We start from the raw sequence: 72089 nt of genomic DNA on the forward strand, positions 1-72089 counted from the left end.
ACTTTTCAAAGACAGGATCATTTCACCTACTTGTGAGAAGTAAAATTCAAGAATATTAAAAGGGAGAAAATTACTGAATGATAGGGAGCTGCCATCATAATATGTGCTGCTTAGTGCTTGAACATTGTAACTGTCAAGCTGATTCTATTAAGAAAAAAGGAGTAATTTAACATTATTTAATATTCACAATATGCACATATTGAATGGAAGTGTATGTAGAATATAAGGCTCTATTTCAGCATAAATGAAATTTTAATCGCAGGAATATTCCTACTGATTTTAATAGGATAACTGTTATTCTCACATTTATGCATGTGCATAATAAATAATAAACTACTAATGAATATGTTTAAAAATAACCCTGATGCTACCTACTTTCAAGAAAAAATAAAATAATATCTTCTAGCTTTCTTAAATGCTTCCTACTCAGCTTGTGGGACTGATCCTCCAGTCCACATTGTCTACCAACATCAATTTTGTTCTGTTAGCTATATCAGGACCTTTGTTGATGGGGGGTATGAAAATAAGTGAGAAAGAATTTTAGGTTAATTAGGGTTTTTCCCACATACTAAAGATTTCATGCTGGTGTAGAAAGTTATCTCATTAGTGCATAGGTGGGAAAGAAGAAAAGTTTGGGAACCTGTAGAACCAACTACTTCATAGATTATTGTTTGAGATGTACCGACAGAAACAAAATATTGAAATGAAGATGTGATAGACAGGAAGGTCTAAAGAAAAGCAGCCAGCATAAACCACAGGAACTTAATACATCTTCCATGAGCTACTGAATCTTTCTTCTCTCTTCTGTCTTTTGTCTCAAGTCTCATCTGCACATGGCAGCCCTGGAGCCAGCTGCATTCTGGTCATCTTTCCTCCTTCCCCTCGGAAGTGGAAGTGAGCAGCATTGTTTTCCACAGCCATGGAGGGTGACTCTAGCCCCCTTTCCTTCAGTTCATTTGGAAGGGTGCTCCAAAAAAACTTCCAGGGTTTTTAAGGAGCTGCAGACAGATACCCAATAGCTTAGAGGGTGTCAGAAATCCTGCCTTTTTCCGCAGTCTAGGTGACAGCACAATTTCTGTCTACTTTAAATTCTTCCAGGGTGCTTCTTCTGCATTTTGTTCAGTGATTGTAATGTAAAATGCAGAACTCATCTTGGGAGTAGGAAAAGGTGCCTGTGATTTGCTCAGCCCACTGTGATCTTCAGCTACCCAATGGCTAATGAGATGACATCACGCCCATTCGCCCTCCACTGAGCCCTATTCATCTTGTTTTATTTGCTGTATAGTACAGCATTAGTACTATACAGAATCATATACAATATAGCTATGCCATACAATGCAATACAACAGTATAACATCAGCAGATTAGGTGAGGAACATTTTGTTGTTGTCATTTTTTATTTTTTATTTTTTTTAAGAGTAGAGAAGGAAGACAATGAAGAGGCTACTTTCCTCCATCTGGGTGAATTAGCTTCTTAGTAAGGACTATAGAATTAAAAACACACCTTGCCAGGAGTGACAATAAATATTGCATAAATGGAAACACCAAGGCCAGTTGGAGGTGTAAATACAGATTATTTTTTTCCAAATATATTTTAGAAATTAATTTTCTAGACTATTCATGGTGTTTTATTAGTAAATGCTAACATTAGGAGAGCATCATGAAGATATCTGAAGGCATTAGGTCTAACCACCCATGTTTCTCCCATAGCATAAGAAAACTGTGCCAATATCTTACAAATGACAGGCCTAAATGTCTGGAATAGCAGTGTAAATTTTTGATTTCAGCAAGTATTGTCAATGTTAGTGCCTTTACATAATTATCTTAATGTGAAAAAAAAAAAAAAAAAAAAAGGCATATCATGTTCCATTGCTCCTTGTGTGCTCTTTATGGAAAAAACAAATCTTCTATAGAAAACTTCTTAGTTTTCTATATAAAGTATAGAAAAAAATATATATATATAGTTTCTATATATAGTTTAATTTTCAATTAAACTTCTTTAATTGAGCAAAAGGATTCATATGGGATCTGGACTTTCAGCTCATAATTTCTCTAGATGGGTTAGGTCGCTGTGTGATGATTCTAATTAAGTTATATAAAAGCATTGAACTAGGTAAACCAAAGTAACTGCTCCATCAGTTCACCAGGTAAATTAGCCTTGTGCAGGAGTCTTTTTGTTCGTACATTTCGTGCTCCTTTTATGTTGTTTTTTACTGTTGAGTGTGACACAGAACGATTCTGCGGAGTTGATGTTGTCACTTTTGGCCTACAGGTGGCAGCATTGTAAGGTTTTGTAGCTTCTGAGGCTTTACTGAAGATTTTTACTGAAGATTTTTCTCTCTTCAAACATCCCCCCCCCTCACCCACTCTATATGATCAGGGCTGAGTTAACATCATTACATACTCACGTCAGGTAAAATAAAAGGTAATAAAATGTTCAGGCCAAAAATTAGGTTCGTTTTGAGCCTCTTTTCTTTTCTTTTCTTTTCTTTTCTTTTCTTTTCTTTTCTTTTCTTTTCTTTTCTTTTCTTTTCTTTTCTTTTCTTTTCTTTTCTTTTCTTTTCTTTTCTTTTCTTTTCTTTTCTTTTCTTCTTTTCTTCTCTTCTCTTCTCTTCTCTTCTCTTCTCTTCTCTTCTCTTCTCTTCTCTTCTCTTCTCTTCTCTTCTCTTCTCTTCTCTTCTCTTCTCTTCTCTTCTCTTCTCTTTTCTTCTCTTTTCTTCTCTTTTCTTTTCTTTTCTTTTTCTTCTCTTCTCTTCTCTTCTCTTCTCTTCTCTTCTCTTCTCTTCTCTTCTCTTCTCTTCTCTTCTCTTCTCTTCTCTTCTCTTCTCTTCTCTTCTCTTCTCTTCTCTTCTCTTCTCTTCTCTTCTCTTCTCTTCTCTTCTCTTTTTCTTCCCTTCACTCTAAGGAATTAATCATCTTTCAGGTTTAAAATTCATGACCTCCATATTTTTCAAGGCAGATTTTTTGAAAGCTGCAGCAATCCTAGTCATCAGATGGTTCTTTTTTATAGTGGGCTTCTGGCAAACTATCAAAAAGTGGAAAAAAACATGTTTCATAGTGATTTAAATAGTTTGTAGAAACACCCTGCTGTTGAGGACTCATTTCCCTAACTTCTACATAAAGTGTCTCTATTTATGTCAATTCTTAAAGTTAGTGGAACTATTTATCTAAGCACTGGACACTGAAAGAAAGATTAGGCAGAGATCCCTTTTTGATTCTGCATATTTTCTGATCTATTATTTTCAAGATATTGAACATTCTATATCATCCTTTCTGATGTCAGAAATAAAGTCATCATGAGGTCATACATTTTCTACTCCTCATTCCCTTTTCCCTTTCCTCCTTCAGTTCCCCGGGGGAAAGAGATTCTGAAGTAGAGGTTGAAAAAATTGTGTAAGTAGTATTGAAAATATAAAACAAAATTGTTTCCTTAATAAATATAATTAGCTGTATATATTGCATTTTCAAGAGCTAGTACTGATGTTGGGACCAGCTCTTTAAATAAAATAGGACCTCTGTAGTCTCTGGAGAGAACATGCATAAAGCAAAGTAAATGATTTTCTGTCAACACTAAGTAGACAGGTGCTTACATTGAACAGCATTCTAATATGTCTCTGAATATTTATGTCTTCTTTCTCAAATGCATTGCCCATGAATGTCACAGCTGTCAAACGTCTGTATACAAGAAGATAAAAAATGAAATTAATAAAAGGCAGATCAACATTTTGTTTGTTTAGGCCAGTTTTTCCTATTGCATTTTACATAGGTTAGCAGTGTTGACGTGCTTGGGTATACTTGTATATTCTAAGGGGCTGAGGGAAATGCAAAGCAATTAGTTGCATTTTGTGTAGGTATACATATACTTCCCATTATTTAACCTAGACATAAATGAAAATAATGATTGAAAGTGCTACAGGGTGTTTCTTTATCCTCTGTCCATTGACTTCACAGATGGAAACCCTGGAAATAGAGTTTTGGCATTTTGGCACTGCCATAAAAACAAGAAACCATTCAGGATTTGTAAACTCATTTTATTTATTTATTTATTTATTTTGGTGGGGCAATCTTGTGTCTGAAAATTCTGAAACAAACTATGCTACATGCGAGGATAGGTGAGCCATCACCCTTGCCTGAAAACAACTAATAGAGAATAGATTTGTTTCAATAATTGTTCACGAAGTCTGAAGGTTATTCATGCTAATATAAAACATACTGTTCATAGCCATCTGTGAAAAAGATGCACCCAATGCACATTTGAAAGGATTTGAATGATACTTTCATGATACTTTTTGATATGATGATACTTTTAATGACACTGGCTTCCATTTTATACATAATTTTATTATGAGAATGAGAAGACAAACCTCTCCAAATGGACCTCAGTCAGCATTATTCACTTCGGGTACAACTGAAGTACTCTTTATTATGGGTGTTTTTCCATTGTATCTGGTCACCATTCATCGATATGCTTGAATTGCTCCTCAAGATTAGTGGTGCTTTCCATGCAGGCTACTCAGCACACACATGCAAAGGTAGATGTCAGAGGTTGGGTACTGCCTCCTCTTGTCCTTGATAAATACTTTGCAGGATAGTCTCAGTTTAACTTTGAGGGTCTCAAGACTTTTTTTGCTGTCTTACTCATAAGCTCAGAAGGCAGACTAGTTCCTGTCAAAAGAAATCAACATACCATTTAGACTGAGTGATTCAAGCTATAGCAGGAGAAACAACAAGTGACGATGCTCCCAAAAATTTAAATGACATGCATTGCATTGAAGCATTATGGTGGAAACTGTAACTTTGGTATATTTTCTCAGTATAGCTGATAAGACTAATGATAGGTTTCCCAAATGCCAGAGTTTCTGTCTTGTACAGACAGCCTACAGTGTGAAGCCTCTGCACAACAAAAAGTCCAGGTAGTGTCTCTGTAGGTAGGTGTGTGCCCGAAGTGCACATTTTTAAATGGAGAATACAGCCATAGTGAAAACTGTATTATGCTTTTATGATAAATTTTCTGTCAGACACTAAACTGACTTTTGGCAGCTGTTATGTCTCTCAGAAAATTTGTCCTGAGCAGTCATCAACAGAGGAGACAGTTAGCAGTCAGTACCAAGTACTGAACTGGGACAGAGTACCAGGGATGATGAAGTGGGTACAGTTGGCTGGTTGTTTTCAGACAAACATACTTTGGCAAAAATACTAATGGCATCAAAATGTTTTTTAAAAGCATATCTCTTGGCATATTACAGCAAACATGAGCCTGTTTTTCCCATAAGCCATAGAGGAAGACACTGTATATGAAATATCTGAAAATTTTTAGATCTCACATGCATTACCTATACATAAAGATGCAATGCTTGCTTCCCATTCTATCTCCAAATCCTTGGAGGAGATAACATTTGGAAAAGTGCACATTGTGAATGTGCAGATTTCCAAATTAGGTTTCAATTCCTACTATTTTATTTCAAGAAAACAGGTAGAGGGGTTCTTGGCTTAACCTTAAAAAAATTGCTTAGATAACAACAGAGCAGATGTTAGTGACTTGGGGATATATGACTAGCATTGAGTCCAGCTTTGAAAGGTTCAGAAGTTCTTGGAGATTTTTATACCCACACATCTAGCTGGAAGAAACTAGCTAGAAGAAACTATAGTCTTTTGAAGATAAGCATGAAAATACTGTACTACTTGGTTCTTTCTGGAATAGCAACCGTTAAAATATGTTGTTTCTATTGCTGCTGGCAAATAAAGTCAAAGCAGAAATGCGTAAATCTGAGAATAGAAGATATATTGATCTGGTAAGAATCTGAGGTTTCTTTTACCCTAACTAGTCCTATGGTTTAGAAAATGAAAGTGAGCTGATGTGGTCAGTAAGATAACTGAAATACAGAATCAAGAGGAAAACATCCTTTCTGGAAGTATGTATGCTACAAATAATCTCTCACGGTTTAAAGTGAACAAAGAATCTTTTTTAACAGTAACTTCTTCAAAACTTTTGAATTACTCGTGCTTTCACTTAGGACTCTTCCAATCAAAATCATTTTTTTTTTTAAGGATATATGCTTGATGCATTTGTCTGTTGTGGTTACATTCTAATGTATTTTGGATCTGGTGACATGGCATATCTAATAGTGAGAAAATAGCATTAGATCACAGAGATCATACATGGAGTGTATTTGCTGCTAAAACATGAAGGTTCTGATATGTATTAACTCTCATTCTTTGCATTAAAACTATGTAATTGTATTTATGAATTCCAGCAAATGTAGAGCTAATTTTTCACATGTAGTCCAGTTTGTTTGACTGAGAGTCAAAAAATATATAAATATTGCAAATGACAATGAAGGAAGATATAAGCAAAAAATCCTTATGCATATGTACAGCCTTTTAACAGACAAAACATTCCCTGAAATAAGTAGGGTTTCAATGGAATAAGGGGGATTAGACTTTGATTTTCTTCCTTCTCTGGAATATGTTGTGAGGTCAGATTTTTATCAATTGAACAACGTGTATTGCATTAACGACACAATAAAAAATTGTTCCATGTGTCACTGTAAAGAAATGAACTTTTCCTGTAACATAAAGATAACACATATAGTTTTGGGACTGAACCACATTTACAGCATGCCATATGAAACTGCTGTTTGCAACTTTGGGAATTACTAGAATACTTGCCTGCAAATCAGTATAGTCATCTCTGGACTACTGGACTCAGACTCACAGGCATTACTAAGGTAGAACCATCTTAGTAACAATATATTAGCATAGCAATTAAAAATGTTCTGAATAAAAGTGCTGCTTGCTTTCAAAGAAGACATACCAAGCAACATCTTAAGGTATGTTCCATGATTTGTCTTTTTCTCTGCCACTTATTCTACTGTATCTAACTGCTTATTGAGATCAGATTAGAGAACAATATACAAATATAAATTAGTAGTGCCTTAGGTTGCAGAGAAAATGTTGGTTTCAAATTCCTCTCTGTGTCCATTTTTTTTTTTTGCTCTCACCAGACATAGAAAATGAGTTCTGACATTTGCAATATATTTTTTTCCAGTTTTTACAATGTTGACTTTCTTAGTAGCATTTAAAAGAGAAAGGAATATTTACTGAGTTGCTTTCTATATATATTTTAGATGAAATCTGTGCTATATAGCACAGAATTATTTTAAAATTATTATTATTATTAAAATTATTATTATTATTAAAATTATTTTAAAATTATTATTATTGTTATTATTTTAAAATTATTTTTAAATGTGCTATATAGTACAGAATTATTTTAAAAGCACATAAACTCTGTTGTTAGTGTGAGCCTGATCTTCTTTGGACTGGTGTGGTGAAACAGTCATTATGCCACAGACTGGCAGTTCAATTTCACTTCTGACCAAAATCAGCAATTAAATTGAGGCCTCCAGAAGCAGTAGGCTGGGTGTCCACTGATTGCACACCCTTACAATCCCACTGCTTTCATTGTTATCAGGCCATGATGCTGCAGCCATCATATCATGTTTCTCAACAAGATAGAGAAAATCTTTGATTTTTCAAAGCTGAGTGATACTTTCATAGGATTATGTATGCTTAGAGCTGAGGCCATGTAGGTAACTCCAGTTCACCATTTAGGCTTTATTTAGGTAATAGTGTGTCAGAAGACTAGGTTTCAGCCCTCCATCAGCACCATGAGTTCAGGGGAATTGTCCCACATTTCAGCTGGACTGCAAGGGCCAGCTGTCCACCTTATAGAGAATCATAGAATCATAGAATCATAGAATATCCTGAGTTGGAAGGGACCCTTAAGGATCATCAAGTCCAACTCTCGACACCGCACAGGTCTACCCAAAAGTTCAGACCATGTGCCTAAGTGCACAGTCCAATCTCTTCTTAAATTCAGACAGGCTCGGTGCAGTGACCACTTCCCTGGGGAGCCTGTTCCAGTGTGCAACCACCCTCTCTGTGAAGAACCCCCTCCTGACGTCCAGCCTAAATTTCCCCTGCCTCAGCTTAACCCCGTTCCTGCGGGTCCTGTCACTAGTGTTAATGGAGAAAAGGTCTCCTGCCTCTTGACAACCCCTTACGAGGAAGTTGTAGACTGCGATGAGGTCTCCCCTCAGCCTCCTCTTCTCCAGGCTGAACAGGCCCAGTGACCTCAGCCGTTCCTCGTACGTCTTCCCCTCCAGGCCTTTCACCATCTTTGTAGCCCTCCTCTGGACACTTTCCAACAGTTTCATGTCCTTTTTATACTGTGGTGCCCAGAACTGCACACAGTACTCGAGGTGAGGCCGCACCAGCGCAGAGTAGAGCGGGACAATCACCTCCCTTGACCTACTAGCGATGCCGTTCTTGATGCACCCCAGGATACGATTGACCCTCCTGGCTGCCAGGGCACACTGCTGAGAGCGGGCGGGAGGGCGGCGCGGGCGGAGCGGGGCTGGGCTGCCGGCGGCGGCGGCAGCGGTGAGAGGCCGGGGCGGGGCATAATCATGGGTCAAACCGGAAAAAAATCTGAGAAGGGACCAATTTGTTGGCGAAAGCGTGTGAAATCAGAATATATGAGACTGAGGCAGCTCAAGAGGTTCCGACGTGCAGATGAAGTAAAGAGTATGTTTAATTCTAATCGTCAGAAGATACTGGAAAGAACTGAAATATTAAATCAAGAATGGAAACAACGTAGGATACAGCCTGTACACATCATGACTTCTTGCTCTGTTACCTTCCAGATGAAGTCCCAGGCCCTTGTTGGGTATTACCTCTGGTGCAATAAAGTTGCAAATAATCCATTGAGAATTACTCAGTTAATAGTGAAATAATATCTAGATTGAAATTCCATTGATTTAGATAACTGATTCATCACTAATACCAAATATGTTCATCACAAAAACTTCAGTGGACCATAAAATTGAAAATTGAAAAGGATTCATTATGAGTCAAACACAATGTTTAATTTAACAAGAAAAGAATTATTTAAGTCATATTTCTTCTTAGATTAAACTTCTTTTTCTTGGTAAAAAATGAGACTGATTTTAGGTTTTAGGTTTTAGAGACTAATTTTAGGAATACGGACTTCAGACAAGCATTCTGAATTAAGAAATGTCATTAGCTCTGTTTAGAACATAGGTCCCATTAATACAGAAATCTTCAGTATTTCTGGGTAGGATGTGCAATAAGAATGATGAAAGTAATTGAAAGTGCAGGAGAATAAGTAATATAATTACATGAATTGGAATTTGTCCAGGTCCATAGAACCAGAAAATGCCAAAATGCTGTTTAGCAAGATATTTCTATTAAAAAGAGTTATAAATTTTTTTGTACTTGTGCAGCAGAAAATCTTCAGTCTTTAGCATCCACTGTGACCTCATATTCCCTACTGGGCTACGTAACTTCCTTTTCTTTCAAAGGAATTTTTTAAACTAGTCTATTCCTGAAAGAGAACGATGTCTCAGCCTTTTCCCCCACCACTGTAACTTTTTTGTGCAAAAACAGCTCTCTGGTGTTCAGAAATTTCCCTGCATTAAAAATCCACTTAATTTTGTTTCCAGTTTTCAAGAAAAATACAAATATATCATATATTTATATTTGCAATGCATTTATATGAAGACTTTATTATACCATGTAAATATATATCGGACCAAGTACATCAACAATTATACTGTAATGTTGCAACAATATTAAAACCTAGTATATTATATAAATTGCACAAATATCCCTCTGGTGACAAAATCTCTTCCTTAACAGATTTTCTCCTAGTAGTCTCTACTAAGTTCTAAAAGTTCCAAAACTATTGCAAATTCTACAGTAATTGATATCTCTGATTATGTTTAAAGTGCAGTATGCCCTACTACTTCTGTGTATAAATATACAATTTGTATGTAATATCATTCTTTTGTCTTACTCAGTGCTTATTACTACATGAGAAAGGGTCTCTGCATGCTGGTGGCATTATGTATATTTCTGGATCAGAGAAGATAAGACACCCCATTGATCTGGAGATTTAAAAAACAGTACTATCATATCAATCATTACTGTTATAAAATGAAATATTTTATGTTATACAAATATGCACCTTCATACAGCTTCATATTCCAAAGTTTCAGCAAGTGTGAAGAGAAAGATGTAGGAGAATATTTGTATGTAAGCTACTTTACACTCATTCTTGGGTGGTTGACAATGACTTAATTATCAAAATCCATTAACTTTGATTGAGGAATTTGGGTTGTTCAGGAAAAACACAAGGCAGATTATTTGTTTTCCCCATTTTCCAGGACTGTTCTTAATTTTCAATGTAAAATCTTAATTTTGATTTCATACAACTTTGCTAAGTTTGGTATGGGATTGGGTCTGTTTAATTCAAACCAGTAACAATTATGATGTATTTTAGTAGGCTATTTTAGTAAACACAGTGTTTAAATTCAATATATTTGTAAGGCCAGAAGGTGTTTCTAAATTCCACTACCCATTTAATATCACAAATTTTGATTATAGATTTACAGTACTATTTTCCCTCAGCAGTTTGTCAATCAGAAAAAGGACACAGAAAAAAAATGAGACAAATCCATGTGAAAACATCCTTAGAGTTTGTTAATGATAAAAGCATTTCAATGCTGCTGAAATTGTACCATGGCATACTTCAAGTTATGTTTGTTCTAAACCATAAGATGCTACAATTTTGAGTAGAGAACATAAAAGCTGAGCACTGCAGTTTTAGGCAAAAGCAATCCCGTGTTTGTATATGTAATCCTATATATATATATATAAAGCATAGAAGAAAGTCTATGGTTCCTTTGAGAAACATTTTGTGAATTGTTTCAACTCATAGGCAAATCTAATAAAATACATCTATCTGTATGAGCAAACAAATGAAGAGTATTCCTACCATCTGTTGATTTTAGTTGTAAGCTAAACAAAGAGCAATAAAAAGACATGACCAGCAGAAAAAAGAGTTAAAAGAGTTAGCATTTTTTCTCTGTACTGATGGCCAAGTGTTAGATCTTTCTGCCAGGTTTTCAATTTGCAAATCTGCAGCCTAATAACATAATTCCAAAAATGCATACTTTGTCTTTTTTTTTTTCTTCTTCTTTTTTTTTTTTTTTTTTAATTTTTATGCTGCCTATTAAAAATATAGGAATGATGACTCTAAAGCAATAGGCAGATTTTTTTTTGACATTGGTAGCAACTGAGCACTGTCTGGGTTTTCTTAGCATCGACATAGATTTTATACTCCCAATCTGTTTTGTATAGTGCTTAGCTGAAAGGTGACACAGTCCTGTTCTGCAACATCGTAGTAGATAAAGAAACCTTAAGACCCTTTATTTTGAGATGCCAGGTGATTTCTAGAATTTACTTTGTATTTATTGCTTGGTATGGTGATTAAATAAGCATTATTGCAATACAAAAATTGGCTGCAGTTTTCAGCAGGTAAAAGAACATGTAGAAGAAGGGGAAGAGCTTGCTGCAGGGACATTATTGTATAGCAGCAGAGAGAGGCATGGCACTGTGTTGCAGATGGGGAATGCACAGTCATGAGGAGACCCACTGGGCTTTAGACAGGGTGTAATTACTGTAAAGCTGCTCTCTCTCTGCATCTAGAGGCTGAATAAGGATTCAGTGAATTTGATCAGAGCCTTTCTATCAATGTTGAGTCAAAGGATCTAGCTTGGCTGGACCTTTACATGTTATCAAGAAAGACTGAATAATAATAAAAAAATAAATATCAAAAATGCCACAAACCACCACCATCAAAAAGACAGCTATAATTAGTCACTTCCAGATAAATTTTAAAATCTGTTGTAAAATTCAGATATATCTGTTACAATAAGGATCTGGACAAAAAGTGCTGATTTTGGATTTGCTGTGTAAGAATCAATTTTTTCTCCAATTATCTTACATCTTAGGTCTTCACAAAAGAAAGAGAGGCTGCTGCATATGCCAAAAAATTAGTCAGGTTGATGCTGAATGGTCATAACAATGCAGCTATCTACTTCATAGTTCTTGGTAGTACCAGGAACAGAGAGGCATCAAGTAACAGCTACATCTTTATTCTTAAAATTAATCACCCTTCATTGTTATTTTTTGTTAATGGTTATTATTTAGCAGGTGTGATTCTACCTGATATAATTTATATGCCACAGATATCATTAGGAGTTGTGCAAACAGGTTTCAATAAGATAAAAACCACCCAAACAAAAAGAAAAAAGACACCTGTACTGCTACTAGGAACTCAAACAGAGGTGACTGAAGATATGTCTCAGCAGAAATGAGAAACAGTAATCTCTTCTCATGAGGTTGTTACTTTTTTCTTCAAAACCTAAGTGGTTCTGGGAAGTTTCAATAAGCATACAGAATAGAGCTTCTAGTTCAAAGCTTAACATTTTATCTTAATTTTATCTCTTAAATTATATGTGAGAGTCTGCTGAGGTTCTTCCATTGAATATATGAATGAGGAATGATTGTTTAAGGGCAACCTATCCACATTACAAACAGGTGTATAAACAGGCTTTGAACTAGAATTTTCTTCACCTGCACTTCTCTGTACATAAGGAATACATTCAGCATTCCACTTCTTGAACACTTCTTTATTAAGAGGTTTTGGTTAGGTAGCAGAAACTGTCTTTGAATCAGGGCTTTACAGCCCTTATTTGTGGGGCTGCTAATCCTGGGTGCTTTGAGGAAAGGGAATACTCAGAAAATTGTATTTTTATAGAAAGGGAAAAAATGATATTATTGCTCTGTAGAACACAATGTACAAGAACAATGGAGTGAAAGGTGGTTTGAAATATTTGTGTCCCATCTCTGTGTAATGATTTGGGGGTAGGAGGAGGCTAGTTGGTACTGCTAAGTGTGGTGTCTGAGAAGCTTCAAAGGGACCGGTAGGGTTTTTCTACTCCCAGAGGGTTGGGTCAAGAGCATGAACAAGTTTGTTAAACAGCAGAAGCAAGATTCAATAGGTTCATATATGTATAATTTGGGCAATAATAGACGTGGCACCTAAGTATTGATATCACAGAATCACAGAATCACAGAATTTTCTAGGTTGGAAGAGACCTCAAGGTCATCGAGTCCAACCTCTGACCTAACGCTAACAGTCCCCACTAAACCATTTCCCTAAGCTCTACATCTAAACGTCTTTTAAAGACTTCCAGGGATGGTGACTCCACCACTTCCCTGGGCAGCCTGTTCCAGTGCCTCACAACCCTTTCAGTGAAGAAGTTCTTCCTAACATCTAACCTAAAACTCCCCTGGCTCAACTTAAGCCCATTCCCCCTCGTCCTGTCACCAGGCACGTGGGAGAACAGGCCAACCCCCACCTCGCTACAGCCTCCCTTGAGGTACCCACAGAGAGCGATAAGGTCGCCCCTGAGCCTCCTCTTCTCCAGGCTGAACAAACCCAGCTCCCTCAGCCACTCCTCGTAGGACTTGTTCTCCAGGCCCCTCACCAGCTTTGTCGCCCTTCTCTGCACCCGCTCAAGCACCTCCATGTCCTTCTTGTAGCGAGGGGCCCAAAACTGAACACAGTACTCGAGGTGCGGCCTCACCAGAGCTGAGTACAGGGGGACGATCACCTCCCTAGCCCTGCTGGTCACACTGTTCCTGATACAAGCCAGGATGCCGTTGGCCTTCTTGGCCACCTGAGCACACTGCTGGCTCATATTCAGCCGACTATCCACCATCACTCCCAGGTCCTTCTCTGCCTGGCAGCTCTCCAACCATTCCTCTCCCAGCCTGTAGCTCTGCTTGGGGTTATTGCGCCCCAGGTGCAGGACCCAGCACTTGGCCTTGTTGAACTTCATGCAGTTGACCTCAGCCCATCAGTGCAGCCTATCCAGATCCTCCTGCAGAGCTTTCCTACCCTCAAGCAGATCGACACACGCACCTAACTTGGTGTCATCTGCAAACTTACTGAGGGTGCACTCGATGCCCTCGTCCAGATCATCGATGAAGATATTAAAGAGGACCGGCCCCAGCACCGAGCCCTGGGGGACGCCACTAGTGACTGGCCTCCAACTGGACTTGGCTCCATTCACCACAACTCTTTGGGCCCGGCTATCCAGCCAGTTTCTAACCCAACGAAGCGTGCGCCAGTCCAAGCCAAGAGCAGCCAGTTTCTTGAGGAGAATGGTGTGGGAGACGGTGTCAAAAGCCTTGCTGAAGTCAAGGTAGACAACATCCACAGCCTTTCCCTCATCCACCCAGCGCGTCACTCTGTCATAGAAGGAGATCAGGTTCGTCAGGCATGACCTGCCTTTCATAAAGCCATGCTGACTGGGCCTGATCGCCTGCTTCCCCTGCAAGTGCTGCATGATGACTCTCAGGAGGAGAAAAGTAATGAAAGTAATAGACCATGAATATATCTCATTTTAATTACCTTTGGTTAATTTAGGACAAAACTAATACTTGAAGCTAAAGAAACAAAATCCAAGAACCCTATGAACAGCAGGTACATAGGAAAAGTTTTCCTCGGACTTAACTCCTTTAAAAATACTATCAATTATGTGGGTATACAAATTTTATCAATCTACACATACGTAATAAAAACTTTGAAAGTACATAATAAAAAGACACAGTATAAGCTTTGTGGTTGCTTTTCTAAGAAGCAAAGTCTTTCACTTAGTATTATATACTGCCTGTTACTTCAAAATGTTTGGCAAATTATACAAAAATCCCATAGTATCTAGCACTGTTCAAAATGAGTCGTCCCTGCTCAGGCAGGACATTTTCTTTTTCCATACAAGAGTCTTAAGTAAACAACAAGAGAGTTGTTTTTTCTTGAATTTCCAGGCAGCAACTTTTTTCTGATACAAAATGGTGTCCACATTGAAATAACTGAGTTGCATTTATAATGCTTTAATTCAATTTTACACATTGAATTTGCCATTGCACTTGGTGCACTTTTGAAAGCTGATGACCTGAGCCAGCTTGGTCAAGACTTAGACTTCTGCTTCCAATATATCTAAATAGTTTTAGAATTCCCAGATTTCTCTCTCTTCCTTCCTTCCTTCCTTCCTTCCTTCCTTCCTTCCTTCCTTCCTTCCTTCCTTCCTTCCTTCCTTCCTTCCTTCCTTCCTTCCTTCCTTCCTTCCTTCCTTCCTTCCTTCCTTCCTTCCTTCCTTCCCCCCCCCTCTCTCTCTTTCTCTTTCCCTTTCTCTCTTTCTCTTTCTTTGGGCAGGTGGGGAGATGGGGGAAACAGAATTAATAAAATGGGCAGTGAAAATAAGAAGGTAAACTTTACACTCTCTTCTCACTAATTTTTTTTTCTTTTTTTTTTTTCTTTCTTTTTTTTTTTTTTTTTTTTTTTCCAGAAAATGTAATTTGCTTGCTTCCCAAGTTCCAGCTAGGGCACTGCCATAATTCAGATCCACTTTTCAGAATGCTTTCCCTTCTTCCCCCAAGTCATCTTTTATTTTTTAAAAAAGACACATATGTTTCCTCTGTTCCAGTTCTGTAACATGTCAGCAGAGAGTTTGTTTTTTAATTGATTTATTGTAAGTGATTTTGGTTTTTATGGTGTTGGTGCTTTAACATAAAAGACCTTCTTATTGAGGATGTTTTATATGTTCATACAACCAATTTCGCACATCCAAGTTTTTAATTTTATAAATTGTTACAGAACCTAACTTACACATGTCCTCAGAATCTGCCATATAAAGACCTTTATTGGTCTGGTTCTTGGTACATAATTAAGGGTTCTCTGAACAGCTGGAAGAATTCTCATCAGCTTCCATGGACAATCAATTCTCCATGGGTTGCTGCAGCTATAGAGACTTTTTGACCAATTTCACTGCTTTTAAGATATATTGCAACAGAAATTTAACTACAAAATATTTAGGACAAGAGGTATGCAGTGCAGACTGAAGAAGAAAAGCTACAATGTACTGTTTTATATTATTCTTCCCTACTGCATTTTCAGGTAAAAGTTTGACTTTACATATATTGTGAACAGAAATAATTAATCTAAAGAAAGAATAAATAAAATTAAATAATAGTAAATAGTAAATAAAAGTAAAGGCAGCAGCAAATAATCACATGTACAAAATACAAGAAAGCAAAGAGATATATCTAAAGACCCGATCAAAAGCACATCTGAGTCAATAGATGGATGACTGCAGAGTAATGTCTTCAATGATCTTTACTGCCACAGAATCATGGAATGGTTTGGGTTGTAAGGGACCTTAAAGATCATCTAGTTCCAATCCTCTAGCCATGGGCAGAGACATGGTCTTACTATTGAATACTTTTATGACATTATAGGTCTTCTCAAACAACGTCTCTGGTTCCCTTACTGAAATATACCTACAGTTAAAAAAACTAATACCTTTCTAAAACTAAATCTTGTAGCATCATATACACATTCATTTTCTGTGTTACACCTCATGCTGTTATGCATGCTATTTTAGCATGTACATGTATGTGTGTATGTGCATCACTGTGTTACTGTTTTCCAATTGTTTTGATACTTCAAACAGCACTTATCTACCATTTATCCCATAAAAAAGTAGTCTAATCTTCAAATAACCCCAACAAACTACTAAAACAATTATTTATGTAAGTCAAATTATTTATGTAAATAAGTATGTGGCATATCTGCTTTGTAACTCTGATGACATTGTTTTACAAATAATTCACATATATTCAGATTGGAAGAAGCAGGACCAAGCATTATAAATAAGTATATTCAGTATATGTACCAGACCAGTGCTTCCAAAATCCACCTATAGAGTACTGCTTAGCTATTTACTAATAGCTATTTGTATAATAACATTTTCTGAGAATAGCTAAGTTTATCATATTCTACACTGCTATCTAAACATAAAACATAATAAAACAGAATAAGTGGAAACATATACTACGACTTTCAAGGTGACAATATTAAAAGCTGAACAAACTTTTACTGATTATCACATCTGAAAGACAAAAGTGGTATGGGCACTTATATTATTTTTATGGGTAGAAAAAGTGCAACATAGGAAATTTGAGTAACTTGCCTAAGAACAACTACATAAAATAGATATCAGAATAGCAATTAGAACTCAGAGATTTCTCATTTTTGTTATATGTTGTCCACTAGATCTCATAAAGCTATTTTAAGTATAATAAATTGACTTATATTTGTAAGGGACCAAAGTAAATTTTGTTTTGCTAGGTAGTCTTTGATATTAAAATGATACTTAAAAGCTTATATGCCTCTGATTGTTAAGGATTGGTATTCAGTTACATGAAAATTGCTGTGAGATAAATCACTCTTCATGACTCTCTCAGATCTATTAGTTCTGTGTTGTGCTATGAAATTTGTTTCTTGTCTGGAATGTTTTCCATTTTTTTTAGTTCTAATGGTAAAAGCTGAATTAACAAATCTTGTAATTTTCTTTAAAAACAGTTTAGATGACCACCATATATTTCTTCAGTCCAACTGATTTCAGTGGGATTTGTCTTCTGAAAAACTGGCCTCATGTACATGAGTTCTAAGAATATGAATTACAGTCATATTAAAAACAGCTCAGCATAAAAGAATAGATTAAAAGATATAAATTAACTGTACTGTTTGAAGTGTCCAAACAATACAAAGTCAAAGGAAAAAAAAAAAAAAAAAAATCAGATCTTTTAAAAAAAATTCTGTCTGAGAAAGATAAACCCCTTTTGACCATGTCACACATCTTTCACAAAGGCAAGATTATGCAAGAACAATCTAATTGTAAGAACCCTATGGAATAGTAAAGAGCATTAAATTTAAAAACAACCACCACTACAACAAAACACAAAAAACAATCCATATTTCTATGGTAGAGGTACTGATGGTGGCATCTGCAGATGCCGTTGAAATGCTGGAGGATGTTTCATCCTGGAGAACAGAGAATAAAAAACCATTCATGTATTGTAACTAGCTGACTAAACTCTGTACTTTACAGTCTATAACAAGTTTTAAATGTCATACAGACAAGGTCTTTCAATAAATAAGTTAATGAAATCATTTTTTCTCCACTTTGTTTAACCCAAAAAGCTATAAAGTTTCATCTGAGCAGTGCAATACAGCTCAAAGAAGGAGAGGTGCTTTGAACTTGTCTGCCTCACAAGGCAGAACAGGACACTGTTTCTTTAAAAGCATCTTTTTTGGGTACGTCATTTTCACTTTTGAGAATATTGGAGAGAAGGGGAGGAAGAGCACCTACTAAAGACAAAGACAGGTTTACCTGTCAACAGTGACAGCTGTAGCAGCTGCATGACCTGTTAGCAAGACTGTAATTTCAGATTTGGCGAAAGACATGAGGGTGTGCCTCCAGTGAGAGAGCCACAGCCCTGTAGCCTCTCTTCCAGCTCAAGAAGGGCAATAAGTGATGCTGCAATGCCTCTCTGTTCTAGTGCTGCTTTGGTGTGCTCTCCAGTTCTCCCTGCAAAGCAAGATCCTCTCCTGAGTTCAGATTTCACTGAGGTGCCACCAGGCAGGCAAACCATGGGCAAGAGTAGGCTTTGGCAAGAGGGGTGCCATTTCTAAAGATATGTCTGTATTATAGTGGTTTAGTGTATGCTTTTTGTATATATATATTTATGTTTGGCATAAGTTTGCTGCACCCTTCTAGATATTTCTGCTAGAGATGCAAGGCTTGATTCAAATCTTGGCTGTGCCCTTGCTGTGTTTTATGAGAAGACTGCTCTCTTACTAGAGTAACTTTTAAAAGTCTGGAGGTACTGGGGAAGCAGCTGAACACCTCCTTTTTGCTCTTAGGAGAGGACTTCAAGAGAGAATGGGATAGTCTCTATTTATACTGAAGATCCCTTTGACATCTGATCAGAGTAAATTACAATATCCTGACCATTAATTGTTAATGAGGCCCATCATATTGACCATGAAGTATGTAGACTTAAATGTAAAGTATCCCATATCAATAATTTTTTTTTTTTTTTTTTTTTTTTTTTTGGGGGGGGGGGGGGGAGGGGAAGGCATCCAGACAAGTAATTCAGATTTAATTTCTCTCCCTCATCCACTACCAGTCTGGACAGTCCTTTAACAAACTAGCTGTCAGAAAAGCTTGACAGATGCATAGACAGGGAATGTAACACAGGATTTGGATGGATGTTATGAGGTAGTGTTTTCCTTCAAGTGCACACAGATGCCTCCCTGACCCACTCTTGATTTCAAATCCCACTAAGCTGCCATATAACCACATTCTCCCAAGCAAACACTCTTTTGTGATGGTACTTCAGGCACAACAGTTATAACTATAGTAATTTGAACTGGTCCACAGGATTTTTAATAAGCACCTTGAAGGCTGTTTTCAAAACTTTGAATAATTTTGAATATAAAGTATTGCTACAGAAACATAGCAAATACTATATATAAGTTGCAAGCAATTATCTTATTATTATATGATGTAGTTGTAACCAACAAGAAATAAGGCAGAAAAAAACAGAAACTATAAATTGTCCACAAATAAAAAGTATGTGCTTCCAGGTAGTACTTTACTGCTTATCAAAATGGATGCACAATACTCAGTAATTTTCTAACATCCTTCCTTCTGAGACATAGTACCAGTGTTCACTACTCTAACAATTTTCTAAGTTAAATGAATATTTTTAATCAGGGTCATGTATGAATTACAGTAGCATTTAGAAAGTAACATTAACATTACTGATTCTGTACTATGAATTGTTCACTACACTTCATTTGGAGGCCTGTTATGCATTGCCAGGCTATGGAAGGCATGATGATGTAGACTAATATAAAAATAAATATTGGCAGGCGCCTGCATTGTTTAAGGGCTTCATCTCTTCTGAATGACAGAGCCAAGTAGACAAGTTACCTGATGGTATTTCCTACCACTTTGGATATCTCTGTACGACTCATATCTGCAACTAACAATAATCCTCATGCACGAAAAGACATTCACTCAGACTTTATGTGCTTCTGTATAAATATAAAAATAAACATAAGTAATAATGTAGTTATAAAAGTGGTAGATTTCCTGCCTTTTGAATTGTATTGAATAATTATTGTATAGAAAATATTTTCTTGCTTTCCACAAATTTTATATAGGAAAGTATTTGCAGGAAGCCTTAAAATTTATTTTAGAATTCTGTATGGATATTCACGGAGAAAAAAAATCCTCACTACTTATGTACTTTTCATTATGTAGCTAGATAACCAACCAAATAATATATTTTCCTCTGGATTTGCATTGATTCACCCTGCTGTGAATACAAATTATAGGATATGACATTAAGATAATAAGACAAAAAAAAAAAAGAAAAAAAAAGAGAGAAAATTTCTTTGTTTGCAAATCTGGAGCATTAATTGCATTCCTGTGAGGCAATCTGGATAAAGCTTCTGCTAAGCAAATTAGATATAAACTGAAGGTGAGGGCAAAAGGGTCGCCACAGCAAGGGAGCATCGAGTGACAGGCACTGGGACCTCCGATGCATGGCTTGTAGAGCAGATGTTCACAAGGATGCAGTGATTATTGAACTGGTAATAAAAAAGCATCAGCTTACAGGCAGCCACGATGGATGCTGGTAATTATAAAGCATCCCCTGGGAGGAAAATGACACAAGTCAGCCGCATCTCTGCAATCACAGGGGCATAATTAAAGCTCTAGTAACAGTTGTTAATAGGGTGCAAATAAAACAGGGGAGAATTTTGAACACAGTCTTTTTCTTTTTTAAAGAGACGGCAAAGGACAATGTAATTACAGAGACTGCATGCTTTTTAATTTCATGATGCAGTAAAACAAAGACCTTTAATGTATTTTATACATGCATATACATACCATATCAAATAACGCAAAAATGATTTAATCTTTGACTGTGACATGATGGGGAGAACAGATTTTTTTAACAGAATGTTTATATTCTATTTTTCAAAATGGGTAAAACACAAATATATAAAGAAAATGCAATGTGTATAAATATTTGGCCATTTCATTCTCACAGGAGAAGTACAACATCAGTATATATGGTTAGTTAGTATGAATGGTGTTATTGTAGACACAATAATATTAAGATACCAGCAAGGCAGGTTGTATAAGTTGAGGTCTTATTTTTTATTAGTCCCACTGGAAAAAGCAGACAAATTCCCCATTTTACAATCTTCATGTGTTTTTCAGATAATCCCCACAATAATGTAAAGTATATTTTTAAAATCCAAAAGTATGATTGTTATTACTGGTTGCACTTAAGTATCTATGAATAGTTTGTGTATCTAGAACACTAAAGACGTTATCATCATCAACTTCAGTAGAAATCTTTATGAAGTGTTAGATACATAAAAAATGTAAATGCTAGCCTGCATATATGCTGAAGACTAATCAAATCACATTTTGGTGCAGAGCAAAAAATATGTCTTTACTTTAAATCTTTCTAAATTCAAATATTTTCACCTGACACTATAAATCGAAACAAATGCAAAAATAAGTCAAAGAACGCATCTGTATTTCTCAGAAAAAATTGTGTCTGAAGTTTTTGTAATCTCTTCAATCTCCTAATTTTGTTTTGAAACTTTCCACACATAAATACGCATTTTCTTATTTTCACACACTTGATGTCCTTGCTGGAGTACCAGTTTTGCACAGTAGAATTCTACTGAGCAGATTCTACTCAAGAAGAGTGGAATTCTTTAGTACTAGGCTTGATTGCTTTCCTCAGTCTGAGTTGTGTCATCTTATGGTTGGTTGCAATTTTGTTTATTTCACTCTCACTATACGATGTTTAGAAGCAGTCACTCCTGTAGGGTTTCTACTTTTTTTTTTTTTTTTTACAGACAATTATCCAACATAACATATTTTGGTAGTCTCAACCTCAATTGATCAGCAAATATTCAAGCAGTTTCCTATTGTTTATATTTACAACAATATTTACAATAAATATTGTTTATATTTACAACAGTATTTACACTGACAAGGCCTACTGAGATATTTTTGGTTACTGTCCAATTTATTTGTTAAAGATGCACAGCAAATTTGACTTTTCTGAAAACAATATAAACAAACATTGAGAAAAAGTTTATCAGCACCTTATTCTTCACTGACAACACACTTACCTAAAGGTAATTCTTCTTTTCCTGACTTTTCACAAGGACCAAATCTGTGCTTTTTCTCTTTCAATACCAACTTTCTTGCTTCCTGGTTCCTTAAAAACACACCTATATCTGTGAATAATGTGGATACTCATCTATAACTGCAACCCAAATCCCTGTCAAGCCCTTGCTTTGTAATCACTGGATCATTTATTTCATTGCTACTGAAAATTTGGCATACTGATCCATGATTGAAGTTTGATTTGCAGTCATTAAACAAGAGATAATTTCACTTTTTCTTTATTAAGATTAAATGAAGAATTTTCACCAAGAACAATGATTGATGGCTGCCATTAGTATTTACAGCATATCAGTATTAAGATGGCATTAGGAATCATTGATAACTGCTGATGTTTTCTATTGAAATGACAGTCAATACTAATTACAGCAGACAATCAGTATATGTAATGTAGAATACTCATGCAGTGTTTAATAAAGGAAACCTGGAGAGAGTTCAGTCAAATGTCAAATGTTGTGCATGGAGGTAAAAATAATTTTCTTTTTAAAAGAAATGACAAAATCAACAGCAATCATGTTTTGTTATTATGATATCATTTAAATGACCAAAATGCTAAAAATTGTGAAATTCACTATATTCCAATAAACCACTGAGAAATCGTTAGAAGAATAACATAATTGACTATTCACAATTTCTTACATGCAAAAAGCTTCACTTGTCACCTCAAGGTCTTGAGATTACATCTCTTTAAGATAAAAGAATTCAGCTGGTTTCAACAAAAAAATGGTCATCATTTTCAGGACTGTCTCCTGAAGTGCTTACTCAATAACTTCAATCTATTTAAAGGGTAGAAATAATTTTAACACAGATTTTATGAAAAACTTGGGTAAAATTTTATTTATTTAATAATGTTATGAATCTGGGATGTACTGATATGAAAATGGTTTTTCTGCTGTTAGTTGAACTGTGTAAAAGTATAACAAAATATTTCCCACTTAAGGATTGATATCAGCTATCCCCAGTAGTTTATCTTAAAGAGTTTATTGCTCAGTGCGGATCCACTATTGAGTAGTATTTGAGTTAACATGGTTACTTTGTAATGACTTCATACTTCAATAAAATGGGGAGTATGTGTTAGTGAACATGGAATTCCTTAGGCCAACATACTAAAACCAATAATTTTATGTCTCTTCATTTGAAGTGTTTTGTGTATTTTTAAATATTTTATGGCAACTGGCTTAAGAAATGTTTGATTTTGACCAAAGCACCAGTTCTATTACAGTCCCTGTATTTTGCTCTTAGCAGTAGAGAGGTCTTCTATTTGTAGAGGAGTCCAAACATTTTACAGTGATAAACTTATTTGTATTTTAAAAAATATTTCACCTGCTCCTAGTCTTGTCAAACTTTAGTCTGCTAAGGAAATGTAAATCTAAGGCAAATGTGCCTTTTAGACATTCATTTAACAAAAAAAATGGTCATAATTTTCAGGACTGTCTCCTAAAGTGCTTATTCAATAACTTCAATCTATTTAAAGGGTAGAAATAATCATTCTGGCATGGGCTCCAGTGATCATATTGTTTTGCCAAGTGCTTAGTCACAGCAGAAGCCCTTTACAGCTCCTACTTCATAGGAATTCTTGGTGTAACAGTTCTGATTTTAACAACATCAAATTATCTCCAATTTGTTTTGTTTGATTTCCCTCTTGTGAATGGCTCTGTGTTTCAGATAGCTCCATTTCTGTGTGTTAACCCACAGCAGGAGAGCAGATGTCACAGGGTGACTTTACTACCTGTACTTTCTCCTCTCTGATAGAACTAGTTCACATGCCCATTTTAAATAGCCTCCCCAAAATGTGTAATAGTCACCACCCACTGAGATCTAAGTCAGCTCTCGCTCACTTGGAGCTTGGCCAAAACGGCACTGCTGTGATGCAGAGCATGTCACACTGCTGCTCCTTCTGATGTGGAAATGGAACTTTAACAGTCAGCAAATCTCCTTAATTTGAGCCTCTCTGTTGTGGAATACTGGCTGGAATCTTCACTTAAAATACCAACAGTCAGCAGAAACAGCAGAAAAAAACTGGTTCTCTATCTAATTCTTGTTTAAACTTTGAAAGGTGCACAGAGACAAGGTTGCAGAGTAGTAGATCGAAGCAGTAATACCAGGAACAGTCAGTTTGCTCAGGAAGAAAATGCATTAGTTCATTTTCAATGAACAGACAGCATCTTCTTAAGTAGCCTCTCTGACTTCTTAAGCCTCCAATATGCTACCCTGTGTTTCTGAAATGTTTTTCACTGCAGCTTTTCAAATGATAGTATTTCTAATACTTATGCTAATATATTGCTAACATCTAATTTTTATGATTACTTAAATTCCTTAGATTTAGCCACATGTGGTATGTTCTCACTGCAAATTGTGTTGCAGTAAGATTGCATGTTGCATTTATGCATGCTCATAAATGTGCATATTTATCTTAAATATTTGGACATGATCTTGTCATAGAGATCTAACAGACATCATATTTTGCAGTGAACCTAATTATAAACAGAACAAGGTGAGGTGTGATAAAAAGTGGATGAAGAGGCCCAGGGATAGATTAGGTGAGAGTTAACAAGTTGGCAGTCACAGTGTTATTGCTGCTAGTTTGCAGGTTTGGTGGGACAGAGAATATGTGAGGAATACTGATGCAGGCAAACAGAAAACTGATTCACCAGCTTCTTTCTTGCCATAATTCCCTCCAAAGCTAGCTCTTCTCCCTTTCCAGTGGAACTGTGATGACTCAAAAGACAAGCAATAACACATTTTATATAATGTACAAGAAATTGATTATTTACAAGTGGTTTAAAACTGACAGTTTGCAGGATGGACATGGTCACTGCTCCACTGCTTTGGAGACCCCTTGCTTCACCAAGACCAGCAAGGCTGTATGTAAGAGCACACCATTCAGAGCACAGCAGTACACACATTGCTTGAACTGCTTCAAATATGCAGGAGTGTATATGCAGATGACCACAAATTGGAGATCTAACTGCAGAGCAAAAGCCTCCTTATTTTATTTTAGATTTTTTTTTTTTTTTTTTCTGTAAAGCAGGGTCCCAGCAGAAGTGGTATTTAGGAATGCTTAGCATACTTTCAGAAGTGAACATGTACTCCTGAGAGATTATTTCCCATATGTTCTAGAACAAAATTTGAACACCAGCTGCAGAGTCCTGAAGTATACATTTTGAAGTTAACTTGCAGTACTTGTATTGGTGCTACCTGACAACCCTTACTGTAACCAAGTATTTAACCCAGATAACAGAGAAATAATATTGCCTGGCTAGAGTATAAATAGGTCTATGCTACCTACATACTGGAGGAATGATTAATAAAGCAGTTATTTGCCTGGGATGGACAACTCCTGCCATTCCTGTGATGCAGCACTCACCTAACACAAACAGAAAATGATTTTCATACTGTTGTGCCTTAAAAGAAAACAAAATGCTAAATATTCAGGACCCAGTACTTGAAACTGTGAAGGATGTGGTATTTTCTGAGGCAGCAGGAAACCGCCCAGGAAACCAACCAGCAGACTGCTAACAGAACCTTAATTTCATCCTCAGCTTTGCTCCTGCTTTTGGCCATGCTAGATAATCACATGTAAGGCTTCAATTCACTTATACACAAAGCAGAGATGATAATTATAAAGCCTTTTTATTTATTTATTTTTTTTACTTCACTCATCAAATTGAACAATTAAAATAATCTTTTACAGCCATTTACTTTTCTTATTTTATCCCTGATGTCATAAAAATTCCCCAAATTCATTTTATTCAAAACCAATGACAGTTTCATTTTATTTTGTATATTTTCCTTTAAATCCCAACTTTTTGAAAACTGTCCCACATACACAGTCACTCACACAGGCAGAGTTTTCAGTTCAAGCAATTATATAAACTAAGCTTGAATCCACAGTGTAAGTCCACCTGAATCTACATTTCTGGTGAATTAAATATTTGGCTGTAAAGCTTTAAACAACTCTAATAACCATCTTTACCTAGCTCATAGGGTTCTGGGAAGCTTGATTAAGATTTATGAAAACACCCTGAGAGTCTCTTATAGCAGTTGCTATATGAATGTAAGAATTTTTAAATAAGCACATGACAAAGTCTCCTATATTCCTGAAACTTCAGTGGCTTGCCTCAGACCATGAACTTTTCATGCTGTAACTTACTTATGACAAAAAGCAAATACTCAACGCAAGGTTTATATTTTTTTTTCTAAATTTCTGATAAAATTTAATGTAAAAAAAGGGTCTTGTTAACTGAGAACAGAATTATGTACATATTACAGTGTTGTGGCTCACCAAAATATCTCAGGAAAATTTATCTTTTCAAGGAAACACTCAATACAAAGTTTGAAATTACATTGTTTATATATCTGTAGAAAAGCAATTTTTGTGGGTATAAGTATTTCCGTCAGTACTTTCTCATACACCTTTTTAAAAATGCTTTCATGTTGTTTTTACTCAGCTTTTACTGTCAAAAAACAGCTTTCATCACCAGAATGGGGCCCTGCGTTCAGCATTTTTAGAGCAGTCAGGGGTGAGGGAATGGAACTCCCATGCCCACATTAATAAATAGCCATTTGCCTCTGCTGTACTATCCGTTGCTCCCTGTGTAGCAACAGATCATAGACTGATAGTAAATCAGATTGAGTATGTTTTCCTAATTTTGGTTTTGGACTAATCTATCTAATAGTAAAAACATCTGGTCTAGTTTTCCTTTTAGTCTGATCTATACAGCAGGAACCTCCTCACCAAAGGATCAGTGGAGTCACACAAGGTCAAGTTCTGTACCTGTGTGAAAATAATAGAGAATATATATGAATAATAAGGGATTGCTCTGTATTTATATGATTTTTATAGGTGTGACATTGATAACATAAGTTTGAGATTACAACAGATTTAAGCAATAAATTCCAGATAAATGGAAAACATGGACTGCAATACTGTCAAGATAAAAATAAGCTGGGCATGTGATAGCAAAATTATTTTGTTATGAAATGGGCTAGCCACTGAAAAGAGTTTGGCAGAGACTGTGTGCATCCAGTGGTCATATAGAAACAACACAATCTTAAAAAAAAAAATTGAGTTGTTGACTGCAACTTTTTGAGTGTGACCATCTAGCCAATCCCTTACCTACTGAGTGGTCCATCCATCAATTTCATGCCTCTTCAATTTAGAGACAAGGATCTTATGTTGTGTTAAATGCTTTGTGCAAGTCCAGGTAGATGATGTAATTTGCTTTTCCCTTATCTACCAATTCTGTAACCCCGTTGTAGAACGCCTCCAAATGTAGAAAGATCGTTCTAGTCCCATGTCAAAACGCAATAAATAAAATAATATTCCTCACAAAATATTTTCATTCCTGTTCTTGCTTGAATTTTACAGTACTTTGACATACTTTTGAAGCATATTTCAATATTTTGGAGAATTTTGATCAACTTCGTAGAAACTACATTTTTAAATTCTGTAGCTATTTCTCTGCTGTCAAAACTGCTAAATCACCACTTTGTTTATTTTCTTTTATAAATCTGAGAGAATCTTGGGGTCATCCTGAGGCAGCATGAGAGAATATAAAATACAATTCTTATAGCCTGGGGGTAAGAAAAATCCTTTCCCAAATCAACAGTACTTTAGGGAGCAGACATGATGCTCCCTAACATAATGTTGCTGTTTATGCACTCCTGACTTGAAGTTCTTTTTTCATTTGGCCTTAGGAAGAGTGCATAAACAGCAACATTACTTTAGCCAACAGGAATTAATTATTGAAATCAATTATTGTTTCTTTCAGACTACTGCAGTCAATCCAAAATGAGATGGTGTAAAAAAAAATAGTTGTCTTGTATGCTGTGAAGGTAAAATCAAATAAATCAAAAAGAGCAGGTTTCTGGCACAAGATTTTTGTTTCCTTCTACTTCCATAGATTTTTTGGGGGCTTTTACTATGCTTTGTGCTGTGCTGTCAGGTAGCGATAGTCATATTGGCTGTAGGTAGAAAAAAGTTTTGCCTTGTCCACTGTGCTTTAAAATTGATTCTATTTTTATCATAGAAAACCTTATGAATCAAGGTTTGCTTCTGCCCAGTATGACTTCAGCACTCAAAAGCCTGGGATCTGGAATAAACAACCCTGCATAACTATAGTTGTAATTGCATGCAAATGCAATGGGAATAAGAGAGACAGCTATACTACAGTACAAGCTCTCTCACATGATGCAGGATGCCCCAGGCCAGGCATTCGACATCTGATTTATACCAGTCAAGAATCTGTCCCTTTGTTGCTTGCTAAGGTCACTATTTTTCTTTCTTTGCTTTGATTAGAGGTATTCCTGTCTTATTTCTCTTTCCATGAAAATATGTGTGCATAGGGGGTAGGGAAGGGGGGGGGGAGAAAATTCTTTTTCCAGCTGCATTTTCTAACTTATTCATGGCCACTGGGAAGACTATAAAGCAGACATGATTTTGAAGTTTCCTCTCTAATGTCGGTTACTCTAACACCTTTTTAGTTACCATCTTGCTTATTTTTTAGTTCCCTAGAGTAGAGAGCATGCCTGTCTAATATTATGCTCTAGTCTTTACACAAAACTTTTTCTAAATATCTAACTTTTCTGGGAAAGGTGACACTACAATTACAGCCTGTTCCCAGAATGGGTATTTCCTGACACCTGAACAGTAACAGTCTGGGAGCAACACATGGTTTCTTCAAAGATGTGTCATAGAGGGCAACAGCCAGAACTTCCTGCAGTTACCAAAATACTTGTATGAGCAATACTGGTTCAGGGTTTTTAGATCTCCCTAGAACTTGAACTTGTCACAAAGGACAAGGGGTAACAACACATATGCTGCCTTCTTATACAATTCAGGGGAAGCTCTTCTAACAGCTGTTCTTGCAACCTCAGGATGCTATGTGCTGATTTAAGTGCATTATTGGACTTAGTGGTGGAAGAAACACCACCCACATACATGTTGACAACAATATATATTTTACTAATTATTAACAAAAGCTGATATTGGGTTTCATATTTTGGCCTAATGAGTTCAGAATTCTGAAATCTCAATGTAATGTTCTTTCTCTAGTGGTCTAATATGTAAAATTTATATCTATTTATGGAATCCTAGCTTTGCATGCATATAAATGGACTGATACACAGGAATTGGGGATCATATCCTTTTATGGTTCAAGTAAGCATATCTCTCCTGGAGCCAGTGGTTCTATCTAAAATAACCACAACAGAAGATTACAGTCCCCTGTATCTTAAATTGCAACTTTGATGGCTGTTATCACTCATCTGCTTGTTTGATAGATTACTTAAAGCTAGCCTGAGCTAGCCACACCAATGCTCCCTACTAAGCACGCAAACAGCGCCAACTTAAACAAACATATCACATTTAGCAACTCTTGGCCTACAGCAGGTGATTTCCTATATGGAAACAAAAATTCTGTTTGATTGTTTGTGGATACCAGCTATACAACACAACATCTTAGAGTTAGTCTGCGGGGCTCCTGAATCTGGGAAACCAACTCCTATTTCATCTTCATGAGCTAGTGTCTGATTTAGAAAAATATTTCCTGCAAACTTGCAGTCTAGATAAAAATGTTTAATTGCAAAAGGAGAATTGATCTTCTTCAACTACTAGAAAAGCATATAGGTTTTCTGACCACAAATTCTGTTAAAGAACGTTGATTTCCAAACTGATGGTTATTTGTTGCTTCATGCAGTATGTGAAATGTATTACTTGTAATAATATCAGAGTTGGAAAATATAAGATTGAGTCTTAACTGTGTGAAAAGTTTTCATGTTCTTGTATTCTCCAACAGTCTTGTATATAACTTAAAACAAAGAGCTGCATACACATATTTTTGCTTTATGGATTTATACATGTGATTTTCTGGTATATTCTTCTGGCACTGGTAAAGGGCAGAATTGGAGTCAGCCATCTATACAAGTACCCAAATTAATGAAAAACTCAAAATTATCGTACATAGAATATTAGATGAAATATAGAAATTTTAACTGTCATTCGCTACTTGATATGCACATAGTCTTTTGAAAATAGAAAAATATCATGAAATGGAAACAGTAACACTGACCTCTCCTAAAGTAAGTTTATAAATATCAGAAGATCCCCAGTATATTTGAATTAACAACAGAGAAATCTAAATTATGTTGATGAAAAAAAAAGGTAACCTAGAAAATATCATTCACTTTTTATTCTTTTTCCTCAAAGCCTTCTTCATCTTACTTTTTTTTTCTTCCTCTCTCCACCCTGTTTTTTCTACCTGCATTCTACTTGTTTTTCTTCCATCTGCTTGACCAAAAAGGAGAAGGCAGACTAATATTCTTTAGAGGAGCCACTTTAGAAAGATTTCAATATATCTAGGTGAAAGTCTAATTCGTCATGATTTCCATTTAATTATGGTTTCATGAAACCTTAAATACAGTGTGTTATCAAAAGTTCTCATACTCTATTTTATTGTTTTTTTTGTTTGTTTGTTTGTTTGTTTTTTAAATGTTTATGGACTCTTAACAAAATCTCTTTTATTTTTAATAAACCTCAAGAACTTGCCTTTATCCTTGCCTATGGTAGGGGTGTTGGAAGCAGATGATCTTTAAGGTCCCTTCCAACCCAAAACATTCTATGATCCTGTAAGTAAAAGAAAGAAATAAAAATGATGCTTAGAAAGTTTCATCCAAGAATGTATTCCAATCTGGACAACCCTACACTTTACCTGAATGGAAAGGCTTAAAATCTCTTTTTTATCCTCTATCTCATCAGTGCTGTGATTCCAGTGTATTAATAGTCTTTGCCATTTGTGAAGTCACTCATCTCTAAAATCAATTAGCATGCTCAGCTGCTTGCCATTAAAATCAATCATTACCACCCTTCTGACTGACGTCACATCCAACTGTAATTACTAAGTATGCTGTCACATGATTTTCATTATGTGTTTTATCTTTCAGATGATAGAATTCTTCTCTATCACTGAATTTGTATCTCTATCTTTCTTCTCTATCGCAATAATTTTCTTAATTATTCCTGATATTTCCCAATGGAATCAGGACCTTTTTAGTGAGCAGAAGTGACTGTCGACTGTCCTGAGAAAAAAAGAAGGCCCACTGCAAGATAAATTGTCTGCAATCACTGATGTTTTAAAAATCAATATCACGGAACAAAATATTATGTTATGAAGAAAGATTAGAGAAATACATCTGGATATTACTACACATTGTTTAAATGTTAACTGTAGAGTTAGCTAATATCTTGGTGCTTCAGTTTTGAAAATGTGCAGTTCAGTAATGCCTAGATATTACTTATTTATATTGGGATTAAATTTGGAAAATCTCATAAATGCACTTTCACAAATGTCTAATTGCTGTGTATATGAGACAAATGAGACAAATTTTGCTGCATTTATTTCATGATAAATGCAGAGAACTTAAAATTATTTCAGAGGAATTGATTTTCAACTCTAATGCCCAGAGGAGCTCTTCATTGCTTACATGAGGAAGAAAAGAACAAAGATATTAAAATTAGCACATGTGGGACTTCATCCTCTCCCTTTGACACAGGGAAATGCAAATTATCTGTGAGATAAAATAGACATATTTTATCTCACATAAAAGCATACATTTCTTGAAGGCAGCAGAAAGAGGTAGAGATATTACTCTTACTAGGGAACATGTAGTGGGTGGGATGATCAAGATGCCAAAAATATTTTGGCAAAACCTTGCAAAGAGAGAGCTCCATGCTCAGTTTTCTTTACTTTTTGTGTTGAATTGGCCTACTTTAGGATTTCTGACCAAGTGAGGCTTATTCCTGCCTTATCCTGGCTCTCGATACTATTTTATCACCAGTATCCATTAAATGAATTCCTCTTCTGGACCAAATGAGATATAGTTTTCCAAAATGATTCCACATCACTTTGAACATATTCGTACTAAAGCAGGATTTGCTGATGGTTTACTCTTCTCTTCTCTTCTCTTCTCTTCTCTTCTCTTCTCTTCTCTTCTCTTCTCTTCTCTTCTCTTCTCTTCTCTTCTCTTCTCTTCTCTTCTCTTCTCTTCTCTTCTCTTCTCTTCTCTTCTCTTCTCTTCTCTTCTCTTCTCTTCTCTTCTCTTCTCTTCTCTTCTCTTCTCTTCTCTTCTCTTCTCTTCTCTTCTCTTCTCTTCTCTTCTCTTCTCTTCTCTTCTCTTCTCTTCTCTTCTCTTCTCTTCTCTTCTCTTCTCTTCTCTTCTCTTCTCTTCTCTTCTCTTCTCTTCTCTTCTCTTCTCTTCTCTTCTCTTCTCTCTTTTTTCTCTTTTCTTTTCTTTTCTTTTCTTTTCTTTTCTTTTCTTTTCTTTTCTTTTCTTTTCTTTTCTTTTCTTTTCTTTTCTTTTCTTTTCTTTTCTTTTCTTTTCTTTTCTTTTCTTTTCTTTTCTTTTCTTTTCTTTTCTTTTCTTTTCTTTTCTTTTCTTTTCTTTTTCCCCCAAATATGTTTCTCAAGGACTTTATGTTCTGGGAGGAGAGTTCTATATGATGTTCATAACATTTAGTTGCAGTATTTAAATAAGATGTCAGAGATAATTAAAGATGTAGACTCCCCCAGTAGCAAAAATATGGTTAATCTATTATTTATTATCCCCAACTTAATGATATGGGAGGATCTCAAATAAATGAAGCAGAATGACGCGTAATTGGATTTCATTTACTACTTCAGTGCTACTTCAGGGTAGTATTTGGATCTCCTTTAACAACTCTGACTCTTTTCTACATCTACCTCTCCCCAAAAGCCAATACTTGACTAGCTTTGCAGACTGCCTGTAAAATCTGTATACCTTGCTCACTGTATGCATCAGGCATGTATACCTCTATAAATATATATAATGTCATCTTTGTCATGAAATATCATTCAGAAAGCTCTCTTCATAGCTCGCTTATAGCTCCAAACTAAAAGTAAATAACTTATCACACTGAACCATGATGAAAATCTTATGTCAACTGAATGTAAATATCCAGTTGGAATTAGACTACTGCAAATCTTATAGAAATTGCAATGGGAATGTTTACTAAGGTCCCATGGGAATTTTTACAAACCTGTCATTTTTGTCTCATAAGAGGAAATGAAATTTCTGATGGGCACAGCACCGTATTGTACTTTCCTGGAGTATTGATACAACATAGACTCCGTGAACAAAGGGTCATAAAAACATGAAAAAAGTGTAGGTTGTCATGACACGTAGGTCCTGAACTACTGAAAATTTGGATGAAAAGGAGGTAGAACCTTTTCTGTTACTTAACTGTAACATTTATATTCTTCCTGCTTGAGTTGTTATTTGAACTCTTCTAAAAGTATTCTACCAATAATAGAAATTCAGTATCTCCAGTCTAAAGTTTATATATTACATAGTTTTATAATGCTAAGTAGTAGATGATGGCATCTGCCTTTCATTGAAGTTCATTGGAAATAGTTCCCTGAGGCCATAGAAATCATTCAGGAGATTTTAACCTGTTTCTTCCACTGGATGTCCTCACAGAAGCTGCAGAACCATCCACATTTAAAAAAAAAAAAAAAAAAAAAAAAAAACAATCCTCAATTTTCATTTTAGCAGATATTTTTGAAAGCGAAAGTGTATTGCCAAGATATCCAACAAGGCTTTCCATTTTGCTTCAACTTGCTGTTGCAGTAAAATCCAATTTTGACCAACTCTTTGTTTTGTCCTTTCCATTTACTCTGATTTTCCCATGGGGATTTAATCTTATTCCAGCTAATTAAAATGAAACCAAACCTGAATCGTCTTTATGAAATAGTACCTTGTTTTATTAATGTCTTCAAATGAAGCTTCCTAGGTAATTCTACGGCCAATAGTAGTGCTTACATGCAAAGAGAGACCTTTCTCTAGGGAAACTTTAGGGAGATAAGAGAGATTCTTTGGATGTGTTTCTCTTCAGAGACTAAGGTACATGAAGAAATTCATTACTTGGGTTATGTGGTGGGTAATATTGATGACTCCATTTAAGTCAAACCACCCCATAGACTTTATAACAAATTCAATTGCAAATGTCATTTAAAAAAATATTTCCAATTGAGCAATTTCTTAAGCTAGGTTGCCAGTTGTCTAAAAGCTCGATTCAATACCGTAACATAGTACACTTTATTTCATCAACAGAGAGTATTCTGCATGAAAAATAGGTGTTTTTGCCCTTAGAGCAGCACATCTAGAATCATGAAAAGCCTCCCCATTTCTGAGTTAGTTTGCTTCCAAACTAAGTTAATATGGATTTAAAATACAATATTTTAATCTGTGATTATTATTATAACCACTTAGCATCAAATAATACATACATGTATATATAATTGTAGGGCATATTTTAGGGCACTTTTTAATTTTAATTTTTTTTACATTTCCCATTTTCACACCTTTCATTTTGCCTTACCTTATTTAGTTTCCTGTCTACATTGCTTTGTTTTTCCTATCACAATAGGTATTTTGCTTCAATATGTTATTTAATTTTTTCTGGTCTTGATGAATGGTTTAAGCTTCTTACAGTTTCCATTTTGTTTTATGGTTTGTTGTTTTTTGAAGTTTTATTATTATTAAACACTGTATTCTTCCTTGATTGCTGTGATTTACTCTCAATTTATAAATTTAATATCAAATAATTAATTTTGCTCTGAAAACTGCTTTAGAGGCATCACAACTCATATTAATGGTGGACTGCCCATTCCAATTAAAATCAATATATAGCTCTTAGTACATTCATCCCTATCTCCACTAGAAATACTGGATTGGTAGGCATAATTTAGATCCTGAAATAAGAAAGAACTTTGTGTTCTTCCACAAAAAAAAAAAAAAAAAAAAAAAAAAAAAAAAAAACAGATTGAAAAAAATGATTATGCAAAGGCTTGCTTCAGTGAAAGGAATCCTTGAATTCAGTGTTCAGTCATAGATCAGACCCTAACATTCATCAACTGTCATCCGTATGATAACACAATCCCAAATTTTCTGAGGCTATTCAAGATACATGGATTTTTATTTATTTATTTTATTTATTTACTTACTTACTTACTTATTACTAGTGTAAGGAAGCCTTCTTTTGGGATGTGTTTTATTTTGTTTCTTGCATTCTATTCTAGCACATGGCCTCTGAAAAAATAGTGGTTTACTAATTTAAGAGGCCACTGAAACACTTTTTGGCTTGGTGTATAAACTATAAACATAAAGTCATGGCATAATCTCTTTGTATCTTGAGGTTGCCTATTTGTACCCAATTTAAAAGCTAAATAGCATAGAACTAATGTTTGTTTGAATATTTTATTTCAGAATACTCACTGTCTTAGTAAACGACAATAACCAGGTCTTCAGTCAGCACAGTTATCTAACAAAAAAGTGGTTAGGTCTTTAAGATATTTTGATAGACAATATGCAACAATACTAAAAATATAACTAATACAACTGTAGTTGAGTCAAAGGACTCAAAGATTAGGCAGAGTTAGATACTAAATCCTTTCTAAAAATGAGTGTCTAGGCTGGTCTTAAAGCTGCCCTGATCAGCTTTCTTCAGTGTGTTGTTCATTACCTACCACTAGAGCTTCTTAGTCACTTTACTTCACAGTTTTAAGACTATTAGTCCATGTTTTGTTATTGTTCTAAAAAAGATATGATTTTCTTACAAACTTCCTTTCTGATTGCAGTAATCAGAAGACACTGAAAAGATTGTAGAATTCCAACCAACTGTACCATGTTTCTTTGACTGTTTCAACTCATGACTAATTCTACTGACTTTTAAACATCCTCTAGATTTATGTCTGTTTAAATAAATGAAATCCCATTTGAGTCTTGTGATATTTTGTACATTCAGGTTTACCTACTTTCAATTATATTGTGCTTTCTTGATTTCGCATTGCTGGGCTCAGATTCTTAAAACTATTTGTGTACATCTTCTATTGATTCTAGAATAAGAAGAGCCGTGTAAAATTAGACCAAAGATCTATCTAACTACAAATAGTCTCAGTCAGTGGCCAGGAGCCAATGCTTACACAAAGAATATAGGCTCAGCCAAATACTGTGTGTTATCACCTCTCAGTTTCTGGCACTAAGTATTATCAAACCAGAGGCAGTATTCAGATCATTAAAATTTAGTAGGTCCTAATATTCAAAATTGCCATGACTATACTAAGCACATTGTACATAAATTTCAAAGTACTTGCTTTAAACATGCTGCTGTTAGTTTAATTGTTGCTCTGTATCTTTTCCACTGTAAAGAAAAAAAAAAAAAAAAAGTAAAAAAAAATGCCATTTTCCTCTTAATTCTTATGAACATCTATCATAATCTTCTGGTACCTCCTTTCCAAAGAAAAGATTCCTCATCTGAGTAGTTTCTCTTTACCTGAAAATATAACTCTCATCACGTTTGCTGCTCTTTTCTGCAGTTTTTTTTTCTTGTAATGCATATTCCTTGATATTGGACACTTAACTGCTCCTGCTGTTCCAATGAGGTAGATGTTTAACTACACCGAGATTTGGGGCTATAGCCTATACACACTCAGTGTGTAAAAAGGCAACAGAGTCAGAGTTTAATGATTTGCAGCAGACTAAATTTATTAAGAGCTTGAAGACAAAGTTGGATCTCATTGAAACCAAGGGCTATCAGTCTATGTCATGATAAATGCTGTATTCAGTCAGTGCTTTTGTATGAATTAAGTCTAGCATGTTGACTTGCACGTTTAAAATTAAGTCCACAATAAGTGCTTTGTTGGACTGAGTCCCAGAAACCTGCCTCCTTAAAAGAGTCCATAGAGGTTCATCAGCAGAAGTTCATGGCTAGTGCAGACACTGCCTATACTTTGCACTGAAACTCTGTTTACTCTGTCCTTGACCTAATGTGTTCTGTGTTCTAGTTTACTATTTGGAAACTTTCCAAAAATATGTTTTCACATATAACTCAGATATTATTTCCTTTAATGTGCTGCCACTAGCATCCCTTTTTATTAGAAATTCTATCTAGTAAAAGCTGACATCTTACTTTTGCTCTTTCAAGTTCCAAACCATATTTTTCCTTTGTCATCTATTTAGTACTTTCAATAGGTATTTAAAAGCTTTTTATCTTTTTTTTTTTTTTTTTTAATGTTAAACATTTAAATCGATTATCCTCCCCCAAAACAGCCTTTCCCCAACATTTACTTATACTTTCCCTTTCTGCAATGTATATAATGCCCATTTTGTTCTCATTGTCTCTTTGTGAACAGTACATATTAAAATATGTGACATAAAGATTTTTTCAACCTAATCTTCAGGGTCAGAAATAATGCAAAGAAGTCCCCTGCTCTTGTGGGTTTTATAGCTCACCTGCATGATAGTATAGGGTATCTCTCCCTACAGATCTTACTGATATATATTAGGAGAAAAACAGGGCTAACCTAAAGATATCCTTTCCCATTACTTTGAAACTACACAAAGAATAATGCATCTGGTAAATTTAAAGACTAATATAGTGTACTCTTTCAATGAGATATAGTGAAGTAACTTTTTAGGGTTAGAAGCCTCTTGAGTTTTCTTTTTTAAATCAGACTATTGATTTTCTCCCAACATTCATTGTCTAAAACTTGATCACTGACACTTTTCACTTTCATACAGTAGGACACACTGCAGCCTGAATAAAATATCTTGAAGAACATAGAACTTCAGATAAAAATAAAAATCTGCTAATATGGTTTGTCAGGGAAAATTCACTCCTTTAAAACTAGGGCTACTGCAAAATACAGTTGTCTGCATTGTAGTTTTCTGCCACATCCTCTAAATATATTCATTAAGATGTTTAGTCACTTTGTGACTGCTATGTAATTACTGCCAGGCATACTCTGTTGAGGCCCAAGCTAGTAGTGATGAACAGAAGTATTAGGGAATGTTATGTAAAAATCCTCATGCGTGCCATGTTTCTCCTTAGGGAGTGCAAGAATTACGAAAAGTAATCACTACCAACAAAGCCTTCTGTCCTCTATAGAGCAAAGCAAAGTTTGAGTCCTGATTCAAGAGAATTAAACAAAATATTTTTAAAACCAAACTAAAGTATTTAATGACAAATACAATGTTTCTGAATTTGAAATATATTGAGCAGCACACCTTTCTCTATGCATTCTGTTTCTCTCTATTTTGGCTGAGTTTTCTGTTTTGCCCTTGTTGGCATAATGCTATTTTTTCTGACCCCATATTTGGCTGAATTATCTCATACACCATCATAGAAACAGCACTAATTCTTTTTTTTAAACTATAAAAATAGAGAAGTTAATAGTTCACAAGTGTTTTAAAACAACGTACAGCTGTGTTTTTTGTTTGTTTGTTTGTTTGTTTGACTGTCATTAATTTCCAAAAAACCTCAGGAAGAGCTTCTTTTAGCCTTTCTTTAAGATTAAAGATACACCTCAAAATAGTTAAAATCCATTCCAACTTAATGAAAAAATAAAATAATAGCATACTTTTGTAAGATACTCTCAAGTTATGTAGCAGCTCTAGAAAGTCTGAGTACTCCTAGAACATTATAGTATACTATGTCTTTTCTACTAATTTTATTGTGTTTCTTTATCTGCTTTATTTTGTGAAAAAGCAGTCATAAACAATGATATATTTAGAAGCAAAGGAGAGCACTAAGGAGAAGGAAGGGATCTATTCAGCCATGTGGAAGTCCAACACCAGGAGCTAATTTTCACTTACAAAAATATGAACCTCCTCAGAAAATAAATAAATAATAAAATAAAATAAAATAAAATAAAATAAAATAAAATAAAATAAAATAAAATAAAATAAAATAAAATAAAATAATAAATATATATATATGTATGCCTGAGGCAAACAGAAGGAGCTATTCTTGGATGATTTTAAAATATGTATGCAATCAGAGGGAGTTCTAAGATATGAGTGGAAATATGCTGTTCATCTGCTGCTGCAGTTAGGGTTAGACTGCTACAGTCACTTGGTTTGAAAGCATAAGGCTTTGTTAAACAACAAAATTACAGGATTGGAACATTTTCGAGGAATGAGTAACTGGCTGGGGTGAGCCAATGACCACTGATACAGTAGAAAACAAACACATACAGTCCCTAGTCCCCAGGAAATTTCTTAAACTATTGGTATTGCATTGTTCTAAGCTGAAAACAAAGGGAGAAATGATTCTCCTATTGTCAGTTCTTATTTATTTTGTAAAACCAATGGATTAAGCTTTGCAATAGCTCTGAGGGCCAGAAACATTTTAGCAACATACATGCTTAAGCAGCAGGTAGCTTTGCTTTTTGTGTTTACTTTCATGTAATCTGATATCATCTAAGTAGATGATATCTACCTCTTCCTAACCACTGAAGAAGTACAGGAAGTTCATGTGAGAACTGGCACTAAAAAAAAAAAAAAAAAAAAAAAAAAAAAAAAAAAAAAAAAAGGCAGTTTGCTTTTTTGATTTAAAGTTGTAGATGATGTAATGCAGTTCTTTTAGGATGTTTCTTAGTTGCCTCTCTAGAGATTAATGGAAAAGTTACCTGCATCACCTCTGAACATGTTAGTCACTATATAACACCAAACAGTACAGATTTAGAATGACAATGACTTGAATAAATGTAATAAGTTAGGATAATTCAGAAAATTACTCACATGTTAAACCCACTGTAACCAAAAAGCTTAAACAGAGTAAAACTTTGGTAGAAAAAAAAATATATTTACAATTCTTTTGGTATATCAGTTGGACACCTTTATTATGAAGCAAGGGAGAATCAGTGCATGGTAATGAGATTTCTAGAAGACAGAAAGTGCCAATTTACACAAGGAAAAGAGGGAGATGAAAGGAGGTGTAGTCTACTGAAAAAAAATTCACATGCATTAAAACAAAGAATACAGGGGTACTGTCAGCCTGCACTGATCAGCTGAGACATATAGAAATTAATTATATTTTGTTTAAGAAGCTGCCTCTGCAGCCTTGGTCAATTTTAAAATGCATATTAGAAGATTTTTCAAACTGGTTTTCCAATTACCTAGGATGGCAGGCAAAGTGCTTTGAAACAAAATTTGTTTTAAATTGGTAAATGCAACCAATTCTGACTGACAGTGTTTTCAAAATTCATAACATGGTATTAATGGTCAATGTAATTCTAATGGGAACACCAAAAGAAGCTTTCCTTTCTTTCAAAGAGCAGGAAGACAAGGATATCAAGAAAAAACTGCAAAACATTATTATTTAAGGCAGGTTGAATGAAGAAGTAGAGAAGAGGAAAGGGCTAGCAAAAAAGAAAACAATTTTGCTTGCAACGATATGCTGTGCCTAGAAAATATACTTCTGACATTAGAAAATGTAGTGTCCTGAGTTGTTTTTTTATTGGTCATCATGGTATATGTGACACCCAGGAAAGTGTAAATCATCTGCCAGAATTGCTAGGCAACAGACTCCTGCCTTTGGGATGACTGTGCAGGGAATGATAGTGTAATACTTTCAGTCTCCTTTTCATTGGTTGACTGGTTTGTCTTTTTACCTTGTAGGAAAGCTAAACGGGTGACCTTCTATAACAAAAGGCAGTGTTTTTGATTTAGTCATTTTTGTAATTTTGCAATGTTTTAATTAATTTAATTCTCAGTAAGCACTTTTTTTCCTGTTGAAGCTCTGTTTTATAAATGTTGTCAGAATATCAACACTGATTCCTTGACATTCATGGGGTTATCTTGGAATGGTGTCAAGAGAAACTCAGAAAAATTCAAGGAATCATCAACAGAAAGTTTTTCAACAAAGTTTTAAGAAAATTTACAAATAACAGAATAACAGACAGCCTATTTTTACATGACAGATTTTAATATATATATTTGTATTAAATGGTGTGATTTGCTGGTAAGTTGTGTTGCTATCTCTACCGCCTCTTCCTGAGCAAAAAGGGCAACAGCATTTTGTAGAAGGAGGCTATCTATCATAATTACGACATTTTAGATTCATATTACACAGTCTTTATGTACTGGAATATACTACGTTATAATTTCATTTTATCAGGTTATTTTTTAAGAAGCAAAAAATTGAAACATAGATCATATTACTGGACAGAGTGTGTGGATGTTGCACTCAATTCAACTGTTGACAATATGCTGTAACTTTTTCCACTTCAGTGTAAAATTGTCTGCTGATAGGAAGTACTTGCCAGGTCAGGATACAGAATTAAAATGCTCACTACTATTGTAGTTACCTATTTAAGTTCTCAACTGCTTTCTTAGGCACAAAGATTCATAGAATCACCTCCTCAATTGGCTTTTATCAAAAACAATTTTACTTCACTGTTCACAATTGCTAAATAATTGAAGGCAAAAACACATTTAAAAGAAAAGAAAATGAAAGAAAGGAAGGAAGGAAGGAAGGAAGGAAGGAAGGAAGGAAGGAAGGAAGGAAGGAAGGAAGGAAGGAAGGAAGGAAGGAAGGAAGGAAGGAAGGAAGGAAGAAAAAAGAAACAAGAAAAAAAAAAAAGAAAAAAAAAAGAAAAAAAAAAGAAAAAAGAAAAAAAAAAGGAAAAATAGAAAGTGCCTGAGAAAACAACTGCTTCAGAACTGACCTTTGCTATTGCTAAATAATACTTTTGGTGATTTTTTGATAAATATGATCAACAGCACCTTTAAAAAACGCTCACTCTTCATCTTCCTGAACAAAAGCCATCCAGCATCTAGATTCTGTTCTTCTTCTTAATTGGATTGTAAAGAAAATAGTGTCTATGTTGATACTGCTAGCTTTCCTTTTAATCTTCCAAATATACATAAATAATCACTATTCATTCAAGGAGATGTTAACACAAGAAAAACAAACAAACAAACAAACAAACAAAAACAAACAAAAACAAACAGCAGCAACAACAACAACAACAACAACAAAAAACACCTTCTCTAACTCCAAGTATTCATAACTTACAAGTCAGTTTCCAACCTTTTGAGAATCACAGAATTTTTAAAAGCGATGTAATGATTTCAGGTAAATGTGTACTATGCACATACACTTTTAAAATCGTCAGAAGATTAAAGCTTTAGGTAAGGTATTCAGTGCTTATGCAACTAGAAATAAGTTTCTCCATTACTCCCGAGAGAATGACTTCACTTACTTTTTTTCTACTTTCTAGTGCAAAAAATAACTTTTGCCTACTCCTCCTCTCTTACAAATGCATTTATTATAATGAGCAATTCCTCGTTTTTTTCTCATACGCATTTTCACTTGTGTACTCTTACATTTTGTTTGTCCTTGCCATCAGCTTCCTACACCTGTCATATGCTGCACTTTCTGACTATCCTTATATTGCCTTTCACACTGCAATTTTAATTGTCATCTCAATTCCCTACACATTTCATACTGTTTTTCATTCCTCCACTTTTTTTCCCCCCCTTACTCCTCACTTTCCAAGCTGTGAGTGACCATAATGGTTAATTGCTACCCAGCTTCTATCCTCATGAAAGTAATACTAAGAAACTCATAACGCGCAACTCCAGAACTACAACAAAATGCTGACTATTCAAAGTAGTAATTAATGTAATTAGATAATTAATGTAGTAATACTGTTAGTATCATATTTAGAAAGACATTAATGAGCAATTTGTGAGCAATTTTATAATGGAGTGTAATATTGACAACAACCTCTTAAAATGTCTTTTTGTAGTGCCAATCCTTATAGCAATGACTGTAGTTGTACTGCCAGCAGTAAATAATGTTGATGAAAATTATATACAGTCAAAAAAAAACTGGAGGGACACACATCTAAGCTTTAAGTATCATGAAATCTAGATTTCTGTCTTGGCCCAGTCTTGTTGAAGACAATCTATAGGTTATTCTACCACAAGATCGCCTTGCCGAGGCGATCAGCTCTGGGGCAGACGCATTCTGCAGCGGAGCAGGGGACCGGACAGGCAGGGCTAATTTTTCCGGCACCCAGCCCACTCGAGGGAGCCGCCAGGACCCAGCAGCGCTCGTGAGGGAGGCGTAGGCAGAGCCAGCAGCGCCCCCTCCCTGGCCGTTCAAAAGCTGCCCCTACGGAGCACGAGCGACCAGGAGCGCAGCGACCAGGACGTGCAAATAGGGCGTGGTGCGTCAGACGGGAGTGGCACAGCAGTTAGCGCGGCAGTTCGCTCAGGCAGGGCGATCAGGAAGGGCAGAGCGCTCCCCCCAACCAAACGAACAACTCTAACGGCGGTCTACTGCTAGCTCAGCTGCAATGTTGTACACCAGGTACAGTACCCCTATCTCTAAGGGGAAAACGGATCCTAGGCCAGGAGCTGGTGGGGCTCATTGAGAGGGCTTTAAACTAGGTGAGAAGAGGGATGGGGCTGAAACAAGGCTTGTTAGAGCTGTGCCAGGGGGGACAATGGCAAGGATGGGAGAGAAGGCAATGGCCCAACTGAAGTGCGTCTACACTAATGCACGCAGCATGGGTAACAAACAGGAGGAGCTGGAAGCCATCGTGTGGCAGGCAGCCTACGACTTGGTTGCCATCATGGAAACGTGGTGGGACCACTCTCATGACTGCAGTACTGCAACATCTGGCTATAGGCTCTTCAGAAGGGACAGGCAGCATGGAAGGGATGGTGGTATGGCTCTATATATCAGAGAGAGTTTTGATGTCATGGAACTTGAGGCTGGAAGTGATAAGGTTGAGTCCCTATGGGTTAGGATCAGCAGGAAGGCCAACAAGGCAAGCATCCTGGTGGGAGTCTGTTATAGACCGCCGAACCAGGATGAGGAGACTGATGAGGAGTTCTACAGGCAGCTGACAAAAGTTGTGAAATCGTCAGCGCTTGTTCTTTTGGGGGACTTCAGCTTCCCAGATATATCGTGGAAGCACAACGCAGCCCAGAGAAAGCAGTCTAGGAGGCTTTTGGAGAGCGTGGAAGATAGCTTCCTGACGCAGCTGGTTAGTGAGCCTACCAGGGGAGATGCCCCTCTAGACCTTGTCTTCACAAACAGAGAAGGACTGGTGGGAGATGTGGTGGTTGGAAACTGTCTTGGGCAGAGTGACCATGAAATGGTAGAGTTCTCCATTCTTGGAGAAGCCAGGAAGGGGACCAGTAAAACCGCTGTGTTGGACTTCTGGAGGGCTGACTTTGAGCTGTTCAGGACACTGGTTGGTAGAGTCCCTTGGGAGGCGGTTCTGAAGGGCAGAGGAGTCCAGGAAGGCTGGGCGCTCTTCAAGAAGGAAATATTAATGGTGCAGGAGCACGGTCTGTCCCCACATGCCCAAAGACAAGCCGGCGGGGAAGAAGACTGGCCTGGGTGAACAGAGAATTGTGTCTTGAGCTTAGGAGGAAAAAGAGGGTTTACAATCTGTGGAAAAGAGGGCGGGCCACTCGGGAGGACTATAAGGATGTTGCGAGGCAGTGCAGGGACAAAATTAGAAAGGCCAAAGCTCATCTGGAGTTCAATCTGACTACTGCTGTCAAAGACAACAAAAAATGTTTTTACAAATACATTAATGCAAAACGGAAGATTAAGGAGAATCTCCAGCCTTTACTGGATGCGGGGGGAAACCTTGTTACAAAAGATGAGGAAAAGACGGAGATGCTTAATGCATTCTTTGCCTCAGTCTTTAGCGGCAAAACCAGTTGCTCTCTGGATACCCAGTACCCTGAACTGGTGGAAGGGGATGGGGAGCAGAATGTGGCCCTCGCTATCCGTGAGGAAATGGTTGGCGACCTGCTACAGCACTTGGATGTACACAAGTCAATGAGGCCAGATGGGATCCACCCAAGGGTACTGAGAGAACTGGCAGAGGAGCTGGCCAAGCCGCTTTCCACCATTTATCAACAGTCCTGGCTATCAGGGGAGGTCCCAGTCGAGTGGCGGCTAGCAAACGTGACGCCCATCTACAAGAAGGGCCAGAGGGCAGACCTGGGAAACTATAGGCCTGTCAGTTTGACCTCAGGGCCAGGGAAGCTCATGGAGCAGATTATCTTGAGAGTCATCACGCGGCACTTGCAGGGCAAGCAGGTGATCAGGCCCAGTCAGCATGGGTTTCTGAAAGACAGGTCCTGCTTGACAAACCTGATCTCCTTCTATGACAAAGTGACGCGCTTGAGGGATGAGGGAAAGGCTGTGAATGTGGTCTACCTTGACTTCAGCAAGGCTTTTGACACCGTTTCTCACAGCACTCTCCTCAAGAAACTGTTGGCTCGTGGCTTGGACTGGCGTATGCTTCGTTGGGTTAGAAACTGGCTGGATAGCCGGGCCCAAAGAGTCGTGGTGAATGGAGTCAAATCCAGCTGGAGGCCAGTCACGAGTGGCGTTCCCCAGGGCTCAGTGCTGGCGTCGGCCCTCTTTAATATCTTCATCGATGATCTGGATGAGGGGATCAAGTGCACCCTCAGTAAGTTTGCAGATGACACCAAGCTATGCGTGTGTGTCAATCTGCTTGAGGGTAGGAAAGCTCTGCAGGAGGATCTGGATACGCTGGACCGATGGGCTGAGGTCAACTGTATGAAGTTCAACAAGGCCAAGTGCCGGGTCCTGCTCCTGGGGCACAATAACCCCAAGCAGAGCTACAGGCTGGGAGTTGATTGGTTGGAAAGCTGCCTGGCGGAGAAAGACCTGGGAGTATCGGTGGATAGTTGGCTGAATATGAGCCAGCAGTGTGCTCAGGTGGCCAAGAAGGCCAACAGCATCCTTCCATAAGAAGCAGTGTGACCAGCAGATCTAGGGAAGTGATTGTCCCCCTGTACTCAGCTCTGATGAGGCTGCACCTCGAGTACTGTGTTCATTTTTGGGCCCCTCGCTACAAGAAGGACATCGAGGTGCTTGAGCGAGTCCAGAGAAGGGCGACGAAGCTGGTGAGGGTTCTGGAGAACAAGTCCTATGAGGAGTGGCTGAGGGAACTGGGTTTGTTCAGCCTGGAGAAGAGGAGGGTCAGGGGCTCTTTATAAGTACATTAAAGGAGGCTGTAGCGAGGTGGGGGTTGGTCTATTCTCCCACATGTGACAGGACGAGGGAGAATGGGCTAAAGTTGCACCAGGGGTGTTTTAGGTTGGATATTAGGAAGAACTTCTTTACTGAGAGGGTTGTGAGGCATTGGAGTGGGCTGCCCAGGGAAGTGGTGGAGTCACCATCCCTGGAGGTCTTTAAAAGACGTTTAGATGTTGAACTTAGTGATATGGTTTAGTGGAGGACTTGTGAGTGTTAGGTCAGAGGTTGGACTTGATGATCTTGAGGTGTCTTCCAACCTAGACAATTCTGTGATTCTGTGACATGAACACACATTCTGATGGGTTGGCCCTAGCTATCAGCCAGGCACACACAGACTGCTTCCTTAATGTCTCCACGCCCCTACTCTCAGTGGGATAGGAGTAGGGAGAGAAAATAGGAGTAGCAGGAGTGAAAAAACTTCTGGGTCAAAATAAAGACAGAGAACTCACTGACCAAGTACTGTTATTACAAGTGGACTTTACTGGAGGAATTTAACTTAATTCATGTACTGTGAAACAACAACAACACTCCCCCCCACACACACACAGAATTAGGGAAAACATTTTTCAACACCCTTTCCCAGGCTCAACTTCACTCCACTCCAGACATCTTTCTGCCCCCCCTTTGCTATCCCCACAGGTTACAGTACTTGTCCTTCCAATGAGGCAAGATGTGATGCAGGGTGTCTGGGTCAGAATGTACTGTTTTCCCTCTGCTTTATTGCTCACCCTTGTCCTGTGTGACAGTGACCTCCAATGTGGGTCCTCCATTCCATATGCTGGTTGTGTGCCACTCTCCAACAAGGAGACACTTCTGCTTCTCTTACCTAGGTATTCCCTCTTTTGCCCTCTCTTTTTCTGTTCACATATCTCCTTCTTTCTTTCTCTGCTTCACTCCTTCTTTCTCTCTCACTCTCATTCTTTTAATTCTCTTATTCTTCTTCTCTCTTCATTTCTCTCTATGTTCCTTCACTCTCTCCATATTGCCTCCTCCTTGGTGTTTTTGGCCTTGTTCCAGTCACAAGAATTTGAACACACTTAAAATCTTAAAACAAACAAATAAACAAGCAAACATATATATATACACTTATATATATGTTTACAGTTAACACATTAACACTTTTCAAATGATCTCAATTCCAGGAGTCAATTTAACTCAACAAAACCATTTTTTTCCATAACATTAATAAATAAAGTACATTTAAGTCAATTCTATTTTATATAAATTTTTTGGTAAGTAGAAAATTTCTTTACATTGAGCTGAAACATCCTGGCCTGCTTTCTTCTTATTAATAATACAGGTGTATATGAAATTACCAGTATTTGTAAGCAATCACTGCGTTTTCTAATGGATATTTTGAGCCCATATTGATTTGAGTAAATTTGTTTCTGCTGAGGTCTATAATGATAAATGACTCATGTTCTGCATGATGTGGTTCAGTACTTCAAATTAAATGATTGTAATTATCTGTTGTTATTTTGTAAAGTCAGCTGTTACTGCAACTGACAGAATGGCCCTGTAACACTTTTCCCTTTAAATTTCTTAAATTATCTTATATTCTTTGAAAATGGAGAAAAATGTTGAACATTAAAAGTACAGAATTTTCCTTTGTGATTATGCAGCTTCCCCTCCACCTTGCTATTCTAATCTATTGCTTTATCTGATTGTATCCTATGAAATTATTCTATTACACTTTGTAGTATGCACAAATGTTTACTAGTTGCATGGGGTTTGTTATCAATTTTGACCTTTGTCAAGATGTTAGGTCTCATAGGGAATGTTCACATTACTTTGAAAGAAATCTATATAGAAGGACTGTATCAGATCAAACTCAAATTGCCAAAAAAGGTACTTTTTTAACAATGATTTTACAGTAAACCTAGTTGAAGCATTAATGTTGTGATGCCGTAGGATTTTACAGTTGCATCTGGTTCAGTTTCTTACCACCAATTAAAATACAAATAAGAGACAATGAAAGATATACAATAAAGAAAATATCAATGTTGCTGAACTTCTGACTATGCAACATTGTAAAGGAATGAATAGTGTCAGATCTGTAAAATCAGATTCTTTTTTTGCTTGTGAGGTTGTTGTGTTTTTAAGAAAAGAACAAACTATTTGTTCAGTGGCAGTCAGTCAGAAGGATGTTTTGCATTCATGTTTTCATAGTGGACATAGTGAGTACTCAGAGACTTAGGCAGATTCAATAAATATTTCCATTCCGATATTCTATTTCTGGCAATGAACTGAATGACACTTAATGACTTAGAAACTTTTTTTTTTTTTTTATCCATACTTTACTTACAACAGCAAAAGTTGCTGCAACATCAGAAATTAAAGGATAACAAGTATTTATAGCTATCCCATGCAATTTCAAAATAATTTTAGAATAGCCTTGAGAAGACATTCAGAAGGAAATTTGGCATAGTCAAAGGGCTGTATAGTAATTAATTTACCAAAAAAAAAAGAAAAAACAAAAGAACCTTGAAACAATAGTATAAAGGGAATATATTTATGGTTTAAAACCTATATTAATTCTTTATGGTGTACAAAGTGGAGTTCCCAGGCAATTATTTCCTCTACAAAGTCTTTCTCATTTTTTACCTCCAGGACCAAAGGAATGTAGTCTTTCCCAGCTGAGACAGATCAAATAAAGCATTTGAGGCTCTTATAGAAATAATGACAAAACGTTCACTGACTTCCATGATCCTAGCTTTTATCCATCTGTCTGAAATTATAAAACAAACAAACAAACAAACAAACAAATATTTTTAATGCATGGATTTGAAAATGATAAAAAATTTTACTTGAAAATCATATAATATGCATATTTTTGCAGACAATGGCTTATTTATGAGGTCACTCAATATTATTTTGGATGTCTGATCCAAAGAACATTACAGCCAATGTGATATTATTCAATAAGTTTCAAAGTCATTCCAGAAGACAAATTCTAGAAAACTATCACATAGATAAACATTGTGAAAATTGTTTCATATTTTTATTTATAAATATAGAATATATATATACAGAAACTTTTTTTTTTCCAACAGCCCTACACAGCTGTTGTTTTAATGTAGAGGATTGTGTAGTAAATTAACCCAGCCCTCATGAGTGTTCAGTATTTTATCCCTGATACAAATTTTCTCAGAGAAGATCAGAAAGAATACAGAGTTGAGACTGTGATATTTCTGAACTTTATTCTCAATATTAAACCACAGTTTGATCATCAGAATGCAACAACTGTTTGATGTAATTTTTCTTTTTGGAAAGGTGAGTTCTGGCTACATAATCCTTGAGTGTGATAACAGGATTTTCTTGCTGAAGGACAGGGAGTGAGAAAAGGTTGCAGTGTACAACTGAAGTCTGCATGTTATGATTTTTCTGAATAGATATAAATCATGCACTGAAGTGTCACAGAATGAGTAACGCACATGCTTTTCATATCCAGTCAAACTTGAAGAGAATGAAATATGTTTGCTAGTATCAACTCGCCCCAGTAGACAGTAATCCACATCACAAGAAACACTTAATTGAGTCCATTTGGCAGTCTCTGCTCAGCAGGGGCCTTGTAATGAAATAACATGTAATAACATACCTCTCTTCCCTAGAGAGAGTGTCCCTGCAGGTCAAGGTTGGGGTCATTGCAAGGGCAAGGTCAGGTAGCTTATGTTGTAGCTGCTATTGCCACATCAAATTGCATTTTTTTTTTTTTTTAATTGAGAAAATTCATTTTATGGACTGTTTCCTAGCCTTTCATTCTCTCAAACACTTGTTTGTCCTGCCTTCCTGCAAGACCCCTGTAAAATTAGAGTAGGAAATTGACACTGAAAATTAAATACGGTATGAAAATGGATTAATGTTGCATATTTCTTATTTATTAAACTAATCCTGATGGAATCTCTGATTTTATTTTTATTTTATATATATATATATTTTTATATAAATTACCACACCATGTTTTTTTTCCTGCCAGCAAAGAAAAAAAATATATTATAAATTTACTTATAATAAATATTTATAATAAATTATATATTATACATATTATATATATTATATAATATATATAAATACAAATTTATATATATATATAAATATTTATAAATATTTACATATATATATAAATATATATCTATTATATATATAAATACATACATATATATATAATAGATATATATTTATAATAATTTTATTTTTGATTAAAAAAAAAAATTATTATAAATGAAGTTACCAGAATATCTGGAAGATACTAAATGCCTCAGAAAAAAATGCTGAACACCCTATGGACTTGGGCACTGTGTTTCAAAAGATACAAAGGTAAACCAGTGAAAGCAAATGAACTTTACATTTCCTCTCCATAATACTGTTGCATATTAATAAAATATTCTTAGAACATCGGATAATTAGTAAGGAAATCAGAAGAGATTTTCTTCATTTGTAGAGTTTTTAAAGAGAAACTTAATCTGATTTTTTTTTTTTTTTTGAGGATGTATGGACAGACAGATTTTATATTTTAAAAGTCAGAATTATGTACTTAGAATAAAAAAAGAACATAGCATCAATAAACTGCTTAGCTTTATTTACACTACATCATTTTTCCAGAGAGAAAATGAGTCCAACAGAATGCTTTAAGATCCATAATTCTGAATGTCACTGGGGAACATCATGAATACAGATGCATTTAATTTCCATATATTTTGAATGTTTTTGGTTTGCTTGTTTCAAGACCATTTTGTCAGAAAAACTTCAAACACTGGTCTATATTTCTAATTTACCCCAGGTCCAATTTCACCAAACGTAATGAGGATTTACAATTCCTGGAGAGCTCTCCTTTTAGTTTCTGAAGTTTCCTCAAGCATCTGATGTCACACTCACTGTTTTTTTATTGCAAAAAATCAATTTATCAGCAATCGACAGGCTGAAGAAATAGACTATCTCTTATCAACAATAATGAAACAGAGTTTATGATAAAGAGCTTCAATCATGATCTCTTCCTGAGCTACTTAAAAAGGTTATGTCTTGATCTTCTTGACTTGTGGGCTACGGAAGCGTAACTGTTGGCTTAGCAGTTTTGCCATTAGGTAGTGAAAGAACTGAAGATTTGATCCCTGCTCCTGAATTTGTTTATGTTTCTTTGTTTTATCCAATCATGTTATAATGTAAAACCTGTAATCATTTCCAGGAACTTTGATTTAGAAACCTAGTTTTGCCAGCTTAATCTCTTCTAGCTTAATCAATAAACGTTACCAATATAAAAATATTAACACCCAGTCATACATTAAGTTAAAAAAAAAAAAAAGTGCATATTACATTATGGAAATAGAGAAATACTTAAATTTCCCTACTATCCTTTTTTAAATTGTTGAAATGTTTTCATTTTTTCACTTATATAACAGAGGAATAGTCACCTAACCTATGTAGACTAGATTTTCCCATACAGTTCTTACCTTCCCCATACAATACAGACAGAAAGGTAACTAAATTAGACCATCTTCAGCTTTTCAGAAGCTTATTTCTTTGTCTCTTCATTACCTTTGCAGAGAGCATTGGCAGTTATGTCAGGTGGTCTGGATTGCCTACCTCTTTGAAAATGGACATCTAAATTACCAGTGAGGAAATGCCTAAAGTAGGCATTTACAGTCAGCAGACTCTCCTTACTTTCCAGGCATAATATTCTGTTCTAACAGATTTCCCAGAATGAATTACTTCTTTTTAACACATAACAGGGAACTGATTTTTTTAACCTCTAAACCAACTCAGTGCAGCCAGAAGTCTTGAATACTTTGTCAGATTGTCTTGCTTGTTTGCAAAGCATGATACGCAAGCATCTGTGCTCTGCTTCTCTGTCAGCAAAGATTTCAGAAAGACTGTACTTTATGGTATATACAAAGAACAGTATATTTGTATGGTGGCTAACTGGGTGTGACAAGATTTTGGTAACAGGCTAACTGGGTGTGACAAGATTTTGGTAACAGTGATAGTTCACTCAAGGAGAGTGCAACAGCTTAAGCAAACTAGTTTTAAAAGGGAAAAAAAAAAGAAAAAAAAAAAGGGAGTGACAGGTATTTTCAGGAAGTAACAAATCTTGGTGTGAACAAATAGATCCACATTTTGATTTTGATTTGAACAAAATGAAAACCTTGCAAGGAACTTTCCCTTTTTTGGTGGGGATGTTGTCATGTTGTAAATGGTTCAACTCATGTGGTTCATGGTTTAGAAGAGAAGACTTTCTGAAAAAGCAGAGCTCTGTAGAGAACAAATGAATTTAAGTTATAATTTAGTGTCATTATTAAACAGAAATGAAAAAGAGTCCAAATGTATGCTGGACATTGGATAAGGCATATGGTCTATATTGCTTTTTTTGGTGCTATAACCAACCATTCATGATAGATGCAAGGGGAGACATTACTCTTCTAATCAATCAAAAGAAAATCAATTTCTTTTTAAACAAACAAATAAAAATCTTACTGACATTTTGAAAATAGTTCTTTGTTCATCATGTAGTATGCAGAACTGTACTGATCCAAGTGGCCAGCAAGGTTAGAGTTAATAGGATAAAATGATGCAGTTCTTGTCAGTTCCCTCCATCTAAGTAAAAATGTGTAACTATAGCCCAATTCTACCTAAGGATATAACTCTGGTTACATCTCAATTTATAGAAATAATTAGATCAAATTAGATCATGGAAAGTTTAATTAACCAGGCATAGTTTTGAATTAAAGTCCATTTTCTGTGAAAATTGGAAAAGGCCTAAGTAATTCAGGCCCCATTATATCATGATTTAGCATCAAGCATCGTGGGGACTATAAGTCAGAAAATACAAAAAAAAAAAAACAAAGTGAACATCCACACTCCCAGATTTTAGTCTATACATGTACGTCCTGTGGCTCTTCTAGAAAAAAATAAACAGGTATTGGAAGCTCAAGGGAGTGTACCAAGCCAGCTTTCAATAGGGCAAAAGTTCATTCATCCCATTAACTAGGCTCCATATTTCATGTCATGGTTCTCTAACATACCTGCACCATAAAACACATTTAGCATAATTCTTATTTTTTTAATATTTTTGAAACATGCACAAAATCTACATGAAAAGGACAATTATGAAATATGTCAACCAGTGCAACACTGCCTAATTAAAATTAGTTCTATTAGCATTCATTATGATAAATTAATTTGTGTTAATGGGGCTGTAGTCTCATAATTTGATCAGAATTTGGAACCAATTAATTTCCACCTAATTTAAAGAGTTATTTATTATTCAAAGGGCTTCCTTTTCTTCTGAAGTTGTTATGAACATAATTACCACCCTGTGTGTTACAGAGTTTGTAAACACAATAATCATCTGTAATATGCAGTATGATCCAGCAATATACACATCCCAAATATTTTACACATCCCAATACTCAGTAAAGATCTGGGCCTCCTCACTGTCCCATTGAGTATTTTCACAGGGCAGTAATCGGACATGACCAAAATGGGTAAAATGAATGATTCTGTTTATCTTGTTCAAAATCCTATTTGTCCAACCATAACATTTTAATATGGTATATGCATGTTTCAAAACTCTAGCTATGGTGCTTCCACTGAAAATTTTTCATTGATATAAATTGGTCTAGTAGCACTGATTTTAATGGAAACTTATATGCTAGATTTATTAGGGATCAGGTTCCATAAAGTGTTTATGAAAATATGTTGAGATATTGTGGGATAGACTTTACCACTCTGGCTTGTGTTCAGCTATGCTCTATGAATTAAATAGTTTCCCTGAAATCAATAGGACCTATTACAGATGAAGGCACAGCTCACTATGTGTACAGGTCTGGCTACTAGGAAAGTAATGTCAAGATTGCTTTCCTTTTAATGACTGGGAAACTCTTTAAAACATCCATCCATGCTTCTGGGGGAAGTGAGTAAAGTTACAAGATTTATGAGGGATGTCCAATTCAATTTCATTAAGAAAAGACTTTAAAAATTGTTTCTCTGCCTTTAAGATGAAAACCATATGCAAGGAAAAGTGACTGTCAATTGATACAGCCACTGAGAAAAAACAATGTTTACATAGGAAAAGTTATTTACTATTTATTCATTATATTTTTAGAAATAATTGACAGAATTTTCCTTGCAAGAGATTCTTGTAAGGAAGTGTATTCATTATTTCAGAGTGGAAACTCAGCTTTCTTGACCATTTAGACCATTTAGACATATAAGTGATTCTAGATAGTGTACTGGGTCTGGCTGGAATGTTAACTTTCCCTGCAGCAACCTGCAGTGCTGTACTCTGCACTTGTAGTTGGAACAGCAGTGTTATCACACCAGTGTTGTGTCTACTGCTGAGCAGTGCTGGCACAGCATCGGGCCTCTCTCTAACCCTCCTAGGGGCTGGGCAAAAAGTGAGAAGAGAAACATCACCAGCTGACCTAAACCAACCAAAGGGATATTCCATACCATGTGATGTCACAGTCAGCAATAAAAGGTGGAAACAGGAAGAAGAGGGGAGGGGTGGGCTCTCATTGTGAAAATGTCGGTCCTCCTCCTGAACACCGGCTACGTGCGTTGAGGCCCTGCTTCAAGGACGTGGTCAATCATCGCTCATTTGTGGGAAGTAGAGAGTAATTTCTTTCCTCTGCACTTCCACATAGCCTTCATTTGTTTTATTTGTTTGTTTTCCTCCCCTCTTTTTATTTTCCCTTTCCCCCTCCCTTTTCCCCTTTCCCTTTTTCTTTCCCTTCAGTTAAATTGTTTAGTTCATAATAATCTTTATTTAATTATTATTATTATTTTCCTTTAATTAAATTATCCTTATCTCAACCCGTGAGTTGTTCTTTGCTTTACTTTTCCCCCTCCTCATCTAAAAAGAGGGGGAGTGAGAGAGCGGTTGTGGTGTTTAGCCTCCCAGCATGGTAAAACCACCACAGATACGTGTGCTAGAAATGCTCCAACTCAAATCCCTTAGTAGCCTCAGATCATTTCTAGAAAGAGATGCCAGCTCCTTTCCCAGAAAAAAAATATCTTAACTCTTAGCTAAGACCTCCGAGATCACGTTAAAGACAGTCTCTGCAAAGCTATTTTGCATAACTGTTGGGTTGACCATTATAAGACGTCATTCTTATAGCTTCAGATGTGTGAGGTGTGAAAAATTCTTTCAAAATATCTGATTGTTTTAGGGTGAATTTAAAGCTGTATGGTCCCAACTGTAACCTAAATTGAACAATCTGATCTGCAGTCAATTGCAGATGCACATGTACATGTGAGTTCAAACTGTGACTCTACTTATAAGGGTGTTGAAGTTTCAAGGTACAATTCAGGGTGCACATTCAAACAACTGTAATGTGTATATTTAGCAACTGTTCAATGGCTTGTTGATGTGCTTTATCTACCAAGCAAAGGTAAGAAATAAATAAATAAATAAATAAAAGCTAATATATTATTCACAAAATTTCCTGCTTAAAAACAAAAACAAAACAACAAAAACAGGCACAAGGACTTGTTTTTTGTTGAATGATGCTATTTTCATATTAAAAAACAAAAAACACAAAACACTTTTTTCTGTGTACTTGTCCCAAAAGTACATAGAAGAGTAGACACTACTTTTTAAAAACACGTGGAATTTTGTTGTTGTTGTTGTTGTTTTCTATATAGATGCTTGGATTTATATTTGTCTAATAGTGTTTCATCTAATATAAAAGATAAATCTTTTAATCTTTATCACTCCTAAAACAATGAACATATATTAACATTTACCTTGACTAAAATAGTACTGGTACAGAGCTAGGGTGTGTACAAAACAGGAGTATGTGATTTTCCTTTTAATATTAGAAAGAATTGAACCATCTAATTTTTAATTCTAGTGTCTGATACATTGTGATCAAATACAGATTAAATTCCACTCTTACTGTTCCAACAAGTTATCCCCACAACAAACTGGTTAATGAGCATAACCCACTACCAGACACATATTTGTCACTCACTCTCTACTTGTTTATCAAAATGGCCTGAGGATCATACTGGTTGAATCAAGTCAACTTGATTCCTCCCTGATGTGATTTGAAGCTACAGCAATTTGGCTTCAGTTTGAAAACGTTGGTCATCATATTGGTCCAGCATAATGATCTGAAGGAAATCTTCTGTAAGTTTTGGTTATAAAATGCAGGAATGTTTGCACATTCTGAATGAAGAGGTCCACAAAAAGATACAAATTTTCTGATGAGTAAAAAAAATCTAACAGAGGTTTATGTACTGCTTTTCCAAACATGAGTAGGACATTGGAGAAAAAGTAGAACCGTCATTCAAGGACATATTTTAGAAAGGCACTTCTCTGATTATTTGAAATAAATTAAAGTGTTTAAATTGCTTAGCTGCTCCTAGGACTTGTTCAGGTGTCTGTATATTTTTGTCTCAGTGGATATAGCTGCAGATATGACCACAAATACACATTGTACCAGAAAGATGTAATCAAACACTGTAGTGGCAAAAAGCACCCTTGCATGATACCCTGAAAATAAGCAAAATTTATCTGGATTAATCCAAAAAAATGATTGATTTATACTAATAATTTCCATCTACCCAATTATATATCGAGTATGATATTCAGCAAAAAGGTATTAAACTATCAAAAAATGGCATTAAACAAATTTTTGTTCACATGATGTATCAATAGACAAATATCAAAGGCTTAAATTAACATAATTTAAATGCATGAGTTGTAGCCCACACAAAGAAAAACATAATTCTTCCATCTTGGATTTGACTCTAAAAATTGGAGCAGTAATTTCAAAAACACCTAAGGGATGTAGAGATAGAATTCCCATTATGTTTCAGTGGGATTTGTTTCCATAACCCCGTTAGCCTCATTTGAAAATCTCAGCCATAGGTTTATCTTAGAATGAAATTTATCTTGTGTGCAGCTGATTCTGTTAACTCAGCTGACCAGCACAAGAATTCTGGAGGAATGGCAGCAAAGCTCGCTTCTACAGCAACCTTAGACCAATCTGTACTGAAGAAGTTAAAACATGTGAAAGATATTAAACTACAGCATATCTTTCATTAGTAGAAAAAAAAAAAAAAAGAGAAAAACTTAAGTAATTTCATTGTAAATATTTTGGGGATAGCTTTATAGACTGTGACCTATCCTCATAAACAAAAAAAAGAATTCATAAATTGATCTTTCTTTTTTTTTTTTTTCCCATTTTTATAGTTAAAATGAATATTCTGAACAAATTCAGAGATACTGAAACTGAATTTTGAAATTCAGAAAACTGTGTTGCATAGTGATTTTTCTATAATTTAATGTGGTAGTACTGTTGAGAGTAGATTAGACAGAGCTGCCAGCCTGAGCTGTTTTAGATATATGGAAAATCATTAACAGTAATCTTTTGGATCTTTGTGCTCATGTTTGTTACTGCTGGAAGGAGGGAAGACCAGAAGAGGAACTGTAGAGATGTGAGTAGGCAGATACTGCTAGATTAATGACTGGCATTGTCAAAACTGAGCAATGGGGATAGCTGCAGCAGCTTCAGACTCACACATGCTATGGGTGTTGCTATGGGTACCATCTCAGAGGTGTCACATTAAAAAAAACGGGACAGGAACAGACTGATGAACTACAAAAGGAAATAAAGGATATATATGCCATATCAATATGAAGACACAGTCATACACAACAGCATTTTGCATTATGTTACAGTAGGATATGGAAAAAAGAGGGAACAAAAAAGAATTGTTGAGTTCTCAAGAAAAATATTGTGACCTAGGGTTTTAATATGTCTGATAAATTATTATTTAATGTTTAAAGTTCAGTCAGTGATAGAGAAGAGACACATTTATCACAGCATTATCTGACAATAGAAAAGAATTATTTGTAGTATGTAATCACTATTCATAGATTTGTTGTTATTTGGGGCCACAAGGAAGAAAATAAATTTAATAAGTGATTGTTAATCAACTCTACAATCAGACCCCAATTCAACATATCCAACTTCCCCCATTATGAGCTAGGTGCACTGCTTAAATCTTTGCTAAATTGCAGTTTAGCTGAAGTAGCCTCCAGATGCAACAGAGGGGTGTGGGCTGCTTTTAATACCCTATCCAGGACATGACTGTAAACATTAACAGATTAAGTCTCCATTCCCTCCATTCCCTCACACTGATTTTATATAAACATGTTACCATTGGGATAAAAGGAAACAAACAAACAAACGACAACCAAAAAAATCTGTCTTTATGAGAGCACTCTCCTCTTGATTCTGTGTTGTGGATCTCAGAGCTGTTCTGCTTCTATAGCAGACCTCTGCACTATCAGTTCGACATCAGTGCATTACAATGAACAAGAAAACTTCTGAAAGAAATGTGTATAAAGTAAAATATATAAAGAGCCCAGATGATACAGTCTGGTATATATGTGGGCTCCCTCACAGATCTAAAGCCAAAGTCCTGTTCTCAAAGTCCTGTTGAGCCAGAGGAGTTTTAGGTTAGATGTTAGGAAGAACTTCTTCACTGAAAGGGTTGTGAGGCACTGGAACAGGCTGCCCAGGGAAGTGGTGGAGTCACCATCCCTGGAAGTCTTCAAAAGACGTTTAGATGTAGAGCTTAGGGAAATGGTTTAGTGGGGACTGTTAGCGTTAGGTCAGAGGTTGGACTCGATGACCTTGAGGTCTCTTCCAACCTAGAAAATTCTGTGATTCTGTGATTCTGTTCTGGGTCAAGTTTCTGCTTTCTCCCTCTCTATGTCCCAATAACAAGTTATTTCAAGCAGCAGATCAGCTTCATTATCATTGGGAAGCCTCCAGCCTACACTAACTTATAAACTTGCAGTGAGGTTATAACTGTGAATGACAAATAGATGGTACGTAAGATCATTTGTTTAGATTCCACTTAAAATTCTATTCAGAATTAAATAAATTAATAATTACCAAAATTTGAATTAGGTAAATTTTATTTAATGAGGGCTACAAATTTATATCTCATAAACAGGACAGTTTGTAGCATCCTGAGAGTCCTGTAAGCACTTAAAGATATGGATGTGGTGACATTTAAGGTTACCTGGGACAATAGCATTCAGGTGCTGCTCCAGACTCTACCACTTGGCCTGAACAGATAACTGTTAGTGTTAAAAGAAACTACCATTTCCTCTTTCTCAGATTAAAGACTAAAGTACATATTATGCTATTATAAAAGGCATGGAAAAATCATGAAAAAGGATTCTGGACCTGTAGAGGACTTTAGGCGGCATCTCTTTAGTTCTACTCTGAGGGTTCTGACTTTTCCAGTATGTTACAGGAGAACTCACCACACAAAGCCTATTCTGGGATGAGATGGCTATCTAAAGTTAGGAATGGCATTATTTTCCTTTGAAAACGAAAATGGTATTTACTCCATGGTTAAGTTTGGAATCTTCCTATTCCTGGCTCTGCTACATTTAGAATTATTTGCATCTCAACACATTAGCCACAACACAGGTCAGGGAAAGATTCAATATTAAATTTACATACAGTATTCATATGCGGACATCTATGTGCTAATTTCTCTCAGGAGTCACCCACTCATACTCATTTAATGCAATCAGTATGTATGCTGCCTATACGTGGAATCATTTTACTGTGACCTCATCATTTACACAAGTAGCTTTAGATTTCTCAAGTAAAAGCAGTCTCCAAGGCTTTGCATTGTTGTACAGTTTCCATAACTTCAAGAACACATTACCTTTGTGCTTTATGCCACTATCTTGGCCTGTGAAACATGTATATAACTGTTTGACAATGATGACATAAGTATTTGAGTGTTTTGATTGGAGATGAAGTCTTCTTTGTAAAGATGAAATGTTTTAAAGATGAAGTGTAACCTGATTTTTTAAAGGGTTTTACTGACATTCATTTGCTGCTACTATCAGCTTTGCTAAATTTCCTTGTATTAGATAAGGTATTAGTCCTCCATTAGTCCTCCTGTATAAGGTAGTAGTCCTCCAGTGTTTTTATGACTTTATTTGGTTCTGTAGTAATTCCCCCTAATTAAAGATCATAGCTCTTTTCAGTCCTATTTACCTGCCCAGTCTACCTGCCCAGAAAAGCTTTTATCCACAGAGATAGAAGCCAGAGCTGGCTGCTTAAGTTTTGTTGTTCAAGGGTTGTTATTCTTCCCATTTGCACTGTAGGAATGAAACAGGCTGACATTGGAGTTTTCAGTCAGCATATGTCTAAGCTTTTTTGGAGAAAATCCAGTACATACTCGTACTATTATCCAGATCATCTGACTCAGTGCATCAAGTGTTTGGATTTGGTTTTGTCACTGCGTTCGTCTAAGATTAGCCAGAGGATATGTTGATTATATCTTAAGAAAGCATTTACCCAGGCCAAAGTCTTAAGTTAATCTACCTGGATCTTTCTGAGGGACAAACGGAAGAGCTTAGGAGCCAAAAAGTTTCTTTCCTTTGGCTAAAAATGTAAAAGAAAATTGCAAGATGTAATCACTTCTCATCAGTTACTCAAATGTCTGCCTCTGAGTTTTGCAGTGTATTATTGCTGTTGCAAACATTCATATGTGGTTTGTTCCTATATTTGCAAATGAGAAGAAGCCATCAAGATCTTTCCATCTTTGGGTTGCAGTTTAAAAATTATCCAAACAAAAAAAAAGTTAGCTTATTTATTTAATAAGTATTAGGGGGAAAAAATTCCTTTTGAAATAATTTTGCTGCTATACTAACACATATAATATGACCACATCTTTTGGCATGATCGGGAACTGCACAGTTAACTACATTATCTTGTTAGGACAGTTATATTCTCTCATATGACAATGACTTGCAATATGTAGTCACTGCCTTCTGGGGAAAGGAAAAAAAAAACAGCAATTACCGTGCAGTACTCGAATATGCCTGCCAACAGCAGAACAGTGATTTGTGAGACACATCAAGAGCTTCTGGCAAGATCAATCTAGTGAGATCCTTCTGATAGAGGAATAATGAGTTGACAAAGACCAATGTTCAGTTGGGCCCAAGCCCAATAAGATTACTGTACAGCATCATCAATATTGTCTGTGTTTGGAACTGACACAATCAGAATGGAATCAATTGTATTTTCCACAGCACTGTCACACATGATTTTTAACTTTGGCTCACAGCAGTGTAGAGAAGCTTGCAGATGTTGGCAGATTTTTGCTAACTTATGGGATGTCATTATTAAGTAGGAACTGCGTACTACAGTAATTTGTGGTTCTGCGTGTTCAGTCATATGGTCTCTGTGTTGAGAAAGGAGGAGAAGGAAAAGATGCAGTAGCCGGAGGGATTTGTGTGTTATCACCCTCATTTTACTGTGATTGTTGAAAACACCATGTGATCCTAAAGGTGCAGATTGTTTTTCAGGGAAGAATTAATTTGGGCTGTGTATCAAAGCAATTTTACTCAAGCATGGGCAAACATTGCTATTATAAATAATAAAAATAATAATAATAATAATAAAAGACAAAAATGAAAACATTTTGATTCTTTTATAAAAGACAATATAAAGATGACCCCATCTGTGAATAATAGACATTAGCCAAAGGATTACTATCAATATTTAAAACAATTCTTTTTGGAAGCAATTTCTTGAGTCTCACAGCTACCATAGTTAAACATTCTGCCACAGAAAGCTATCACCTGTATACCCTCTGTAGTCCACTTACATGTCTACACATTTTTATATGTAGCATAGCTTAGTATACTGCACAGTAAATAATTAATAAAATAGGAGTTTATAAATAATAGTCCAACTTAAAATAGTTTTATAAGCAAATATTTTATTTGCTATATAGTAGATTTCTTTCTTTCTTTCTTTCATTCTTTCTTTCTTTCTTTCTTTCTTTTGAAAGTAAGAGGCAACTGAGAAATCAAGTTTCTTCTGTAAATGTGTAGGTCTCCTTGGATGCTAAAATCTTCCTTTTTTTCCTTTGTTCATATTCTCCCCATTATTTTTTTTCTGTGATATGTTCTCAAGTTAGTACTTGAGAACTGGCTTTTAATTTTTATGAACAGTAAATCTAAAAGTCCTGAAGACCTTTTGATTCATAAAATACAATAACACAGACAAAAGAAGTAAAAATTTCCACATACACCTGCACAGCAAAATTTATTAGGGTTCACATAAAGTTGTTTTAATACACTTTGGTATATTTGTCTGGTAAGTACTACTACTTCAAATAGAAGAGTGGTGTAGTCTTCACAGACATTGTATTTGCTCTTAGCACAGTCGACAGTTTGAGTTTGAAGAGCAGAATTATTTTTTTTGTATTAGTAGAAGGACAGCAAACTATTTCAGATACTACTCCAAAACAATCAAATAATCGTTTTAACCACTGTCAGTCTGGGCAGAACTTAACTTAAACCAGTATACTGAAAATGAATGTTGTGGTACCATAGTGCCAAAATAAACTGTTAAACCTCTGTTTCACTTGAATCTGCCTGGTTTGATGATGTTACTACTTATCATATCACTCACATCTTCAGTGGTATTTCTTCTGTGGGTTATACTGCATCTTGTTCTATGTGAATGGAAATTCCCTGCTGGGAAAATGCCAGATAAATGGTTAGTGTCTCCAACAAACGGGAAATTTCCCTCCCAAAGGCATTATAAAATTGAGCTAAAATGCATATGCACTTAGTGGTATAGCATAACATTTCATGTAAGAACCTGACTATCTGAAACAAAGGAAGAGGAAAGGTGGCAATGTACAGTTCTATCTCACAGAATCATAGAATGTCTCAGGTTGGAAGAGACCTTAAAGATCATCTAATTCTCCGTCCCTCCCCTCCCCCCCCCGCTAATGTCAGGGACACCTTCCCCTAGACCAGGTTGCTCAAAGACAGCCCTTGAACACTTCCAGGGATGGGGCATCCACAACTTTCCTGGGCAACATATTCCAGTGTTTCACCACCCCCATAGCAAAGAATCTCTTCCCAATTTCACTTTTAGTTTAAATCCATTAATCCTTGTCCTACTGCTACACTATAGAGAGTAACTCCCCAGCTTTTCTGTAGGCCCTCTTTAGGTTACTGGAAAGCCACTATAAGGTCTCCCTTGAGCCTTCTCTTCTCCAGGCTGAACAACCCCAACTCCCTCAGCCTCTCTTCATAGGAGAGATACTCCAGCCCTTTGATCATCCTTGTGGACATTCTTTTGACTCCCTTTATATGTTGAGGACCCCAAAGCAGAACACAGTACTTCAGGTGAGGTCTCGCAAGAGCAGAGTAGAGGTGAAGCCTCCCTTGGCCTTCTGACTGCAGTTCTTTTGATATATCCCAGGATATGTTTGCCTTTCTGGGCTGCAAGCGAACATTGCTGGCTCATGATGAGCTTCTCATCAACCAACACTCTCAGGTCCTTCTCTTCAGGGTTGCTCTCAATCCATACTCCACCCAGCCTATCATGCTTGGGCCCCAGCCCAGATGCAGGACCTTGCACTTGACCAGGCCCACTTCTCAAGCCTGTACTGGTCCCTCCAGATGTCATCCCTTCCCTCCAGCATGTTGACTGCAACACACAGCTTGGTGTCATCGGCAAACATGCTGAGGGTGCACTCAATCCCAGTGTCCATATCACCAACAAAGGTATTAAACAGTGCCAGTCCCAACACTGAGCCCTGAGGAATGCCACTTGTCAATGATCTCCACTTGGATGTTGAGTCATTGATCGCAACACTTTGCGTGTGACCATCTAGCCAATTTGTTACCCACCGAGTGGTCCATCTTTTTAATTCATACTTCTTCAATTTAGTGACAAGGATGTTGTGTGGGACAGTGTCAAATACTTTGTACCAGTCTAGGTAGATGATGTCAGTTGCTCTTCCTACCAATCTCCTATACTCTTTCTTCCTTCCCATTTTTTTTTTTTTTTTCCTGACTTTTATTCTCCCCCTTTTCTTTTACAGGGTTGAAAAGATTATTTGGATGCTCAGATGTTTCAAAGAAAAACTGAAGTTTCTATTTACTGAAAATTATATAATGTAACCTAGTCATAATTTTTTAAATATAGGAGGTACCTATTCATAGTAATTTTTAAGTATATATCTAATGCAACTTTTTCATTAAATTTGAGCAATCAGCTTATTAAAATAAATGCAGCTAAATCTAAACATATTACATTAATACATAAAATTTATAAATATTATTTAAAACTCTTTGCTTTTATTAGATGAACCTTGCAAAATTTGTTAATGCATAGGAACAGTCAAGCTCACTAGAAAGTGGTGTTAATCTGCCTTTTTCCCATCATACCAATTTTTTCATATGGGTCAAATCTTTACATTTTTATTGGCTACTAAAATTAAATCCTACAGAAACAATATATTTCAGTGAAAAAAAAAAAGAAAAAAGACTTAAAACAGAATTTGCACAAACTTTTGTGTATTGCATGGTGCAACATAATAATCATAACAACATATTCTTTACATAACATTCTCAATGACAACCCATTTTTCCCAACAGCTCTAAATTGAATTGTAATTTACTGAAGCTTTATAATACACATGACACCACAATTATTTCACTGAACATGGATGAATATGACATGGAGTTTGTTCAACATTCACTGATCTGAAGAAATTAAAAACTTTATAGTCTGGCTTTTATTATCCTCCATGATGCACTAGTAAAAACAGGAAAAAGGCATAGATTCTTTGGTTTCTTAAACTGTGCCCGAGTATCAAAACACTAGCCAGAAATAACTAGTAGGCAACCACAAACACACTTATGTTTAGACAGCACAGTGGTTAAAGAAACTAAATCTTTAAGAATGCAATGGTATTTAGTAACCAGGCATGGTTTTCAGCACTTCATTTTGTATTGTGGAAATGGACCAAGTCCTTTGTTTTATATTAACATCTGTCAACACTCCTGTACAATTCAAAGGGATTAAATTTTTAGAGCTGCTGAAAACCACTAGCTTCATTTGTAGCTAGAAGAGTTCTGGATTTCTGAAAATTCTGACTTGTGCATGGCTTAAAGGCAGGAGTTTCTCTGTGTCCATTTTATATTTGACAGATTCCGTTTGTCTCTCTCCCTCGTTATTCATATCAGATATATCCACATTCCCTGTGTTGATGTCTCTTATTGTGTGGCTTATACTGATTCTTACTATCTAAAACTACCAGCTCCTGGAGTCAGGAGAATATAGGAGAAAACCAGCTCTCATCATTGTTTAAATCCAATTCTTATCAAGGTTAATCAAAATGTCTCAAAATTGGATGTCAAATAGAAAGAACCAAAAGATACTAATTAAGTTACAATTTTTTCAAGCCAATCTCATGATAAGGACATAAATTTTGGTAATGTAGGCCTAGTCTGGCCTTTCAGTTTGTACATTCAGTTTGTACATTCTCACTGTAAATTATACATATTCTTTTTTTTTTTTTTTTTTTTTTAATGGGGCAAGATAACAGAGAACTTTCATTTATGAAAAATGTAGATTGAGTTATGTGAAAATCAGATTCACATCATTTGATGAGAAAATTTTGATACTTCAGTACTCAGTACTCTTAACTTCGAAAAGAACAATAATATTCTTGTACAGTTTATCCAGCTGTGTCCCTGGCTGCAAGTATATATAGTATTAAGGGTGAAGCTGAAAACCAGCAATGTCAAGTTTCATAGTGAAAACAGGTTTATCTTTTACTAACAATCTTAGCAATGTGCAGTGACCTGCCCTTGGAGTAGTGGTTTAACAACCTTTGCCCAAGCACTCTGTGGCTCTTCTTATATCTTTAATAGTTTACTTGATGGACTATGAAGAACTGCCAGATGACAGTTCTATTTCATTTTTGTCACTGCATTGCTCTCCGTTTTTCTCTGTCTATTTCTCAAGGGCACAATTCTGTAAGTCAATGTAGCAATGCTCAAGATGGGTATTGCTATTTCAGCTATTGTATATGCAGTATATGCATTGGACTGAGATTCCAGGCCTTCAGAAAAAAATAATGAAACAGAATTTTGTAGATTCTTATGTCCTTCTCACTGAAGATGAACTGAAATTACAGAATATTATATTAGCAAATCAGTTGAAACCAGTCTGTGATTATTAATGAATTATCTAGCAAAGGATATCCCTTCTATGTTAATGAGCTATGAAAATGAGCTTACTTGTTAGAAACATCTGTACATTTACCAACAACACGTAGTGGGAAGAGAAAATAAAAATAAAGAAGAGAAGTTGTGAAAAGAGGAAAACAGACTGACTTGATCTTCCTGTCTAGTTTTTCAAAAAGCATCCAATATTTCATAGATTTTTCTGTATTGCATTAAACGTACAAAAATCTTCACTTACAGTTACAGCAAAGATTTGCATATGTAAGTTGTGCAATTAAATATAGTTGTTTCTGTTCATACACATGAATTTTCTTTTATTTGTGCGAAGCAGTGGACTTAGCCCTTCTAAATGATTTCAGGTGCACACGTTCAGGGAACAGATACTGAGCATCTCTTTATTTTGTCTTTTAGTTTATAACTTTATAAAGTTATAACTTTATAACATACAGTCCCAAGCCTTGACAGGTACCTTCATGTCAACAGATATTTTGTAATCACATAGATTTCAGTAAACTATATTTTGATAAGCACAGAAACAGAAATGCTCTTATTTAAGAAGTGCAGTGAGATTCATAACATATCTGTCTTGACCTTCTGTAAAACCGAACTTTTTTTTTTTTTCTATGACTATTTCCTTGTGGTAATGGCTATGCTAGCCCCATCAGATTACTTGGCCCTAACCCTTATTTTAAGTTCAGTAGTAGCAGACATCTTCACTTCTGAAGATCTGTGATAGTTAACATAAATCTAGCTCCTGCTCCCTGTTCCACACTGGAATAGGAGGAGGAAAGCTGGGGCCCTTGTCATATAAGTAGAACAGGAAGCACAGCATTTGAGACTGGCATATTTACAGTTATCTCTTTGTGTCATATACAAAGTGCTCTTAGGAAGTGTTTTTCCTATGGTCTTTTGGATCTCAGATGCAAAATATCAGTGAAATGCCTTGGGCAACATAAATCATTAACAGTCATTGTTTCAGGCTGTTTGCAAACTCATATCTTTTATCTTATGATCATGAGGGCAATAAACTTAATAAGGAAATACAGAATTTGATGAAATCCTAGTCCTAGTTTGATGGTAGGAACTGTGACTTGTGAGACAGAAACTGAGACAGTTTTGTGTTGGTGTCTTTCTTTCTTTCTTTCTTTCTTTCTTTCTTTCTTTCTTTCTTTCTTTCTTTCTTTCTTTCTTTCTTTCTTTCTTTCTTTTTCTTTCCTTCCTTCCTTCCTTCCTTCCTTCCTTCCTTCCTTCCTTCCTTCCTTCCTTCCTTCCTTCCTTCCTTCCTTCCTTCCTTCCTTCCTTCCTTCCTTCCTTCCTTCTTTTCTTTCTTTTCTTTCTTTTCTTTCTTTTCTTTCTTTTCTTTCTTTTCTTTCTTTTCTTTCTTTTCTTTCTTTTCTTTCTTTTCTTTCTTTTTAATAAACTGGATGCAAAAGTAATCTAGATATCTGTGGTTACACTAGAAATGCAAATTTGTACTTTTCCAGACAGCATAATCATTTTGCTCACTTGAATCTTTACTTCCTGCTCTGTTAACTGGTATTATATCAGAGATGTGACTTCTTCCCTTTATGTGAAAATCATCCTATCTTCCAATTTATAGCACTGTCGTGGCCTTCCAGTTATCCATTAATCTGCCTTCTCATACTAAAATTATCCTGGAAAGTTATATACATGTATGTCTCACTATGCCCATTACTTATTTTCCCAAACTTTTCCTATTACAGTTTATTGTTCCTTGGTGAATATATTTTGGATCCTGTTGAATATGCATGTATATGTATGTATGAATATATATGTATAGTCTTGAAACTTTATTGAATAATTTATTTATGCTTTAATATCAGTTGTATATTTTTATGTAGTCTTTATACTTATATGCCTTTAACATATATATGTGTGTATCCATATATGTGCATGTGTATAAACTCTTTTATCATCTGGACCAGAAAAGTCAGTTTGAAACTTTTTCTAGGCCTCTGAATTTAGAGGCAAACTCCGTAAATCCTCAATCTTATGTTTTAACATTAATGATCTCCAATGTCAAATGGGAATTGCTGATAAATTAAAGACAAACTAACATAATATTCTGCTGTGTCAGAATAAAAAATAAAAATTCTATGTTGCTTTGCTATTTGAAACTCTCCTAACGCTTCAGAATATCCTGGCATTTAAGGTTTAAGTTTTGGGAAAAAGGAATAAGAAGTACTTGAACATATTGTTCAAAGATGAAACAAGCAGTGCATCCTGCTTGTTCTATAAATCACCCTGATGTGCATGGAGTCAAAACCTGGGTAGGAATCCTTTTGGCCATAAGGAATTTCACCTGCAGTGAATGTATCAAAGGACCTGATAACTAGGTATTGAATCAAATCCCATGGAAAGACGAAAGTTGGAAATAGGGGTTGAATGCATTGCACAGTGTAGGAAAAAGTCTTCTCCAAAAGTTGTTGTTGGGCAACATGCTGCCTGCATGTGACCCAGAGCATACCCATCTCACTGTCACTGCAACTTTGTTTTTTAACATGGCAGTTTGTCCTCCAGGTTCAGAGTGGGGCTGCTCCAGAATGGGCACTGTTCTCTGGAACCACAGTCTCTTGTGCATCATCAGTCCATGGATGACACTGGGCCTGAAAGGATACCATCAGTTTTACTGGAAGTCACTCATTGGAAGTTTCCACAATACAAATGGTGTTAGGGCCTTATCTCCACTATAAATTTTAAATTTTGTCAATACTGATTCTACTAAGTTTCAAAAGTTTCAAAAGAAGGAGTATACAGTGAACACAGCAGCTTTCCAGCAGTGTTTTTGTTTTTGTTTTTAATCCTTAGATTAAAAGCAGAAAGAATTGTGGGTTTCATTTGTGTTTTCTCTTGCTTTGGCATTAAAAGTTTCTGAAGGATCTTCCATATGCTTTTGTAATTACTATAAATCACATAAAATGATGTTCACTGAAGATTGATATGTAAATCTTTGTGCTCTTGAAACTGATTTTTTTTATATGTAGTATGAAATTAGTAATACACATATGAATAAGTAATTGTTGCTTGATGCCACTGGCTAGTTTGTAATTGTCATATGATTAGTGCTGAGAAACTTAATTTAAATCTGGGTACCTGTATTTAGGATTGCAACTTGCAACACGAGCTTACGTGGGATTTCTGTTAGTTTTTGTCTTTGCTGAGCTCCTTTGTTTCACCAAATGAATTAAACATGTAAATTTTATTTTGTTTTATTTTTTATTTTATTTTATTTTATTATTTTCCCTCAGAACTCTGAAGAATAACATTAAGATCTCACCCTGGGAAATTACTAGAGATAAATAACTTAAACTTTGGTACACCAAACATAGTAAAATCAAGATTTAAAAAGTCCAGAATTGTCAAAGATCTAGAACGCATGACCTACCAGACCAAATAAAAAGGAAAAAAATAATTTGTTGTCTGTTGGGGAAAAGTAAGTAACTTAGATTGCAGCAAAGAGTCAGATTAGATATTAAGAACAATATTTTGAAAGTAGAACCTGTCACCTTGAAAGACAGTAGCAACCCTGTGACATTATAAGGCACACACTCGGCACATATCTCAGGATTATCATGGGTTAATATATTTGTTATAACTCCATTAAAATAAATTTCCTGTTAGCTTATCACAATAGTGCCACAGTACAATCCAAAAGCTCATGCTGGGCAAATGTTTTTCAGCACTACCAAATAATTCATAATTTAAATGGGTAACACAGATGTGGAAGAGCAGAAAGAACTGTAAAATATAGTTGGAAGTAAAGAAATTATTTGAAAAAAAAAATGTATCTCTTAAAAGCAGCTCTGTCCATTTTGGTCTCCTGAAAAATGTGATTGTCAAAATTCTTAGTGTCTTAAAATATGCATCTGTATGATCTCGATATGTATCTCATTGTTTGGCATTCACATAGCATCTTGGCTGGTGTTTCTGAACATTTTTATGAAATGTTGCACTTTATATGCAACAAAGTGAATAGCAATAAATCATAAAATAAATACTTTATCAAGTAATTAAAATCACAAGAATTAGAGTTTGAGGTTTGTCTGAGTAACACTCCATAACCTCAGGTGTGTGCCTGAAGGTTGTGCAGAAGTCTTAGGTGAAACCTTTCATGGAGAATGAAAGCCTTATGACATCTTGCCTTATGTCACTCTTGAAAGCAGAATATAACTATTCAGTTGTTTTGTGCTTTCCTTGGCTTTAAATAAGTTTATATTTTTAAAGTATTCATCACTTTCTTACCAAGACACTCAATTCTTTCAAAAAGTCACCATATTAGGAGTATCAAGTTCTCAAATAATATAAGTGGATATGGATGTCATTTGATTTAGAAAACTATGTGAGATTTCACCCATTTTGGAGCCTTCCTTATATTTTCAGAATTTCTAAGGAACTGCAAAGGGTTTAAGTGAGTATTGTGATTACCTGATATGAAAGTTTAAAAAAGACTAAAAAGACATGATTGTGATGTTGGCTTTTCATAATCATCAATAAAAAATAGGTGATCAATTGCCTTAATGTCATTTTACTGCAATCAATAGTGCCATGGCTCACAAAAAATGGCATGTGACACCTGTCATGTTATGTTGATGTTGATGTGCGGAGGCACCTACATGAGAGGGAACAAGAAAGTATTAGCATAACATTTCTAACACATATTCGACTTTGGAAATTTACAGCTGAAGTATGTGGGTCACAGTCACTTTATTTCATAATGTTTTACATTTCCTCAAGATGTTTGGAAGTTATATACATTCCTCAAATCATTCGTTTTAATATATTTGACAGTCTCAAAGCTGCTGTGGATGGAGCAACATTTAACAGTGCAATGTGCAATTGCATATTCATAATACAAAATCTAAAGTATTATAATTTCAGTTTATTCATGTCTGTGAGAACATGGCAGGTGAAAGATGGATAGAGGAGGTTAAGTGATGTTCTTGTAGATTTGCTATGATGTGTAAGATAAAAGAGACCCATTAAATTATATATCTTATTTATGGAGAAGCAGAAGTAGCCCCTATGGATAGTCAAATACCACATGAAATATCACCAAGCATAGTAATGTATTCTTGCTAATAGTTCCATTGTTTATCTGGGACCAAGCTGTAAAACAGAAACTCAAAAAATATTTAATGTGTCTGTATATTTTGAAGGCATATTCTGTTATGTTTTGCTTGCTTTTTGTTTGTTTATGTATTTGTTTTGTTTTGTGCTTTTTATTCTTGGTGGTGGTGGTTGGGCTTTTTTTTTTTTTTTTTTTCTTTTTGGATTAAAGTAGCACCTTTTAATTACATTTATCCGTGACTCAAATAATTTTAAAGTTAACATATAAAAAACACTTTTTTGTCAGCCTTTAAGTTTGTAGTTAATTAAATATCTTTTGGACTATGAATTAAGTTTGCAACACATTTATGTTTTGATATTTTTTATTCCTTTAATGAAAACGTTAAAAATGTTAGTTTAAACTCTGTCCACAATTGAAAGCACTTTACAGCATAAAAGCACAGCATGTCACAGCTGACAATATTAATACTCTTTAGTTTCAGATCAACAGTTTGACCACTCAGAATTTGCCCCACTTGCCTTTCCTGAAAGTAAATCTTAGTATAACAAAATATATATATTTGGGCAGTGCATATTTGGGCAGTTCATATTTGGGCAATGCAGAGAAGGGCTGCATTGCTTATGTCATCAGCAAGTACAAAAGGAGACTTTAATTTCTAAAATGATTTATCCAGTATGTTTAATTAGAAAGAAAAACTGAGTCAAGTAGGGCTAATCAGAAAAATAACTTATTCACAACATAAAGCATAAATCACAAGTGCTTAATGAAGAAAAATGTTCATTTTTGGTATTTATTGACCAAACAGCTATTGGCTTTAGTTTATTGATTTTGGTTTATTTTAATTTTTATATAGAAAATGTATTTTAATATCAGAAATGACTGAAACAACCTTTGCAATTTCTTAAGGGATCAAGAATCTGGTCTAAAATAATCATGGGTTAAGAAGAAAATGCCATAAAAATTAGAATTTATATAGGAAACCATGCA

The 72089-nt window shown here is 35.7% G+C and overlaps 2 long non-coding RNA genes across 2 annotated transcripts; one reads left to right on the forward strand and one right to left on the reverse strand.

Annotated features, from left to right (window-relative positions):
* Positions 1-26300: 26300 nt before the first annotated feature.
* LOC311437038 lies at positions 26301-30838 on the reverse strand. The gene is made up of 3 exons (XR_014693213.1): positions 30776-30838; positions 30613-30690; positions 26301-26841 (listed from the first exon to the last, which is right to left on the reverse strand). It is a non-coding gene; the product is annotated as an uncharacterized lncRNA (long non-coding RNA).
* Positions 30839-43136: 12298 nt separating this feature from the next.
* Positions 43137-54774, forward strand: LOC311437360. Its single transcript, XR_014693420.1, has 2 exons — positions 43137-43242; positions 54343-54774. It is a non-coding gene; the product is annotated as an uncharacterized lncRNA (long non-coding RNA).
* Positions 54775-72089: the final 17315 nt, after the last annotated feature.

The sequence above is a fragment of the Aythya ferina genome, assembly GCF_964211825.1.
Source record: "Aythya ferina genome assembly, chromosome: 5".
In the NCBI taxonomy this organism is placed as follows: Eukaryota; Metazoa; Chordata; class Aves; order Anseriformes; family Anatidae; genus Aythya; species Aythya ferina.